Consider the following 67,416-nt stretch of genomic DNA (forward strand, 5'->3'; position numbering starts at 1 on the left):
CAATTTCTAAATATTTTGAACTGCAATTTATTTAGCCACTTGTTTGGCAAACATTCCGGCTATCTTCCCTTCCGAGTGATTATTCAATGTTACTGTAGCACAATCACGTGGTATTCCAAGAGCTTCTACTATTACATATTTACGTGAGATCCATACACTTAATTCTGTAATCCACTTCAAACGTTTACGAGAGATCCATACACTTAATTCTGCAACCAACTTCGAATGAACGATAATAGAAGCCCCTGAAGCACCACATGACGGTGGTCCAACAACAAGTAATAAATTTTCCCTTCCCCACATATGTACCGTCACAACATAACCTTATAACATCCCAATTCTACCCTCCCACCATTCACATTATGCTTCACTTCCAAAGGGTAATTACTCAAAACCCAAATCACCAAAATGGTCATTCACCAAAACCCAAAACATAGCAACCCAACTAACATTTTGCCCATTCCTAACTATTTTTGGAAACGGTTTTCCCCCAAAATTCTCAGATGCAGAGCAATGGAGGAACAAGTTATAACAAACCCAAATCAAAAAACAGGAAAAAACAAAAGGAAAAACAAAAAACATGGCCAAGCTAAAGGGCAAGGAGCTGGGCCTCTCGTGCATGTTGAACACCGAGTTGGGGGCCGTCCTGGCCGTGATGCGGCGGCGGATGCCGGAATCCAATTCCCATTTCCACCCTCCGCAAGACGATAACTGCGATACCGACGTTCTACAGTCGTTGAAATCTCTCAGAGGGTTCATATTCAATCCCCAACAAGAATGGAGAAAGATCGATCCGTCGATTTATCTGTCACCTTTCGTGGACGTGATTCAGAGCGATGAGGTTCCGGCCGCCGCCACCGGCGTCGCGCTCTCGTCAATTCTGAAGATTTTGAAGCTTGAGATATTTGACGAGAAGACTCCCGGGGCGAAAGAGACGATGAACTCGGCTGTGACTGCCATTACTGGATGCAGGTTTGTGTATTTGGCATTGTTTTTGTTCTCTGTTTGCCTTAAAGGTGATTGTTTTTATTCTTCTGCTCACAACTTAGGCAACTTTGGGTGCTTGGGTCAGGTTACGTGCATCTTGAGCAGTCTTTAAAGAACTAATCTCATTGTGTCCTAGCGGGACATGATTAAAGTGGAACTGACCCTACGAAAGTTTTTTTTTTTCTTTTTTCGAACAGCGAAAAAAGCAATCATATTATTAATCCAACCAAAAGGAAGTTATAAAAAGTATGTACGATGATAGACAGGGCTCTGACCCCACGGAAGTTGATAGCTAATAAAACTATAAAAAGGTTTCCAACCTTAAACCTATGAAGGATAATTTTGTAAGTCACATGCCTTAACCAACAAGTCAACTCCTGAATGATAGTAAGAGAGACCTTAAGAGAAATTTTCAAAAAGTAACACATTTTCGGGGAAAAAACAGCCATGCAAGGCAGCAAGGCCAAACATTCTAAACCTTTGGAGCCATTGAAAGTTTGTCCAGTCGTTAACTCCAGTAGTTCGGGATAGTGTGCGCAGGCTATCCTGACAATTTGTTTTCATTACTCGAAAACCGTAGGATCAATAGAGTTTCTTCCTACTGAAGAAGTTTCTGAACTGAAAGCAAAAGATTGATTGACAAAAATGGTTTTGAGTTTCATTCTAGTATTAATTTCCCAACAGGTTGGAGAGAACAGCCCCAGTTGCAGAGGATGCAGTTATGATGAGGATTTTACAAGTGCTGACTGCAATTATGCACCACCGTGCATCGGTTCTGCTCACCGATCACTCTGTTTGCACTGTCGTCAACACCTGCTTTCAGGTGGTGCAGCAGTCTGCTGGCCGTGGGGATTTGCTCCAGCGAAGTGCAAGGTACTGTGAAGTGTTTTTGAAAATCTGCAAATTTTGAATTCTTTTTTTGCTCGATTAAAGGGTGAAGGGAGCGACTGGCTATAGCAACCAACGACCTCCTCTGAGCATAACCATAGGAACTCTACACATGCGGCAAGCCCCATGAGGGACCAATCACTCACATATTTCTATTAGCCCACCAAGGGCTGGTGGGTCACAGTAGGGCGAGCAGGGTTGCAAAGCACGAGAGGTGTCGTCTGCGCACCTGAAACTTGCAACCTCGTGAACCCAAACCCTAGGGAAGTGAGCCCCGGTGGTTGCAAATTTTGAATTGTTTGCCTTTTATTTGTTACCAAAACTCTTGATTGAAAATTTTGAAAACAGTTCTGGTGTTTTTGGAAAAGTGAGTTGTTTTGAGAAGATCTCTTCCAAGCAATTTGTGAACAATTTCTTGGACCTTGTGAAAATTAAGAACAAAAGTAGTGTACGAAAATAATACCAAAGAGACTTATGATTCCTGTCATATTAATGTGTGCGGTAAGCGTTTGGAAAATGTTGAGAACATGTTTTTGCTGTTGCTTAAACAGGTACACAATGCACGAGCTGATACAGACAATTTTCTCGCGGCTGCCTGATATTGAGGTGAGAGACTGGGAAAACTCAGAATCCGACACGGAAGACAGCAGTTTGGATTCCGGGTATGGGATCCGAGCCACAGTGGACATATTCCATTTCTTGTGCTCTTTACTGAATGTGGTTGACATCATGGAGAGTACTGAGGGAATGGGTTCTCAAACTGCTGATGAAGATGTTCAGCTTTTCGCTTTGGTTTTGATCAATTCTGCTTTGGAATTGAGTGGTGAAAGCATTGGCAGCCACCCTAAGCTTTTGAGGATGGTTCAGGATGATCTGTGCCACCATTTGATTCATTATGGAGCTTGTTCTAGCCCCCTTGTTCTTTCCATGATTTGCAGCACCTTCTTGAACATCTACCACTTCCTTCGCAGGTTAGAATTCGTTTCTGAATCATTTTCATTTTTTTGCGTTGAGGTAAAGAACAAGGATGAAAGTTGCAACACATTTGTTGTTCTCATGGTGTCTTAATTGGCGCAATTGAAAGTCTTGGTGGTTTTCTACAAGTGGGTTGTTTCTAGATTTCTATATCAAGAACAGTTTAAAGAAACATTCCGGTATACAAACGTTTTTGTATTTGAGAAACTAAAAATGAGCAAGGAAAACGAAAACTAGAGTTCTGTAGAACAATTCAGTGTATGTGTCTTGGTGTTTTTCAAAAAATGAGAACAAAGGGAAACGATACCTCATAACTGACAAGCCTTTTCTGTTTTTGGAAACAAAAACAATGGACAGTTCCGAAACACTTTTCATTTTCTACATTTTTATTTCAGTTTTGAGCAAAAGAGGTTGTAAAAGTTTTGAGAACATGTCTAGCGTGCTTTGCAAAAAGTGTTTTTTTGACATTTGTTTTCTGGAAAAATGAGAACCGAAACACAGAAAATGCAAACTATATTTTCATGGAAATGCAAAAAAACTGAACCCAACGTGTAAACTTGTTTTTGTGCAGGTCGATTCGGCTTCAACTGGAAGCCTTCTTCTCATTTGTGCTGTTCAAAGTCATGAGTTTAGGGAACATTATCCAGATACAAGATGTAACAATTGAAGGAATCATAACCTTCTGCAGACAACCCACATTCCCAATTGAAGTCTATGTAAATTTCGACTCTGATCCCCTTTGTCGAAACGTGTTTGAAGAGATTGGAAAGCTTCTCTGCAAGCATGCATTTCCAGCCGGCGGTGCCCTAACAACTTTACAAGTACAAGCCTTTGAAGGACTTGTACTCATTATTCACAACATTGCTGAAAATATAGACAAGGAGGAAAACAGTTCAATCATTTCTGGACCATACCCGGTTGAGATTTCTGAGTATAGACCCTTTTGGGAAGAGAAATCGCGAGAGGGGAATGATTTGGAGACGTGGGTTGAATACGTGAGAATGAGAAAAGCACAGAAAAGGAAACTGTTGATTGCCGGAAACCACTTCAACCGCGATGAAAAGAAGGGGTTGGAGTACTTGAAAGTCTCTAATTTGGTTTCGGATGATCCGAAAGCCTATGCCATGTTTTTTCGGTATACTCCAAGACTTGATAAAACCATGATTGGAGATTACTTAGGGGACCCTGATGAGTTTCACATTCGAGTTTTGAAGGAATTTACAGATACTTTTGAGTTTTCTGGTATGATTCTTGACACTGCTCTCCGGACTTATCTCGAGAGTTTCCGGTTACCAGGAGAGTCCCAGAAGATCCAGAGGATTCTTGAAGTTTTTTCTGAGAAATTTTATGACCAACAATCATCAGAAGTTTTTGCGAATAAAGATGCAGTGTTTGTTCTATGTTACTCTTTGATCATGCTCAATACTGATCAACACAACCCACAAGTGAAGAAGAAAATGACAGAAGAGGAATTCATAAGAAACAATAGGGCGATAAACGACGGTAAAGACCTTCTCAGGGAGTACTTGTCAGAGCTTTTCCATTCCATCTCAACAAACGCAATCACCATTTTTGGACAATCCGGTTTGCCAGTGGAAATGAATCCAAGCAGGTGGATTGAGCTAGTAAATCGAGCCAAAACCGTGCAGCCTTTTGAAGTATGCGATTTTGACTGCCGGATTGGGAGAGATATGTTTGCCACCATCGCGGGCCCCTCAGTTGCAACGCTTTCAGCGATATTTGAACACACCGACGAAGAGGGAATCCTCCATGAATGCATTGAAGGGTTGTTCTCAGTAGCTAGAATTGCTCAGTTTGGATTAGAAGACATACTTGAAGAACTCCTAGCCTCTTTTTGTAAATTCACAACTCTGTTGAATCCTTATGCGTCCGCTGAAGAGACTTTACATGCCTTTAGCCATGATATGAAGCCGAGGATGGCAACTTTAGCAGTTTTTACTATCGCAAACAGTTTCGGAGAATTGATCAAAGGGGGGTGGAGGAACATTGTGGACTGCTTGTTGAAACTCAAGAGGCTAAAACTGCTACCGCAGTCTATCGTGGAGCCCGGTCTCGCTTCCAACTCATCATCTGACATGGATATTCACACAAGATCCGAGTCAGGGGTGGTGTTCCCTAGTCAAGGTCTGAAACAAGGCCATGGGCGACAGAGTTCCGGTATAATAGGCCGTTTCTCCCATTTTCTTTCCATGGAAAGTGTGGAGGAAAGTTTGACCCTTGGGGTTAGTGAGTTTGAGCAGAATCTGAAAGTCATACAGCAATGCCAAGTGGGAAGCATATTCAGTAACAGTTCAAAGCTACCCGATGAACCGTTGCTGAACCTGGGGCGATCGCTGATATTTGCAGCTGCTGGAAAAGGGCAGAAGTTTAGTACGCCTGTTGAGGAAGAAGAAACAGTTGGTTTCTGTTGGGATTTGGTTTTAATTATTGCTTCATGTAATACTGAGAGATTCACAACCTTTTGGCCTCAATACCATGATTTTTTCCTAGCAGTTGCTCAGTTCCCTCTATTTTCACCTGTCCCGTTTGCAGAGAAGGCGATCATAGCCCTTATGAAGATTGCTCTCAAGCTCCTTTCTTCGTACCGAGCTGATAGACTTCCGGAGGAGCTCGTATTCAAGTCAATAAACTTGATGTGGAAGCTAGACAAGGAAATCATCGATACTTGTTGCGAGCCTATCACACTATCTATCAAGAAAATCATCACTGAGTACGCGGGAAATTTGCAGACTCAGCTCGGGTGGAAATCAGTCCTTCACTTGTTATCACTCAGTGGTCGCCACCCAGGAACCTATGATATGGGAGTTGACACGCTTATTGCACTGATGTCGGATGGAACCAACGTTTCGCGAACAAACTATGCTTATTGCATCGACTGTGCATTCGGTTTCGTTGCTTTAAAAAACACCCCATCAGAGAAAAACATGAAGATAATGGACCTAATGGCGGATTCAGTGAATTTCTTGATCCAATGGTACAGAAGTGGATATTCGGATCCGGGGAGCAATGCTAGTATGGTGAGCAACGCGAGTAGTTCTTCATTAGAGGACAATATGAAATCTCTTGGTTCTTCGAATTTCGCAGTGAATTTATTCATAAAGCTTGGGGAAGCACTGAGAAAGACTAGCTTGGCGAGGAGGGAGGAGATAAGAAACCACTCGATTTCCGCTCTCCAGAAAAGCTTCACGCTAGCCGAGGACTTGTACTTCACATCCTCAAATTGCATGAATTGTTTCAACCTCGTGATATTCGCGATGGTTGACGATCTGCACGAGAAAATGCTGGAGTACTCGAGGAGAGAGAACGCGGAGAGAGAGATGAGGAGCATGGAGGGGACTTTAAAGATTGCAATGGAGCTGTTGACGGAAGTGTACTTGCAGTTTTTGAAACCTCTATCGGAGAGTTCCGGGTTTCGGAATTTCTGGATGGGAATATTGAGGAGAATGGATACTTGTATGAAGGCTGAATTGGGCGACTATGGGAATTCAATAGTGCAGGAAATAGTACCGGATTTATTGAAGAGGATGATCACGACAATGAAGGAAAATGAGATTTTGGTTCAGAGGGAAGGTGATGCTTTGTGGGAAACCACATATATTCAGATACAGTGGATAGCTCCTTCGCTTAAGGAGGAGCTATTTCCTGAAGATTTATAGACGGCGTTTTAGATTATTTTTTTGTACATGGGGTCTTTTAGAGTCTCTTTTAGGTTACCCATACGTAATTATAATTATTTATGTCTCGAGTTGGAATAGGTTACTATGAAAACCAACTCGTTATTTTTTGCCTTTTTGAGTCGATAATAGGGTTTTCCTCATAAGGATTTTGAAATTATTTTGTGGGTTTTTTTATTTTTTATTTTTGCCCTTCTGGGTAGAGCTAAAAGCTAGAGTATGTTAAGTTGTTAACTAGGATGTTAAGAGAGGAAACCATAGTTCTCTTGTGCAGCTTCTCTCTGTTTCATTGGTCTCATCAGATTCTAGTGGTGCATTCTGAGCTCCAGTGGTGCTATTCTGTTTTGTGTTTTGAGAAGCTGTTTGATTTCCAAGTTGGCATCAATTTGTTTTTCATTCAGTGCAAACAACTCTCTCTCTCTCTCTCTCTCTCTCTCTCTCATGATTCCTTCCATAAACAAATTCCTCTACAGTGAGAGCCTAAAGCAGGGAGGGCAAAATCATGACACCTCATTCAAGGAAATCATGATATCTTTGCTTCTAACTTATCCACCCCCCATAATTAACCTGAAGGCTTTGGTTAAGGAAGCATGAAAAAAAAAATTACTAAAGGGTTTGCTCTCCAAGAGGTCGCAAATTCGAATTTTACGAAGGCAAAAAATCTTGGGACAATTGGAGGTTTGCCCCGTTGTCAACTTTTTTTTTTTTTTTTGACAAAACATCGTTAACTTCAAGATCCTAGAAAAAGGGTGTGTGAAAATCAAGTACCCTCTTCTATGGAGGAAAAAAAAAAGAGTTTTCAGTTATCAAACATGCGATCAAGGACTTCAGTATCTATGATATGATTACTACTCCTAGGTGACAACTGTTCAGTCACGAGAGCAAAGGAACGAGGTTAAATTAATGACGCGCTTCTGTTTCAAAAGGGGTGGGATCACACTATTGGTCCATTACTTTGGGGGACTCAAAAATACTACCCCTTTGGGGGTTTTAACCGCGGTAACGAGAAACGTAGCAAAAGTAAAGGTTTCAGGTGATACGGCAAGATATCAGTCAGTACCGGCCATATCATGGGTAAATAACGGTATCGGTAAACGGGTTTTTTCAAGACCCTGCCTCTTAGTAAATTATCCAGACTAAAGCGAGATTACCCTCTATCATTGGATCGACGGTGTAATTTACCCCTTCACCAAAAAATCTCTTCCCTTCAAATTTCTCTGCTCTCATGATTGATAGCTTTTGAAATAGTATAACCAAAGGAGCCAAAAGATCATCTCAAGAGTAACAAACAAACCTCTTCAATCATGATTTATTAGCAAGCAAGCAACCAAAACCTAGTGCTAACTATGAGAACAACTCTTTATATCACCGAGAAATCTAAATCTAAAGGGCCACATAGGCTAAACTTTTCTTTCATATTTTCTCCATTTTTTGCTCACTTTTCTTCCCCTTCAATGCCAAGAGGAACAAGTACCCAAGTCCTTCAATCAACTCATCTGATGAACACAGCTCAAATTTTAAGAGAATCAATCAGGATTTTACTACTCCACTCAACCTATTTCCATGCAATCTCCATCTTCCTCTTCTCACCTCTCCCAATCTCTCTCTTCATCTCCCACTTCCTCATCCACAAGTTCCCTCAAACGCCCTTTTCCCTCCTCAAACTCGCAGACGATTTACTTGGGCAAAATGCCAATTTCCTCCTGCCCAACATACTTTCCAAAGCCCTTGACATCGTCATTTGCCTCCCTTCAGCCATCACTTTCTCTCTCCTAGGCAGAGCTGCCACTGTTCAAGCAGTTTCAGACATCTACAGCGGAGTCCGCCTCAACGGAACAAGGTTATTCACAAGAAGTGGATTGGTTTGGGTCAAGCTCCTTCACACAAGCTTCTGGGAATTCATCATTCTACTTGGCCTCTTCGGAGCCTTTTTCGCTACTTTGGCTACCTTGCCAAAGGCATTAGTATTTCTATTCGGCATGCGCTCGGGGGCGTTATGTTTCTGGGGTGTCCTAGGCTTTGTGGGTATACCCTTTTGTGTGGCCTTTGCACATGTAATGGTTGTGGGTAACTTAGCTAGGGTTGTATCCGTATTGGAGGGTGAGTGTTTTGGGTTTGATTCTATATTGAAGGCTAGAAGTCTTGTGAGGGGGAGGCTACATACTGCACTGGCAATGGCTCTGGTCAGTAATGTGGGGTTAAGGCTAGTTGGGTGTTTCTTTGAGTTTAGGATGGGAAAAGGGTTGAGCTTGTGGGAAGGCCCCATTTTGGTTTCCATGTACTCTTTGGTGCTTGTTTTGGACACGGTTACGAATGCCGTTTTCTATTATACGTGTAAGCCTTGTACCCACTCTATATTTTGACGAATCAAAAATTGATGTACTAGTATTTTTTTCTAGTGTTGTTTTTTTTCCAGTTGCATCGTGCAATTGAAAGAGGCGCCCGTATGGGGACCCGACATTATCCCGACAGAGGATTCAACTCTACATGCTTGCAACAATCATGTAACATAGCAAACAGTTTTAATTGATTGTGTAAAACATAAGCCCGCTTCTTTCAATTGCACGATGCAACCGAAAAATCTATGAGCTATTCATAGTCATTTGAGATTTATGGGTGTAGTTGGATTTTGAGTTTTGCTGGAAATTTGAGAATTCCATCGATTGTTATGGCCGGGCTATGAGCTATTCATACTCATTTACTCTTGTGTGGCAACATGGCATCCGATCCATAGATTTTCGAATTGGATTCTGCGATTGTTCTCCTTGACCTCTGTCTTTTGGCCATCGTTCAGTACTGCAAGCAATTGATGGACTCAGAGCCTGTCCAGTGTAGGCTTCCCTTCCCGAGCCCACAACAATGATCGGAACCGTTCACTTTTTAGATCTCATCGAGAACAATAACCGCGCCCAATCATTGCGTTGATTGGGTATCGTTTGATAGAATTTTTTAATGCATTAACTTTCGGAGAAATGTATTGAAGGGGTTGCAATCTTGTGTTGTACACCCCCTTTTTTTTTAATAGGAGTACAACATTAATGAATTTTGAAATGATATCAAATGGTGTCCGATTAATGTGATTTTTAATGCGGTCGATGTTTTCGACGATCTCTAAAAAGTGAAGGGTTCCGATCATTTCTGCGGACCTGGGAAGGACCCACAAAAGGCCGAAACTCGACGGAGCTGCAGGAAGGCACATTGGACAGGATCTGAGTCCACAATTGATGGCATGTTATTGGGATTCCAACCAAAGCACATATATATCGCGAAGCAAACAGTGTTGATGATATATATTTTTTGATAAGCAGTGTTGATGATATATAGTTTGACAAAATAAACACTAGGTTTTTTGCCTTTTATTCTATTCTAGTGTTTACGGTGATTTTTTTTTATTAATCTTTGAAAGATGATTAAAAAGACAAACAAAAGCAAGGAGAAAGTCAACAAAATACCCGTCCGAGATCTAATTCCTAAATTAATAAGATGTCAATTAAGGAGACACTTCAGGAGACAAAGCCCAACGCCTAACTACCTAAGAGGCCTTACAGCCCATTTGGATGGTGAGAAAGGGTGTGATAAGAAAGAAGAGCCCTTTCTCACAAAATCTCACAATTTTTGGTGAAATTGAATGAAAAAAGGGAGAAGCCAGTCAAAACATTTCATTTCTGTACTTTTCTCTCAATTTCTCACCAAAATAGCCAATCCAAACGAACGATTTGACGAAAAATCAAAATTATTTCTTTTCTTTTCACTTAAAATTACTCCGTCCAAAGGGACTGTTAATGTCCAAATAAAAACAAATAAAACAAAATGAGACACAACTCAAACACCAAATAGACCTAAAAGTCCAATAACTTGGGATAAGCCCAAAGCACACCCAAACCCTAACCTCTTCTTTCCAACACCACCGGTCCCCACTGCCCACTGCCGCAACCACCGCACACCAATACCACAGCAAACCAGCCGACGACATTCTGAAAGAGTGTAGTGGGATAGTTAATTACCTCACGTTTTATGATTCTGCGTCATTATTACCATAAGGAGGGAACTTTCCATAATTTTTTTTGTAGTTTGATTACTACAAGGAGTATCGATGTTGTACTATGAGCTCGAATTCAGAACCTCACAGCTCCGAAGTACTGTACTGGTGCACGACCAACCGAGCTAGAAGCCCTGGTCTAACTTTCCAACATTTTTGTCATTGTACTCGACGGGAACAAGGTCGTTTTAGACTCACCATTGCAGGGTAAATCTCGAACGTCGCAGCATCGATAGGGCCGAAGAGTTTAGACTAATCATCTCAAGTTAGATCACAAATAATTTACTGCAATATTCACTCCCACACTGTAAAAGTAATCTGTTGAAAGTGAAAATAAAAAGTACTGTAGTAACCAAATAAATACAGCTCGTGAGCCGGCGCTTGCCTAAACTGTACCCAAAAGACAGTTAGGGATACAATTCTTGAAGCCATTAATCACTCATCCCTTCTTGCTTTATTTCAATTTTCCCAGGGGCGGGTCTATATGGTTAGCTGGTAGCACAACAAGGAAAGGTGACATTGAGAATGTAATATTATACTACTCCCTCCGTCCCGGTTTGTTTGTCCATTTTTTGACTTTTTGAGAGCGTTTGGCCTCTCAAAGAATTGACTATAATTTTCAATTTGTAATGTTTTTAATATGCAATATGGATCTTGTTTGATAGATCTCAATTAGTTTTATTATACAAAATCTTCAAAATCATAAAAAACATTATAAAATACTATAAGGTATAAGTATATTTTTGAAAAACACGTATTTCGATAATTGGACAAACAAATTGGGACGGAGGGAGTACTACGAATCACAGAATTCACGTGAATCAATGGAATGACCACTGGCATGGCTAGTTCGATTGAGAGAGAGAGAGAAGAGAGAGAGAGAGAGCCTATAACGGTGGCCATGAATGCAAATATGGAGTAGTCACGTAAAGGCATGGGTAGTAAAGCCGGATGAGACCCTCCCAACCGTACTTGATCTTCTTCCTCTGTTTTTTACAGAGAAAAAGAGAAGAAATTGCATGGAAAAAGTGAAAATCAGTTGAAAAAGTGGGCTTGCCTTCATATCCTTATTGAATAACGTAGTGCCAATTCCTCTTCTATATATTAGCATGAAGCCGTTTAAATTATCCAATGAGAACAATGTCTGGGAAGTGCCTTTTAATGGTGATGTGGTGTTTCTTGGCTGTGGGTTGTTTAGGGGGTAGGAAATTGGAGGAGAAAAATGGTGAGGAGGTGAAGAAACCAGACTGGTTCCTTGATGGAAACCCAGATTTGACGGGCGGTGACGGTGACGGTGGTGTTGGTGGGTGGAATGGTTTGACTTTTGGACACTCATTTAGTTTTGGTAAAGGAGCGGGGTTTAGTTTTAGTTATGGAAACCCTGGTGTTGGAGATACTGGAGAACTTGATTGTACTGACAAAGGCGGTGGTGGTGTTGGTGGTGGAAGTGGTGGTGGGATTGGTGGTGGCGTTGGTGGTGGAAGTGGTGGTGGGATTGGTGGTGGAGGCGGGAGTGAAGGTGGCAGTGGTGGTGGCATTGGTGGGGGTAGTGGTGGTGGGATTGGTGGCGGGAGTGGGGGTGGCATTGGTGGGGGTGGGGGTATTGGTGGCGGAAGTGGGGGTGGGATTGGTGGTGAACGCCACAAGAATAAAGAAAAAAAGCATCATCTTGGATGGGGTGGAACTAGTCATGGAGGAAGTCGCAAGGGAAGAGGTGGTGTCATAGGCAAAGGAATAGGAGGTGGTATTGGCAAAGGACATGGTGGTGGAGGAGGTTCTAGTGGTGGAATTGGGGGCGGTAGTGGTGCTGGGGGTGGGAACGAAGGTGGAAATGGAAAAGGAATTGGAGGAGTTGGTGGCGGTACAGGTGGCGGAAGTGGTGCCCAAGGTGGAAATGGAAAAGGAATTGGAGGTGGTAGTAGTGCTGGTGGAGGAAATGGCGGTGGTTTGGGTGGTGGAAGTGGTGCTGGTGGAGGCATTGGTGGTGGTGGGGAAACAGGTGGCAGGGCTAGAGGAGGTATTGGGGGAGGCGTTGGAGAGGGACCCGAAGGAGGAATTGGTGGTGGAAGTGGCGGAGGCGGGGGATCTGGAGGGGGCATCGGTAGTGGCGTCGGTGGAGGAGCTGGTAGCGGAGCAGGTGCTGGTTTTGGGGGAGGTGTAGGCAAAGGAAATGGTGGTGGAAGTGGCGGAGGCGGGGGATCTGGAGGGGGCATCGGTAGTGGCGTCAGTGGAGGAGCTGGTAGCGGAGCAGGTGCTGGTTTTGGGGGAGGTGTAGGCAATGGAATTGGTGGTAGCGGCGGCGGTGGCGGTGGAGGAGGAGGTGGTGGCGGCGGCAGTGGTGGAGGATTTGGAGGAGGTTATGGGAAAGGATTTGGGGGAGGTTTTGGGTCAGGTGGTGGTGTAGGCAGTGGCGTTGGTGGAGGTGGCGGAGGGGGAGGTGGCGGAGGTGGTGGAGGAGCTGGCATTGCTGGGAGTGTTGAAGTGAAGAAACCGTGAAGTTGATACATATATTATCACCTTGGTATGTGCAAGGCGCACTCTAGCTTGAGTCTCACTCTACATTTGTATCAAATTTGTTTTCAATAACTTCATGTACTCCATGCTTAATTCTTACTATAATGCAATTGTAATATTTGAAATTCATTTCTCTTTTTTATTTTGTCGTCCTCAAGAAATTGATACTGAAAAATAAAACTAATAAAGATATCAACTTTAATGCCAATGGCACAACCAGTTCAACATATGCTTTACAAACTCTCATTTTAGAAACTCAGTGCCAAATATGACCTCACAAAATTGTGAAGACAATTTTAAAATCACACAGAAGTTAACCAAGCCTAAAAATGATAGTACAAATTATAGGGGCAGCAGGCATAACACACAGAAAACCTGATGAAACACTGAACCGATAATCGACATGACAACTTCTGTTGCACCAAAAAAAAGAAAGAAAAGATAATCGACATGACTACAAAGAATTTACCTTGGTCCACATGAGGTGCTAACGCCCTTAATGTACGCATTACTGCTCTCTCTTTATCTTTATCTATCTCTGAAGCTTCTTTTCTTCTAGCGACGAACCCTGTAGTTGGCGGGATCATTTGGCTTAATATACAACGAAAGGAAACTGAAAATTCCACCCAATGGCTTCAAGGGGAGCAACAAGATGATGCTTGCCATAGAATGTGGTATAATTTATCATATCGGCTCAACCGAATGGATTCCCAACGGTAGGTGCTGAATACATTCCTCCCAGTTGCTGATTCGGAAATGAGGATCCAAAAGTGGCCGCATCATTGCTAAATCCCACTACTCCTTGTCCTTGCTTTCTGCAAAGGTTACCAAAGGCTTCTGTTAAGGATGACAATAGTTCTTGGTATCACAACCAATACCCAAAAAGAATATAGATCACTCCCTACGAAGTTCTTTGACAAGTAGAAGAATAAGCCATTGCAGGTTGGGATTCAATAAACAAAACTGCACATCAGAACATCTTTGTCTAAGTCGATGTAAACAAGCAACCACGTGGACATTTAACCCAAAAGGATAAGGTCAAGTGGTAAGGAGAGCAGAGGTATGCCTTGAAAGCACAAGTCTCTTGCTCAACTCTACTAAGAGCAAAATCCTTTGGGTCCCCCTTCCCACAAGTGAAAGCTTGTGAAAAATAGCTATGAAAGGGGCTCCAGTCTACAGTGCGGCCACACAACCTGACGTTGCAGTTGGTGAAATCGGTTCCAGATCACCAAAAAAAAAAACTGCGGACATTTAGATTTCTGACGTTTGATACCAGCTTAATCAATTCAAACTAGAAGTGGACCTATGCCAAAATTTTGACATTTTCCAGGGTAATATTTAAAGGGGTGCTGAAGTTAGCAGACTTGCCTGGAAGAGGAAGAAAGAGGGGGTAGGGTGTGGCCAGCTAAAAGAAAGATGCTTAGATATAGACAACAGAACATGAGTTTACCTGGGTGGGAAGCTACTTGGTACCTGTTGTCCCATGTATGCACCTGAAACATATTATTAAACATGTCACCACACATAAAGGGAAATATTATCTCGGTGTGGTAAGGAACTACACACACACACACAAAAAAAAACACATATACAGACATATCCCAGATGCCATATTACTTGGTGGAGGCACTGCTGATGAAAATGATGTAGGTGCATGGGTGGGCATTGCTGACGGATAAGATGACAGGGATGGCATCAATGACGGTGAAGGGGTACCAAGGTTGGAAGAGTGAAATAAGCCTGCTGGAGCGGCCGCGTTTGGTAGAGCCCCTTGCAAGGATGCCACGGAAGGAAACTACATTACAAGAAACATGGAACACATAAGAGTAAAAACTTAAACCCTCTTTGAACTATAATCATTTGTGATTTGAACTACTAGAATGCTTTAGAAAGAAATCACAAGATTCAGATTTAGGTGACCTTAAACATACTATTCTCAAAATTGAAATTGAATATAAATAAAATCTAAAGCTTAAACAGCCATATTGTTGTTTTCCCTCTCTCTTTTTCAGCAAAGTATATCTAAGCAGCAGCTCTATTCTTCCAACCAAACTCAAAACATGAAGCTCCGTGTCCTGAATCCATTCACTGCCAACATTTCCCCTCCACTTTTGTGAAGTAACAACCAATTTGAGGGGCATATGAGTGAGATTGGGTGCATTGAAAGCATTGGATGTAAGAAGTGACACTAAGAGAATCAGAAGCAGTAGAGGAAGAAAATGCATGCAATCAAATGGCTACTCGTACCATCAGAGCTTGAACTGGAGATATTTCGTTGGGGACATCAAATGGATTAATCGACTTCGATAACTGCGGATAAGTTGGCATGGGCTGTAAAGAAAACCAATTGCTGATTAATAATTCGTCAGCGGTTAGGCAATTTAGGAATACAAGGCAAGCACCAAGAAGTTGATATGACCGTGTAGGAGCACTATAGGTACCATTGCAGTATTATATTGCATATTGAACCCCAATCTGTAGGGTGGACGAGTTTGCCAGCCTGGAACCATTGCATAAGATGGATAAGTTGCAGCAAAAAGATCCTGCAGACAAAATACGATTCTTTGTAAGAAATGGAAAAACATGATAGAAATCAAACAATTAACAAAAGATGAAAAGAGTGAAGCAAACATAAAAAAAAATAAAAATAATCACCTCTGGCAATGCTTTTCTTCCACTTGGCTTAACTTCCATAGCTTCGGAAGTTACCTCTGGGGCAGGTTTTGATGGAGCCGGAGACGTTTGTGCAGTTCTAGAAGGCACTTGTATATCTGAGACAGGAGACAAATTCCATGGCTGCAAAAATTGATACAAGTGTCAACTCACTATAAAACATTAATGGCATAGCTATATAACGGGTTGAAGGAAACTCTGCAATGAGGCACACCTGATTTCTTGAAGATCCACTAACTGGTGGATTGAATGGTTGAGCAGTAGGCTGACTACTACTGGGAGGAAATAAAGAATGTTGAACAGGAACTTGAACAAATGAATTAACAGCATTTGACGGCAACACCGATGTCGAGCAAGGGGCACCAATCACAAAGGGGGACATGGATACTTGCCCTACAGGTGATGCCACTGGTGCACCAACAGGGGGCAAGTTTGTCGAGTTGTTTACGGGCACAGCTGCACCTGGTGAATTACTAGCAGACGGTAATGCAGACATGCTGGCAAAAGGTGCAGTAGTAGGAAAACCACCAGAGCCAAAAATTCCAGCCGTTTGAGCTGGTACAGATGCTGAAACCGACAATTGTGAAAGTACAGATTCCAGAGAATTTGCATTTGCAGGAGCTTGAGGTACTTTCACCTCAGGGGGAGAATCAAAAGATGCCCAGTTGTCAGCATTTGATGAAGTTGTTGGTTGCGCAACAGATTGAGCAACAGCTGCTGGTTGTGTTTGTTGAATTTCTGTAGTAGGAGGTTCAGGAACAGCATCAAAGTCGATCAAAGATCCTGAATACTCCCTTCTAAGTTCTGCTGGGTTCCCATTAGAGGATGCCAAGCTACTGGAAGATGCACTTCTCTGCAATTGTTCACAGAGATGGTAAAAGTTGTTTATTCTTCTGGGAAAGCTCAAACATCAAAGAAAAGAAACTTTGGAATGAGTGGACAATGGATATTATGAAATAATATTCAGAATAAAACTTTAAAAACAAGCTCATTACACGCCAGCCAATTTTAAGATATGAAAAAATTCAAGTGAAGCAAGTAAAGTTCAGAGGGAGTAGGAAATGCAGAGATAAGAATTGGCTTACATTCAAATGAAACAAGAAAAATAATCTGCATAAATAACTGAGGAAACGGAAACCAGAGAGTGGGACAAAGATAGAGAACACATACACCAAATTCAAAACTTGAACGCACTTGGTAGCTTTGGTTTAGTGGAATCTAGTTGAAATGGAATTGTTATTCTCTTGGAATGCTCATTCCTAAGTTTGGTTTGCTGAGAAAATGACAAATGTCTGGGACAGATGGAATCATTGTTCACCATTTTAAGTGAAGGAGCATTTCATTGGGAGGCCAAGGAATGATCATCCCATTCCTTCTCAAAATCATTCCATGAAACCAAACACTGTCTTAATTCATTACTATGTGCAGATAAAGCAGTTTGGAACACGATACTCACGATGCAAACAACTCAGAAACATAAAACAACCATGAAACCTAACAAGGCACTCCTCACCTGTGTACTAGCTGTTCCATCAGTAGCCCTGCCACCATTAGCTTTCGGAGGTTCAATAATCCGAAGGGGAGAAACATTCTCTCCCAGAATCTCTCTAACAGGGCGAACAATAGGGGGGCTAGAACTTTGAAGATCCTTTTGGTGATCAGGTGACCTACCTTCGAGTTTATAACTTCCATCCGAAATTCTCCCATCGTCTGATCTCCTTCCATTTCCAAATCTATCTTCCCGTCGCCAGTCGTTGACTACCTTGGTATGGGCAGGACTTCTCCTAGAATCACCATATTGCCGACTTTCTTGATCATATCCCGGGCTTTTTCTTTCTTCGTTACCCTTTCTGTAATTTTTTTCGTCACTTCTTCCGCCAGGGCTAGGTCGGTCGCTGTAACGGCGTTCGTTCATGTCCTCATATGGAGGGCTTCGAGGCCCACCTTGATATGCATCTGTCCTCCTGCTTTCGTAGGAGTCCTCCGTTTCACCCTGCATGACATGCACTTTCATCTTTCAGAAACCTAAGAAAATAAAACCAGCCGAGTGGTAGATCTATTGGCTTTGAAACAATCTTATCACAACTATATTAAGCTATCAGAAACTAATGATCACTGTCACTAATATTCAACACCTTAAAACCTTATGTAAGCCCTCATGGAGGGAAAGCAAAAAAAAGTTTCTATCTGTTTCTTCTTTCCATCTTAGGTTATTTTTCTTTATATTTTTTTGTTGGGGATGGTGAAAAGGGGGTTGGATACGAGTATCTTTACCATCTTCACCTTTGGAGGTTTGTCAAAGCTTTTCTCTCCAGTATATCTTCTATCAACGTAGACATGCTTAATGAAGTCCCGAAGTCTCTCAACATTACTGGCGGCAAAAGTATGACTCAGAACTGCATTATGTTTTGAAAAATATAGCTAAAAACACACAAATAAGAAATAACCTGGCATCGGTGACATAATGACGCTGCGGATCGCATTCTTTGAAATAAATTTCTTTTGCACGCTGTTAATATGAAACAGAAATCATGAATCAGGATGGTTTGTAGGTGTATAGGCAATGACATTAAACAAATTATAAAAAATTCATTCATACCGTGTTTCCCCCTTCTTGAAGAGCAGTAACTTCTTGTGAACTAAACTTTGCCATTGACACTGATTTTACTCTGTGTGTGAACTCCCGACTACATATAACTCCAAACAAACAATTTTTATTCTAGCAAGTGATACAGCAGATACCAAAGTCAACAAAAAACTTATCCCTGGTCCTTGTCACTCTCTCCTCGTCACAAAAGCACAAGGCAAAAGCACACAATAGTACTTACTGTATCCCACTGCAGTTTGTGCATACAAATGTCCAGAAATTTGTGCATACATATTGTGGTCCCTGTTCAGCAAAGACAAGTTAACTCTGGTATTAAAACCATGTCTTCCAAATTTAAAACGACTGGTGAAAAATCAGCACTTCACAGTAATGTCCATAAAACCAATAGTTCAGATTTTTATGTCATGTAGGGGAAAAAAACCATCAGGGGAAAGGACTAGAAAAGCGATTTTCATTTAAAAGTTCCAAGTGGGTCCTTACCCATTTGCTTTCTGGGAACTTCTATTTCCGTTCTTCTACAGGTTTTTATAAAGCTCCATAGGGACTGCAATCATTCTCTCGCTTTTTTCCGGCAAGTTCCTTCCTAACGCTACTACTAATAAAATCTCTTGAATTCAATCCTCCTGTTGCCAATTTTGTTACTTCACAAGTTTGGCAATTTAAGAAATTTGGAGAGTTCAATGGTCTGTTTTGGGAGTGAGCAGTGGAATTTTATTGATCTAATGGGTTCATGAACCAATCATGTGAGTTCAAAAAATTAAGCAATCTACATAATCCGCTTCCAAAACCTTGCCCCAAAAAATTCGTCGCCAGCTTGTAGTTCTAGGAATCAAGTTCATGCTGAAATCTGTAACTCAATTGGAAAAAAACTGACAACTCATAGTCTCATACACAAAAGGAAAACCATAATAAATGCACAAAAAAAAATAACCCGCACTTTCTTCTTGTTTCAAAGAAAAACAACCACCAATTATCAACTTACTAACTCAGTATAAATAAGAAGTAAGAAAAGTATCATAGAAAACGCTACATCTCAGAACACAGAAACTTAGAAAACAACTGCTATATTTGACCTTTACAACCAACATTGCAGCTGAATTCAACTCAACCGAATAATACAGGAATTGAAACAATCAAAGCACATTTGGATTCAAACATATACACAACAAGAGCTAACAATCTAAAGTCAAAGATATTCTAGCTCAGTTGGACGTGTACCAGTACTTAGGTGGGTTCGAGCTAATGGAATAGCATCAATATCCCTAACTTAACTAACATAATACCATCCCATAGTCTCGCAAAAAAAAGAAGAAGTAATAATAAGGCAAGCATACCAAGCTGTTACAGTTAATACACCGTCGATTGTCAGCAAGTTTGAGAAGATTCCGTATAATTCTCTCGTTTTTCTCGTCCTCCTTCACTCGATTCGCCATCGCCTCCGATGAAAAAACCTTACTTGAACACCAACCAACACAATAAGCAACAATACTAACCCTACTAACAATAACACACTCAACAACAAAATAGACGAACTGGAAGAAACTGTATTAATCGGAATTCCAATTACAGCGCCAAAACTGAATGACGCAACTGAAAGGAAGAAACGTAAACAATTGCACACACAAGTGGAATGTACATAATATATGTGCTGCGCATTGGAACCCTAGAACTGACCTGATCAAAGATCTGGAAAGTGGAGTAGTTGATTGAGGAATGTGTGGATTTCAAGAAAGTAAGGAGAGAGAGAGAGAGAGAGAGAGAGTAGGGTGCCCGAAGACAGAGGAGAAGGTGGCTGTGTCTGCTGGGAATGAACTGTTTGTTGTCTGGTCAGATCATTGGACTAGAAAAAAATATTACGTACCCCGTAGGAGTACCAGTTGGACAGTCGTAGGTGGCAACTGGATTTCGCTGTAATTAACCTATTTTCCCAGCTAAAAAATCACGTATTTAGCCATAATAGGCAACGGAGGCCAACCATTTTAAACATCGGGACCACGAGGGGTTTATGCTCGGTCATTACATTCAATGTTTCAGAATTAGATGAGGTACTCGTACGCTGACTCGAACATCCAGTTATAAATAAATAAAAATTAGAAACCATAATTTTGGTAACGACACTCCAAAATTTGGATGTTAGTGTTTTGGTTAAGTGTATTTTGAACACTACAAAGACAAGTATTGGAGTGTAGATATCAAAAAGTGGAGTGTTAAAATCAATTACTTTTTTCTTACCATTTTTCTTCGAGAGCAATTGTGTTCACCCTCGCCTAGAGTATGTTTATTTTGTGTCTCGCTTTGCTAATAAAATTGTTCATTTTTTTTTCAGATGAGACTCGGACAAAATTCAGCTGAATCAAATGTCGATAAGTGCTTCATTTAGGAGTTTATTTATTTTCTTTAAAATTCTTGACTGAAAATTTGAACTTTTAAATCAAATGCATAGTCGATCTCCTAACAAGAATTTGAACAAAATGAATGATTTTGATTATTGTAATGAAACACGGAATAAGCATGCCCTCGCGATGTTGAACAAAACGAAAGTAAATAAAATTGCTCTCTTTTTCTTTTGCGTCATAATCTTGTTTGGTTGCTTTTTCTACCTAATTTTCCAAACTTTCCGAAAAGGCTGCTTTTATGTACACATATAAAAGAATAACAAGTAATAATGACGGCTTTAGAAAGTTTTGTTAGGATAATTATCCTAACAAAACAATAAGGATATACTAGTTTAATTATAAAAGAGAGCAATAATTATCTACGAAATGTATTTGTAACTAAATAATTATTTAATTTGACCTTGAGGTAAAGTCCGAGAATTCCCTATTTTCTATGTGGAGGTATGATTTTTTTTGGGTGTGGATTGAATAAAGTTTACAAAGTTTTATAAAGGGATGAGGTTGAGATTTTTAGAGTATTTTGTACATGGAAAATACTAACTAAAGTCTATTGGGCTTTTGATAATAACAAAAAGATTTTTTGTGGCCGAAATTGTGTACATCAATAGGAAATTAGTAGGGGAATTAGTTAGTTAGGCCAGGATCCAGAAGCTACGTATAACCCTAAACCTCAAACGCCTTGATGATGCTCGAACCTTGGCCTCTCTTGTGAGAGAACCAAGAGGTAACCGTTGGGTTACAAGCTCTTTAGGCCCCGTTTGATTACAGGTTTGAGGGTTGGTAATGGAGTATTAATCCCATGGGAGTATTAATACTTTGTTTGGTAACAAAAAAAGGTCCGGACTATTAGTCCATTGGAATGTCCAAGCCGGCCAATAGGGGTTTAGGAATACCCCTGAAACTTGGTATTCATAATTCAATCCCAACATCTTCTCATTACCAACCCTTTCTCATTACCAATTTTTTCTATCAATCTAATCTCATTTCAAACAAACATGATATTAATAATCCTATTATCTAATCTCATCTCAAACAAACATATTCATTATTAATCCATTCTCATTAACAATCCATTCTCATTACCAATCCCAATATTAATCATATCCCCTTACGAATTCCATCCATCTATCACTATTATCAAACGAGGTCTTAGTTTAACAAAAAGATGTATTGATAACCGTAAAAAGTGCATATATATCCGCCATCTACAATAATATATGTGAAAAATTGTATTGGAGTTCTAACTGTAATTTTTTTTTTTCAAAAAAAAAACTGTAATATTTTTTTCCTGTGTATTATCTTGTACCCAATGAGTTCACGCCGGACCCTCTCTATATGAGGAATGCTACGTACAAAGAAAATTTACCCCGAAAATACCCTGAAAACGGCAATCAATGGTTGAGAATCACTTTGATGATTGGATCACACACATCAAAGTGAATCTCAACCATTAATTGCTGTTTTCGAGATACTTTCGGGATAAATTTTTTTTGTCCCTAGCATCTCTGTTTCTATATAAGTGTTTGTGTTGCAAGGTGTTAATATAAAATACTTTTCAATGAGTTTGGTGCCGCCACTATAGAAAAGTCTTTCCACTACGATAGACGAGTAAAAGACAAGTAATATTTTATTGTTTATGAAAAGTTTCTAGAATGTTACTACTATAAGTTATTGAAATCATCAATCAAAACTTTTTTTTTTATCCTTGATGCCATTAGGCCAACGGCTACTTTTCAAAAAAAAATTTTGAACGGCATAAAATTTTATTAATCTTTTAAATACAAAGACCATAACGGTAAGGAGAAAAGCAACAAATGTCTATCCGAAACCCAAACTCTTGATTGACCACTTTATTGTTTCTTCTGTTCCTTCTATAAGATGAGAGTAAAATCTATTTTTTTTCCGATTAGTTTATGGCCGTGAAGTCCTTCTGTTTGCGTCTTGACTCAACAAGGGAAAATTATTATTTGATATTAGAGTACCGTCACGTAATACTCTCTTAAAAATATACTATTTTAAAAAAGACCTCAAAAAACTACGGAATGGTGCTTCAAGAGCCTTGAATAATCGCTCAAAAGGAAGGGTCTAGTAGTAGCATTTGCTGTTGAGGTTAGTGTCCAAGACGGGATATATGACTCTGACAATGTCAACAATATCAATTGGTCGGTATATCAGTTCAGAGGGATTGTTCCTAGTACAACTATATAGGACCATGTTTAGACCTCGTTCCACTCAGAACTTTTTTGATTTTTTTTTGGTTTTGTACTTATTTAATTTTTTTTTCCCCGTTTGTTAGATCTGCGTCTCACTTCTTTAATTTTTCAATTTGCAGAGACGAATCAAAAAAGTAAAATCATGACTTTTAACCAATTTTTTTTTGGAAAATAATCACTTCTAAGATTTTTTTTGACTTATTTTTTCAAAATATTTGGGTGAAAATTAATTTTTTTTATTTGTTCAAGATGAATCAATAATTCATAAAAATTATCATTGTAACAACTCAACAAGCACTATTCCTATAATAGTACATTAATACACAATTAATATACAACCACAAACACTTACACACACAATCACACAAATTACTCACATAAAAAATGGGACCCACGCACACTGTGTGTGTAGTGTGCGGGCCTATTTTTTTTATGTGAATGAGTTTATGTGATTGTATGTATAAAAGTGTGTGTGATGGTACGTAGCATGATTGCACATCAATAATGTTACAATCACACACAAAAACTTACTTACACACACTTTTACAATGGAGTGGGCCTCCCACACACTAGAGGTGTGCGGTATGCGTGTGGTTGTAAAATTATTGAAATCACATAGCGGAGATAACCCACAACTCACGAAACTGAACAAGTAAAGTTTCTCCAAGCGCACACTCTAGCACTAATATTTCTTCGACTGCAGCTGTTATTACACCCATCACTGCAGCCCAATGTCAGCTCAAAATCCCAATCTCAAGACCACCTTAGAATTTTTATGTTGGGCCAGAACACAACTCCATACATGCATGCTTTCAGAATCACAGTGTGAATTCAAAATCCTACTCTCATCAGCAGAGACGGAGCCACCTGTGAGCTTCAATGTTTTTTTTTTTAAAGTTTTAATATTATTTAAAGTTTTTTTTTGGTTTGTTAACAATTACTTGTATTGAGTGTTATTTAAACATTTAAATACTTTAAGAATGTGTTTGTTTTGAGTCCCAAAACCCAATTCCTCTCTCTGCTCACGGTCTCCCATAAGTTTTTTTTTCCAATTATTAATCTCGTTTATCTTTCTATCTCTCTGCTGCCCAAAAAAACCTCCCTCAAAATATAAACCAAACAAATCTTGAAATTTCAAAATCTTGTGATAGTCTGGCCCCCGCAGTTACAAAATTCTGGTTCCGTCGTCATCACTATAATATACTCCAACTAGCAACTCATGATGGAACGTTTTGGGCGGCCAAGACATTTTCGTTGCTAGCTAGCATTGCCATTACAAGAGAATCAAATTCTCCACATCTATGGATGAAGATTCATAGCCTCATAAATTCGTCGCGGAATAACCTTCGAATGTCAAACGTTCGGATTGGGAGGGGAACAAAGAGGACGAATAAAATAATGTTTGGGATGCTTCATATTATTAATTGGGGATTCTCTCTTCCTCTAAAAAGCATTATTATTACTCTTCCTCTCCTTTTCTTTTCGAAACTAACGAGGTTTCGTTCAGTTGTCAAAAATGTTGTCTGCGAATTGTATTCTCAAGAAAAATGAAGTAAAGTATAATGAAGGCAAATGAAAGTTGTTTTCTACATTCCATTGATAAAGAAGGTTTTGGAGAAAAATCAAAATCTTTACTTTTTGTAAGATATATTCTGCAGGAAATTGTTTTCGAATAAATTTTTTTATGTGGTAATATATAGTGTTTCGGGTCAACTTGTCTCAGATTAAATATTTTTTTCACAAAGGTTTTAAACGCTTACGCATGAGACTGAAGTGGCCCCAATAGTTGCTAGTAAGAAGAATTGAACTAGCTGAGATCTTAAGAAAGAGTAAACTCCCAAGTCTCGGCCCAAGACCACTTGGTCAATCCATTTTTCTTGTTTTTTAATGGGAAATTGATATTGTATTGTGAATTCTACAAATTTTCATAGTGAATGAAAACTACAAAAAGTTACGAAAAAGTTAATTCTCATAATGTTTTTTAAAATTTCCTTGCAACTGAATGAAGCTGAAGAGAAATTATTTTTCTCGTATGTCGATTTTGTTTTGTTAGAAAGATTTGTATGTTAATTTACAAGTGTACTTTACTACTCAAAATAAAAAAGGAGTGATTTTCACACTCTCCTTTTTATATCCACATTTTTTATTTAATGTTGAAAGTGTATATATTTTTTTGCTAAAAGATTAAAAAAAGATGAGTATTGGAAGTTGCTGTAGTACGGCAGATCCAATCGTCCATCTCCATATGAAGAGCTCGAATTTAATCCGAACTCTTACAAATTCGAGCCGTCCATTACTCAGATGAAAATCCGAATCATCCATTATCGAAATGGCCGGTCGGATCAGTCGTGCGGGTGCATAACAGCACCCCGGATTGATGGAAATCATCTTTCAATAAAAAATTCAAGTAAACTCTTATCTTTTCTCTTGTATTCTCTTCCACGTTTTATAACGATGATTAGCGAATAATCAAAATTGCCAGAAATCCCATCAAATCAACGGAAGACTACTACTCCAATAGATAGCATTTTAGGAAAGTATAATCTCACATGCTAAAAAAGAGAGTGTTTGTCACGGACCAATAACAATGCAACAAAGTGCTGCGTGTGCCTCCGCCTCGGCGCCGCTGATTCGTCATCCAACTGCACCAAAGCCTTATCCACGCGCCTCCTACCGCGCGTGACCCTTCAGTTCTCTCCCAGCTCCAAAGCGTGCGTAAACCCAATTCCCCAAGCAAATTCAACTACCAACGAAATTTGGTCCAGAGCGCAATAGAGGTGAGAGAGAGATTCACAGAACCTCCGAATCCCAAAACCCGCCGTCGTTCCCTTCACCGTAACCCTAGGCGCCTCCTCTGTCTCTCTCCTCGCATTCTTCACAGGTAGTAGTAGTACTTCTCTCAGATTCGTCCTCTCCATCTTTGTTTTCCATATACGTGCACACACACATGTACGTAGATATGTATATATTCGTGAGTCCGTATGTCCAAGTGCTACGGGTCAGATCCGCAGTTAGTCATCCGCAGTTAGTCATCCGTAATGTATTATCCTATTCGTACGCCGTTGACTATGTAGGCTGTGAAAATCTGTGTGGATTTCTGTTATTGTCAATTTAACCAATGTGTGGAAAGCGCAGTAGGAATGAGTGTTGATTGCTGTATGTAGGGTATTGTGTTTGCTTCCAGTGTGCTTTGATTGGCTAATTTGCTACCGAGTAGATGTGTTTGATGCTTGAATTCATGAATTTCCAAGTTGATGTACTTGAAAATTTGTTGTATAGAGGTTTGGTTGTATAGAGGTTTGGGTTGGGAAGGCCGGAAGGGTGAGCTGAAGCTGAAGAAATTGTTACTTGTTTTTTTTGGGTGCTACGGAATGTAAGAATTGTTTTGCTTGTGTTATATTAACTGTTGTCATTAAATCTGGGTACATGTTTTAGTAGTCCAAGTTGAGTTTAGGACCTTTGGTCCCTTCAATTTGATTCTAAATAGTTCATGTTTTTTGGTTCCACATAGCATGGGAACATGTTATCAAGCTTCATATTAGAGATCTTCATTGCCTTGGCAACAGAGGAACGATCAGTAGACGTGTTTTTGTTTCTGCATATGCATTATCAAATTATCATAAATATGTTTGGCCAAGCTGATGTGGTGGAGCATTCCTCTCATCGTCAAGCCATGTTTTAAAAAGTGTGGCTGGAGTTGGAAGTGCATAATCTTTTGAAAACCTTGTTTATTGATGGGTTAAACTTGAGTTCCTTAGTTTGTCAGCTTTCTTTTAGTTAAGGCAGTCCAGAATCGCTGTTTTATTATTCCCGGTGAGAAGAGTTACATTTTTCCCTTGTCATGATTGTAGATGTATAAAAATTAGAGATTTTCATATGCAGCACTGTTATCATCCATACCATGGGTCCAATATGAAATTTCTTCTTCCTCGTGAAAAAGGACCACCATAACACTTGTTTGCCTTCAAATACTGTATCTAATTGCTGGTTACTGAGGTTCCCATGCTACTGATTCTCACAGGAGGGTGCCTTGAACATGAACTTCCTTGACTCCAGAAATCAGAATCATAGATTTGGAACATAATTTCTTGCTAAAGGTTAGACCTCTAATCCTCGGTATTTTCTCCCACCCCCTCCTTTTTGTAGTTCTTACATGTTTGGCTTTGTGATGTTTCTCCCTGTCGTAATTTGCTACTTTGATTACGACATTGAAAAGTACAAGATGGTATAATTCATATTGATCTTGAACAAAATACTTTGATGAAGGCCATAGCATGGGCACATCATCTCTTCTGATATAGTGGCGGCTCTCATCTTGAATTTTTATAGGAAACCTTTATTTGTATGCTTTTGTAAGGGAATATTGGAGTTTGGATAGATGCATTAAAGTTCTCTTAGAATCTTTCATCTTGAACTTTAATAGGAAACCTTTATTTGTACACTTTTGTAAGGGATATTGGAGTGTGGCTATATGCATTAAAGTCTGTTTAGAATCGGGCTGGACGTGCAAGTTTTTTTACCATGTTTGATGACTAGTGATACACCTGTGGGTATAAAGGTCAAACAAGATAGAGAGGAGGTTTTAAAAGGGTTCTTTCCAACCCTAGCAGCACAAACTTGATTTAGTCGGGCTGCTTCTCCTCACCAGTCAGTAGCTGGTTTCCAGTAAAGCCTTATTATTTTCTTTTAGGGCGTGTCCTTTCATTTTAGTTGTGTACGAAGACACCATTCCATTTTTTGTTTGGTAAGTGTTTCCTTTATGTGAAATCCAATAAATTTATGTCTTTCGGTAAGATCATTAACGTTTTCTCAGGTTAGATGATATCAGTCATGCATATAGTTCTTTATCAGTTGCGTGTCAAAAAATTACTTCTCTATCTGATGATGTGTCTTGTTCAAAGGACTCATCGGTATATAATTGGTCTTCCAGGTCAGTAATCTATCATCTATGCATAGGATAAAGCAAACCACAATTGAGTTTGGTGAAAAAGAGATACAGTGTTGCATTTATAGGACATGCACTATTTACTATCAAAGTTGATGTATGCACTCCTATTTACTTCTGTTTTTTCGTTTTTGGCCTTGCTCTAGATTATCTTACTCTTCGGTTGGAATGTTTCTTTTGCTGTCAGTCTCTGGCTTCCAAAGTCTTTCTTTCAGTGTGCAAAGCACCCCAGAGAAAAATGGATGATCTAATGGTGCTTCAAGAAGTCCGGAACTCCTCCGAGTGTTTCTGAAATCAGGACTGAAAAAGAAATACACTGCTTCATTTATATGCAAAATGGCAGAACAACCTCCAAAGTCGAGTAAGAAAGTTTTGAGGAATCACGAGCGAACAAAAGCATCTTTTAGTCCCAAGGATCATCCTTCTTCTAGGAAACATCAGAGAAAGGGGGAAAGCCCTGTTCTGATTTCACCTCCTGCAGAGCAGTCTCAGGATTTTGGAACTTCGAATTCATGGATCTGTAAAAATTCTGCATGTAAAGCCATTTTGTCCATAGACGACACTTTCTGCAAGAGGTGCTCTTGTTGCATCTGTCACTTGTTTGATGACAACAAGGATCCTAGTCTGTGGTTGGTATGCACATCTGAATCTGGTAACCGAGACTCCTGTGGTTTATCCTGTCATATTGAGTGTGCACTCCAACATGGAAAGGTGGGGGTTGTTGATCTTGGGCAATTGATGCAGCTTGATGGGAGTTACTGCTGTGCTTCTTGTGGTAAAGTTTCGGGCATACTTGGGTGAGTTGTTTGTTTGCACTCCATGACTTGAGAAATTAATTACAGCGCATCTGACTGTCTTTTAGATTGGGGACAGGAGAATCCCTTTCCCTCCATAAGATCGAAAATTGGAAGAGAAAAAAACGAACAGGCAAACTGAAAACAAAAACAAAATAGAAGCGTGTGACACTTAGTTTGAGTTCTTGCTTCGTGGAAAGAACCTTCCATCATGTAAGTAATGAACTTTTTGCCGTCTTTATTTGCTGGAACATGATATTTATTAGTGAATGCTATCTTGATGAATCAAAAAGGTTGGTAAATAGTTACAGCTCTCTTGGACTATAATCCAGGCTTCAGCCCTGGCAGAATAAGACAATAAGTAGATTAGAGAAAGTCGGCTGCAAGTAAACTTTATTTCCCTTTCGTAGGTTTTGAATCTGATTGTTTGAATTACAAATATACTGGCAGATGTTGGAAGAAGCAACTGAATGTAGCAAAGGATGCTCGACGGGTCGATGTCCTCTGTTATAGGATATTCCTGAGTTACAGGCTCCTCAATGGAACATCCAGGTTTAAAGAACTGCATAAACTCGTTAACGATGCGAAAGCCAAATTAGAAACAGAGGTTGGTCCATTGAATGGAGTTTCAGCCAAGATGGCACGGGGCATTGTTAGCAGACTTCCTATTGCAGCTGAAGTGCAAAAACTGTGCTCTCTCGCAATTGACAAAGCAGATGAATGGCTGGCCACTGTTTCTGACACAAACCCAAATCACAGAGGTAGCTTACCTGACAAATTGTCTATATTCTAACTTTGCTTGAAACTTGAAAATGAAGGCTAATTTAAATGACTAAGAGTATTTTAATGCTTTTAAAATTGGCAGAGGGCTCACTTCCTGCGGCTTGCAGATTCCATTTTGAAGAAGTGACGTCTTCTTCGGTTGTGATTGTTTTGTTAGATTTACCTTCTATATCAAGCAGTGATATTAAGGGATACAAGCTCTGGTACTGCAGGAGTAGAGACGAGACGCATTCAAAAGAGCCTATTTGTGCTTTTCCCAGAGTTCTGAGAAGGGTTTTGATATCAAATCTGCAACCCTGCACTGAGTACTCTTTTCGGATAATTTCATACACCGATGATGCCAATTTAGGACATTCTGAGGCAAAGTGTTTCACCAAGAGTGTGGAGATAATTCACAAGAATCCCCAAACCAGAGCAAATTCTAATGCCAGGAGGGAACCTAAGACTCTGCCAGCCGTTGGATCAACTTCTGGTTTCAAGGTCCGAGACCTTGGAAAGATCCTACGGTTGGCATGGGCTCAAGAACAAGGCGGCTTTGAGGGCTTTTCTGGCATCGATATAGAGGAATGCTGCGGAGCTTCTGAGGCAGCTAATGATCATCTGCCACCCGTTTCACGTGAGCTCGACTTGAATGTTGCTTCAGTGCCTGATCTAAACGAAGACCTAACCCCTCCTTTTGAATCTTCCAGGGATGATAATCAAGCAAGATCTCATGGTAGCGGCGACTCTCAGAATTGGACACATGGTGCTACTGGTGAAGTGCCAGCTATTGATTTTTCGGGGAAACTATGCACTCTGGGAAACGGGTCACCGTGCAGAATGACCCACGAGTCGAGGGGCTTGGATGATAACTTAGAATACTGTGTGAAGACGATTCGACGGCTGGAATGTGAAGGTCGTATAAAACGGGAATTCAGGATTAAGTTGTTAACATGGTTTGGCTTGAGATCGACAGAGCAAGAACGAAGGGTGGTCAACACCTTCATTCGGACTATGATCGATGATCCGAGTAGTTTAGCAGCACAACTAGTCGACACCTTTTCAGATACTGTATCCAACAAGAAGCCACGGAATGGTTTATGTAGTTAACTGTGGGATTACACATTAACTTAAGGCTTGTATTAGATTAGCTTCGTAAAATCCCATTTCCTTATTCTTAAGCCGGGAGAATAACTACTGTACTGCTGATTGTTTTTTCTTATTCTTTGTACATTAAGTTAATCACGCTATTGGAAGTGATTCATTTATATTTGGGACGATTCGGTCCCCTTCGAAAATTTGGGGTTGTAGAAATAGAATGCATCAATCGTTTCTTAAACCGTACTAATGAATTGAAACAGTGATATTGATTTCACCCTGTGGAATTAGGGTCTGTTTGGTTTCAATTGTGCTAAAATACAGTTAGAATTTTAAGCGAATTAGTAATAAACGGGTCCTTAGTTTTTAAGAACTAGTCAATCTCAATTATTTATACTTCGATTACTATGAAATTTGATCCTCTCCGGTCGGATCCTTAATTTGGACTGGATGGGATAATTCAAATTTGAGTCGTCCATTGCTATAATTAATGGTTCGGATCTCTTACCAGTAAGAGTCTCTAATCAAACCAAACTATTGACTATACCAATGTGTGGTCCAAAACTTGGACTATTTCGTCCAATTCAAAACTGGGACCGGAGAGAATCCGAAACTTTTAAATATCCAACACTACCCAACGAAGCCTTAACGTTGAGCCCTTGGGCTTTTGTAGTAGCATGGCCCTACCAGTGAGGGGGTTAAAACAAAAGAAACCGGAGAGGAGAAGAAAGAAGGGGGGAAGGGGGAGTGCACCACTTGACTCATTGATGACACACACAAGAGGACCCATTTTCCTCTTGTATTGATTTGTTTATTGTGTTTTCAGCTTTTGGGATACTTCCAATGACTAACTTTTCCCTCTGAGAGGTTGCTATCCCTGGTCTAGTCCCTACTTGGCAGTTGTCTATTTGATTTGGTTGAAAAATCAAGATTCAAGACTACTGCTTTCCTATCGTAATCTGGAATATGTCTTCTTTGCTTTTCACCACAAAAATATTACTACTATTCATCGTCAATCGTCATGATATATTATGAAGGGTGGAGGAACAAGGTTTCAACACCACCTAATAACCTCTTCTATAGTTCTATTTATGGTATTGCAAAGTGATTTTTCTATTTTTTTTTCCTATTTTACGTGCATGATAAACTGTAGTTAGGTTTCCTCATTTCACAATTTTAAGGGAAAAAGAAATTCATGGAAAAGAATAAAGTAGTTAGGTTTCTTTAATAGGTCGGTTCTAAAGGTGGAAACTCAGAACTTGGTCGGACATTAATGTTTAGGTTCGAGTCTTCGTAGTCTCTTATTGAAGCTAAACATATTCTTGACATCATTCATACGTGGTGAGACCTTAGTTTAGGTCCCGATATAAATGCGGTGGGAGTCTCTTAGTAGTGTGGTGTGATAGGATAATACTTCCATCAGGAAGTAACGGATACCATACTTGCACTTCCTTTTATTCATAAAAACCCTTATAAAAAAAGAAGGTAGGTAGGTTGGTACTATGACGAGGAGTCTTAACTGATTTTAGGAACCGTCCTTTAAATGTGCACAACTGCTTTGTGAGATACTCATAACTACTGTAGCCCCCCCCCCCCCAGTGTGTAGATAAGGTACTGGAAAAAGAGTAGAGCTATAGGGACCGACGGTTCCCATACTGAAACTGTACCGACGGCCACGCCAGCTCCGGCCACCAGACGGTCGTTTCAAGCCGTCCAAAAATACTATTAAAAAAAACGAGGGGGCCTACGTAGGGATCAACGGCATCTAATGTGTGTAAGGTGCTTGATTCAAACACCTTATTTTTCATGTATATATGTATATACATGTATATACGAAAAAATGGGATATTTGGATCGTGCACCTACACACGTCGGATACTTTTGATTCCCGCGCTAGCCCACTCGATTTTTTTTTTATAGAATTTTTGGATAACTCGGATCAGCCATCCAGTGGCCGGAGACGGCCCGGCACGGCCGTCAGTATGATATTGGTCGGTACCAATATCATTTCTGCTGGAAAAATGTATGCGTCTTCCACCGCTGCTCTGTTTCCTTTATTTTTGACAACAGAAAATGCTACTGTAAAAGTTGCCCAATTAAACTTTAGTTAATTTAAGACCGAGGGTTGGCCTAGTAGTTGGTAAAATGCCTGGATTCGAGTTTTATCGCTGTGAATTGCAACACCTCTTCCCCGATCCCCTTCTATCAATTGACAAAAAAATTTTAGAGACTACTCCACCTATTGCCAATTGGTTTTAGGTTGGAACCCTCTAAGAAATCTAACAGGAAAGAAGATTAGTTGAGATGCGCGTAAGCTAGCTTAGATACCCCTAACCGTTGAATACTTGAATCAGGAAAAAAAAAAAACTTTCATTATTATTGGTATTTGTTTATAAAGTGTACAAAAGTGTATGAACAAATTAATGTGAAAGTGCATTCGTAATAATGTATGCAACAATTGTGCTTTACAAAACTAAATATTTTGTCTTCGCCTCAACTTACCCATCGCATATCGAGCTAGGGTCTCCAAGAAGAAGCTTCTTGCGGAGATTGTGGGTTAAAGCCGTTAAATTGAATCATCGAAATAAGAATGTCCCCTCTTCTTTCTTATCTTCTGATGACATCCAGAACAAGAATTCCACTCCTTTTAAGAATATGCTCGTAAGGCAATAGATGTAGGAGCCAAATTGGACATTAAATTTAGAGGGGGAATAAGCTATAATTTAAAAAATAATAATTTGTTGATAGGGAGGAGGAGGAATTAATGGAAAGAATCAATGCTCTTGACGATTTGGACGATCGAAGATATTTTCGCGAAGGATGATGATGACTTTGAGGATTGTGCCTCTCTTTTTCTTGAACTTTAATTTCGTGGTTTGGCGGTTATGGTTTTCTTCTCTTGGTCTCTGGTTTGGCTCTCTCGTTTTGTTTCTTCTGGGTTTGGGATCGTTTTTGGCTCTTTCATTTTGTACGTGGTGTTTTTAATTGGCATCTTGCCTTCTTTTGATTTTGGTTTTCGATTCACTTATACCGGTGTGCCGTGATCCTTTTAATCTTTATAATCCTTTTTAAAGATTAACAAAATATTTTTTTGCTATCCAAAAAAATTGGGTTATATAGTAAGACCCTTCAACAATTAGTAGGCCAGGAATTCTTTGTTCAAAAAAATATGATCTATTTCGATATACTCACGAGAACACAGTATATTAAATTTTGCAAATTAAATACATTTAAGGTTCTATTGTACAAGAGGCCGAGAACAAATTAAAGTGAAGTTTGGATTGAATTATCTATGGACTTATTTTTATTTTATTTTTTTAGAGAATTGTTTTTAGCTTTTGGCCGTAGTTTCTTACTTTTTTAATTTCTCTCGTTCAGACGACTCCTTAAAGTCAAATATTTTGAGCAAACTCCAACTTGGTTTTTTCGGTTCATTCTATTTATATATACCTTACAGTACTATATTCATTTTTCTCTTTAAATATCTCCATAAACCCTATATCACACACTACACATTGGCTGGCCGAGTGTCCAAAGACTTCAAACGAATTCTTTGTCCTTTACACAGATCCAAAGCCAAAAATTTCTTCCAGTAAAAAGCCATCTCTCTCTCTCTCTCTCTCTCTCTCTCTCTCTCTCTCTCTCTCTCTCTCTCTCTCTCTCTCTCTCTCTCTCTCCGTTTTCTTCTAATACTATTAATCTCGTTTACATTTCTACTACGTTTTTAAGAGCCAAAAAGATGATTAAGACCTTCCATCTAATAAAATACAGAGTCAACATTCAAACAAGTAGAAATCATGCACGACATAATGCTGTGATTACAATAGCAAGAAAAATGTGCGATTGATTGGTAGTAGATGGAAAGGTCTTGGAATTTTTCTTTTGTACTTTAGTAGATAATCTTTATGCAGATCTTGACTTTTGATTGGTTTCCTTTTTACTCCACTATAAGATCTCTCAGTTCAACAATATTCCTCTTGAAAGTTATTACTCCTTCTGGTGGATTCTGTTGGCAAAATGTAATACAATCGGCAAATTCCAGACTACGAATTCCATTACGATACAAAGACAAATAACACCGAACCGAGCCGAGCCCTGAATCAGTCTCCTTAAAACAGATTCACCGCCTCACCGTTGGGTGTTGGAGGTTGACCAGCGTCTGTCTCCCAGGATAGAACGGTTAGACCACGGCTATCGGAACACCAACGGAAAGCCGCCTTGGCGAACTGGATGCTACGTCTGCCTCTCTCTCACACAAGAACGAACTCAGAGTGTACTTGGAGTGTTTTTGTAAACCTGTGATCAATCCAATACGGGACTGCCCTATTTACACACCTCTGGAAGGATTTGTAACTCCCAGAAATGAATTTTGGGCCTTCAATTCACAGCCTTGAATAGGGTAATTCAATACATGAAACTGCTAGAGTGAATTGGTGATTGAAATCTGCCATAAACCACACTTTTATGGGGCAATAACTTGCTGATAACTGCTGGAAATTAGAGGATGTCGTCCAGGTACAATGAACCCGAAATCGGGACCCTTCGGTAGTCTCGATGATCCTCCGTGTGCCCCAATTTCCATTCACTTATCTGAAAATTTCCTACAGATTCCACCCCCATAGACTCAGGAACTAAAATCTCGCTTCCGTTTTACATAAACGAATGAACTCAATGCCGGAACAAAGATTTTGTCCTAACGGGTGCCAAAATTTTGAAATTAAGCATGAGGGATGTATCACAGGACTAAAAATTTCATAGGGAACTATAAACTTACAGTTTCTCTTCAAAATTTTGCAATGTAAATTTATTATTTAATACATAAATAACGTCGTAATTGTGTTTAATACATGTAGCTCTACATTTTATAAAAGTTAAACCATTGTTTTTCAAGAAAATTTTCTTTTCAATACAGAAATTAAACTAGTGGAGTTCATTGGGTCAAGACCGAAAAAGATCGACGTGGAATTATAAGTACTTCCTCAATTTGTTTCTTCTTTTTTTTGAATTAGAGATGAAAAAGTTCATTCAATTTGTTTCTTTTTACTAGTATAAAGTTAAATATTTTCAGCCTTAAAGAGCTAGGGGTGCCGGTACAATACAAATTTATTATTTGGCCTTGTAAATGTAGCATCTTTACGGTTGTTGCTAAAAAGGGGGCGTCGTGGTCACCTTATTACCTAGGTTCCCCCCCGAAAACAAACCCATATTGTTCCAAACTTATCAAGAGTGTCCCTATAAACATAAGGTAAATGGATCGAACTTGAAAGACGATGGGTTTAATGATATGTTCGCCAATAGATATTATTTGGATAGTTAATTTTTTTGGGGGGTTACGAGAGGAAAATAAATAGTGTATAATTAACAAAGAATTCATCAATTACTCTTATCTTTTTAAGTAAAAAAAATATACATAAGAAGAGAATATAATTCCCTGGTTTAGACTATTCCAGAAATATGATTCAGAAAGGACTTATCTGGGGTAGGCTTCCCACAAAATACAAAAAAAAGTATTTTACATATCCACCGGAAAAAGTCTTTATTTGTCTTTTTCGTTGTCCAAATCTATACTCCTATATATAAACTTTGACCACACTACCTGTTCTCCGTATCCTAATATTTTTGTCCATTAATTTGTCTCATTACGTACATGATTTTGTTTCGAAATTCATGACCCGATTCCATGCATTTAACTACCTCATTCTCCCTAATTTTTTTTCCGGTATTTTTATCTTCCAAAATGTTATGTTTAGCTAATCTTTCGGATTAATTGTTTTGTCTCTATGAGAGGTATCAAAAAAGTATAAATGGAAAAATTCATAAGAGAGAGAGAGAGAAGGGAGTTAGTGGGTGAGACTGGGGTTTGGAACGGATTTTTCGTCTTTATTTCGCCCCTTTTAAAAAAAAGAAAAGAAAGAAAGATGAGAACCCACCACCGACATAGGCAAGCAGTAGATTGAGCGATGAATTAGAGCAGTTGGGTAATCAGGATGAAATCAGGGGAGTCTAGTGGCGGCGGCCGCCATGAGAAAATTTTTGAAAATACAATTATTATGTATGAAAAAAAAAAATTTATCCCCAACTTATATAATCTCACCACTGCTAGGTTTTTTCTTTGTTTTTTATTATATACTAATTATAAATCTTCTATTTTTTTTTTCAAGAAAGGAAACCCATAAAACTATTCCAAAACTAAATTCAATGGGCTAAAGTGAAATAATATAAATGATGATGTGTAATTAAGAAAAAAAAAACTCCACACTCTAACCCTAAAATAACTTAACCTAAAAAATTAAGGGAATTTAATTATAATGTCACTCCTCAAATTTATAATGTCACTCCTAAAAAGGGAGGGCAGTTATTAATTTGGAAAATTCATATAGGGATCTTACATATAGGAATCTGGGGGGTGACATTATAAATTTGGGGAGTGGCATTATCGATGTCCAAAATCAAAATTAGTCTTTTTTCGTACTCCATATGCAAAAACTTCATTTACTATAGTTTTTGTTATGTTATTTTATTTTTTCGTGGAGTCGATGACTATTAATATTGTAATGCATCCTTTTATTTTTATAATATGCATTTCGCCACTGCTAAGATAAAATTCTGGTTTCGTCCCTAGTTGGATTAGCATTGTTGTTTCTAGAAACCAAAGAGCTGATTCAGTGAACCGGGGCAAAAAAGGAGAGAGAAAGAACCTGCCAAGGGGTGGGGAACCACCACATTGAATGAGGGAAAAAGGTCGTCGTTGGAAGTATGTATCCCTCCCCTCCCCTCCCAAAGGCCAAATCCCCAAACGAACCTTTTATAACACAAGAAGACGAACGATTACTTTTTTCACAATTTGAATGAGTGTGAACCTCACCAACTGTCCTACGCCACCTCTCTACAGCGACCTTTTCCATTATGTTTGTCCTTTCTTTTGGCTCTAGCTAGGGTCCACTTGTAGCATGACACAGATCATCCTTTTGTCCTCCCTTTTATTTTATATTTTTTTCTCATTTTTTAGGAAGGAGAAATAGCAATAGTAACAAAGAAAATTAATTAAATACTCCCAAATTCTTGGTCCTTTACGATTTTACGTGTAATTTTCAATGATCTATATCTCTTAAAATATGCAATATGAATTTTATTTGATAGATTTTAATTATTTCTATAAAACAGTGTTTTCAAAAACATAAAAAATAATATACATTAAGAGAGATATAGACAATTAAAAATTGCACGTAAAATCATATAGGACCAAGAATTTGGGATGAGGGAGTAGTAATAGAAAGTAGAAATTACCCACACAAAAAAGTACGATAAAAACGTCATGAAAAAATGAAGACAAAGTGTTGAAACTTAGATGCATGTCATGAAACTAGTTTGCAGACAAGATTTGCATCAATTTAAAGCACAAGTTGTCTTGTCGCTGGTTGCCTGTTGTTGTAGTCGAAGTCGCCACCGCTATTATAGACTCATCCTGAACTATGGATGTACAATCTAAAAATAGGTGAAATAGAGAGGAGAACAAGAGCTTTCTCTAGCGGGAAGATGCCCATCTAGGCAACTACCTTACAACCAACATGAGGAGAGTGAGGGACAAGGATGGAGCCACTGGGGGGCTAATAGGGGCTTTTGCCCCTAATTTTTTTGATAAAAAATTTTCATTGTATATATTTGCCTCCCCTACACAAAAATTCTTGTTCCGTCTTTGGTGAGGGATGCATAAACAAAGATGAAGGAAGAAAATGGAACAATAGTCAAAAAAGGAGATGCAAAAGAGCATCGTCTCTATAAAAGGAGAGACGCTAGCTCGTAGAATTCTATTTCAGGGAGCATGTCAAAAATTCACACATTCATGTTTCATCAATCTTAAATGTATCAAGTTTGAACATATTTTGTAAGCTTGCAATTCACTACTAGCTCCAAAGCTAATTTATCCAAACATACGATGCTGCCTAAATATAAGAAAGCCACTGAAGTAGCTAGTATAAAATGATGAGGAGAGTAAAGAAGGAAAAGTGTTAATGTTCCTTAATTCGTAGTGCTTTACTAATTAAAAGTATCTTTCTCATTTTGTGATTTTTTTTTTTTTGCCGAATAAAATAAATGAGTCAATTATTTTCCCCTTTCACCTTTCCAACTTGAATCCACCAAAGAAAAAACACATGCAATGTCACCATCAATTTTTGAGAATCCCCCCTTGAAATTTGGTTTAGCCAAGGGCCAGACATAATCCTAAACAAACTCCATGTGCTTATCTACTAATAATCTCCCTCCCTTTTTTGCCTATATATCTTCATATAACAGAGGCCAAACAAACCACAACTACTCCAAACACTCTCTCTTTCTTTCTCTCTCTCTCTCTCTCTCTCTCTCTCTCTACAGAGGCCAAACAAACCACAAAACTACTCCAAACACTCTCTCTCTCTCACACACACACACACACACACACAACCATGCAGGTCCAGGGAAAAACACACTCCCTCTCCACAGACATGAACGCCAGACTCGTAGGCTCCGGAAGCGGCACCGTCGTCCTCGCGCACGGGTACGGAACGGACCAGTCGTTGTGGGACAAAATCCTGCCCGACCTGGCCCGGCGCCACCGGGTTCTGGCGTTCGACTGGATCTTCTCGGGCGCCGTGAAGGATCCGGACATGTTCGACCCGGTTAAGTACTCTTCGTTTGATGCCTTTGCCGATGACTTGATTGCCCTCATGGAGGAAGTGAAGCTGGGGCCGTCCGTGTTTGTAGGGCACTCCATGTCGGGCATGATTGGATGTATTGCTTCCATTAAAAGACCTGAGCTTTTCAAGAGGATTGTTCTCATTGGAGCTTCACCCAGGTATATATAATGATGAGATTAGCTTCACCCAGGTATATATAATGATGAGATTGTCTTATTCACGAAGCAACCATGAATAAGACATTCACGGAGGCATGCGATATGGACTGTCCGTTCCGGCTTTGGATGATCCGGATTTAAATAAAATATCTTCCCTAGAAAAAGTTTTATTTAAATCCGGACAGTCCAAAGCCAGAACGAACGCACGCGATTCACCTCCGTAAACCCCTGAATAGGAAAGCTCCGTTAAATTTTTTTTTCCATATATAATATATGCATATTGTTTGGGTACATCAGAAATTATATATAAATATATTCATCCCCATAGGAAAAGTCTTCAATACACATCCTTTCAAGGTGTATACCATATGCACCTATTGTGTGGTTCATATTGTGCCACTTCATAAAAATTTACTTGTAGGACCGGTCATTCATAACATTTTATTTCGTATCGTAACTTTTATACTAAAAATTCGTAACTTTTATACTAAAAATTCGTAACTTTTCAACAATATGATTTGTAACTTTTTAGCAATAGATTCGTAACATTTTGGGATTCATAACATTTTAGTGTATTTTAACGAGGGTGCATATGATACACACCTAAATAAGGGGTGTGTATTGTAGCACTTCCCATATTCATAAGGGATATATACATCTATGTGTGGAGATTCTTTGTATAAATTAAGGGGCTCAAGAGTAGCGGACACAGAAATTTCTCAAAAAGTGGCACGAAATACAAAACTATTTGAAGTGTGGAGAGATCATGGTAAAATAAATTAAATTTTCAAAGGGTGAAACTGAAATTCTTAATGCCTTGTTTGGATGATGTTTTAAAAAATTGAGTTTGATTTTTGGGTAATGAGTGGAGGGAGAAAATATGGGTAATGAGTGAAGAGAAATGAGAATGATGATTGGAGAGATGAAAGAGAAATAAGAGTAATAATTGAAAGTAGGAATAATGAGTATTTTTTGAATTGAATTTTTTTTTTCTCCAACTGCCATCCAAACAAGGCATAAATTTTGAAGGCACCAAAACAATAGAGTACATTATTCTAAGTATTGAAATGGAGACTAAAAAATTGAAGCTATACCATATACCAGAGTTTGGAGTGTCGTAGCCCCCCCGGCTGCATCACCTCATCCATCTCTGGGGATGGAGGGTCGAGTTTGAAAATTCTGTTCTATGTATTGTGTACTATGTCGTGGACGAATTTTGAATGCAACACAAATGGTTTATGTATTTTGTGTGTTGTAACTTAGAGAAACATGTCGATACGACATCGATATCATGACTTTCTACAACAAATTTTGTTAATTTGAGTAGTAGTACTATAATTCAAGTATTGGTCCAAGATATACGAAATAAGCAAATACTCCTAGTCAAACATAAGTACTACATGCAGTACTAATTAGTATATGAGGGTAATTAAGAGCTATCAACCGGCCTAAAAAATCAAACCGAATTAAGGACGTGATTCCATGTGCCTTATCTCTAGCTGGGCTTTCACGGTCCCCACATGGTTATGGGAGATTGTAGGATAGTAAGAGAATCTGGTTTTGAACTAAAGCTCAAGAACGGCCGCTTTATGCCGCCAAAGATTTTACTAATTTTAGGGCCACTCTTCTTTGGTGCTACCCTTACAATAGCACGACAAAAAGAGCCTCATTAGTAATTTTCGTTTTAGGCCCCTAAAAAGTCAATATCGGCTGTAAAGATAGATCATTCGAAAAAGGGAAAAAAAAAAAAACCAAAAATGGATAGATCATGGGGAGTGATTTTTGTACTTTTCAAATTGATTTTGGCACTCTCAAAGGGAAATGCTGTTATCAATTTGAAGAGTGTCAAAATCAATTCCCTAGATCATAGTCAGAACTAGGGCCTTGTTTGGTAAACTAACTGTTGCAATTGGCAACTGCATAGTACTGTTCATCTATTGGACCCGCATGGGACCCGTATATTTTATCTGTCACCGTCGCACTGGATGGTTTGAACACGTCTGTGCTCATTGTGAGTGCGTAAACTATATGCCGAGACTTTCAGGCCGCTTTTCGAATTAACCAAAAAAATTTCCTCATGGATAATCAGGTACATAAATTCTGAAGACTATGAAGGGGGATTTGACATCTCAGAGGTTGAACAACTCTTGTCAAGCATTGAATCCGACTTCCACAGCTGGGCCTCCAGTTTTGCCCCACTTGTCATGGACCCAAACGACCCTCCCTCCGTCACCAAGTTCGAGACTTGCCTCAAGAGAATGAGGCCAGAAACTGCTCTCTCGGTCGCCAAACTCATTTTCCTGGGCGACCAGAGGGACATGCTGGAGAAGGTGACGGTCCCGTGCACCTTCGTCCAGACCACCAACGATATTGTGGTCCCGAATTCCGTTCCCGAGCTCATGGCGAAGAAGATCAAGGGCAAGTCGACGGTGGAGGTGATAGAGATAGATGGCCATTTCCCCCAGCTGACCGCTCACCTCCAGCTCCTAGAGGTGTTGCGCGATGTTCCGGATTTCGATCTCTGATTTCGAAAGCAAAGTAGAAATTACCGATGGTTCGGAAACCAACGGCTTGCAATATCGCATGGTTGTTAGGGTTCCTGAATCATTGAGCAATTTCTCAAAGTAGACGAATTAGTAGTTGTAGTTATTTGTTTTTTCTTCTTTATTTTTGTATTTTTCTTGGTCCTTTTTTTGTATTTGTGACTTCTTTGGGATGATGACTATGGGGAATGGTTGTTATGTACTAGAGTGCTAGGTTTTGTGGGTGTTTAATAGTAGTCTGTAGCTTATTCCAAGTAAGATTTGCAAGAGCTATTGTGGACATATGGAACTTGGTGTCCAAATAGAGATATTGTTTGTTTGGCTTATATATATGTTAATTGTCGAATGTTCTTTTAATTAGGCTCCATTCTGCTAAGGTTCTTATTTTTTTAATATTTATTTTTTACTTTACGAGAGAAGTCATTCTCTCACACAATGCATCACTTTTAATTCAAAAAATAAGTACTTATTTGATATTTTAGTTAGTGAAATTTCATTTTACAATTAACAAGGTTAACTTTCGCTGAGGGAAAAAAATTGTAAGGGAAAATGAAAGCCAATGACGTGTTTTGATAATTAATACCCACCAATGATATTTTTAGCATTAACAAATGTTCTTCGCATGTCCTTGACGAATATTAATTATCAAAACACGTTTTGGGACGTCATTTTTCCATTGATGACCGATCCGATCACATACTTTCAGGTATAAGGCCCAACGGTTCGGGCTCAGCCTTTCTTTAAAAGGTAGTCCAATCACCGAAAGTGAGTTGGGCTTTGGTAAGGCCCATACTGAATTCACTTCAAATGGTTCATTTTTGTAGGATATCTTGTATGTGAGCAACGTTTGCTCTGGAAAATAAAACGATCACCACAAATTATTTAATTTTTTGAGGTGAACCGCTAAATGATTGGTTCAGTGACTAAGTACCTCGCTTTTTTTTTTTTTTTTTTTGAAAATCACTTAAGTAGCTCGTTCAATCATTGAATTATTCAAATCTTCATGGTCGCTTGGTGAAGGTAAACTTACTCTTTAACACTAAAGGCCCGACTGTGGAATCTTTACCTTTCTTTTTTTTCTTTTTTTGGATTAACAAAATCTTACCTTCAACTCTAAAAATAAATGCGATGGGTTCTAGTTATGACTTTTGTGTGCTAAAAGTAACGTTCCTGAAATTTGCATTGTCGTTTGTAGAAAGTCTACGTACACACCCTCAAAATAAAACTCTGGACGCGATTCTGTCTAAAACCATCCATTTGATTCCGCACGCAGTTGTGTATGTAGCATTGCTCGTTGGTTCTTCTATGCACCAACAAATGAACTAACTTAGGTGGGCCTAAAACAGGGCTCATTGTGCTGAAGAGCCCATCAACAAGCCCAAAAGCCATTTCACTCTATCGGAGGAGTAAAAAGATTGGAAATACTCTCACTCAAGTTGTCTGTTTCTCTCTCCTCTTTCTCTATCTAAAAAGAAAAAGACATGCGAAGTCTGTTTGGTGCTTCTTCTCAGCTCCTGAGCCGATCCTTCACTCACTACTTCTTCCCCAACACTAGTCGGAGTCACTCTCTCTCTAAGCATCGTCACCATTTCTGCAATTTCTCTCTCCAAAACACCTCCCGATCTCTTCGAACATTCGCGATCATGGCCGCCACTGAGGAGCTCGTCAAGGGCAGTGTCCTCCCCAACGGCGTCGCTCTCATCACTCTCGACCGCCCCAAAGCCCTCAACGCCATGAACCTAGGTCTCTCTCTCTCTCTCACTGTCTGCATATCTATGAATGCGTAGGCACTTCAATCGAATCAGTGAATTAGTTGTTGCTGATGTAAATTGGTTGAAGTACAGCTTCGATCATCTGTTTCTCTCTCTCTCTCTCTCTCTCTCTCTCTCTCTCTCTCTCTCTCTCTCTCTCTCTTCATATGTATGTATGCGTAGCCAATTCAGTAGAATAGGTGAATTAGTTGTTGAAGGAAAACTTGGTTGAAGTACAGTTTTGATGATCTGATTAAGTTATTATAGACGGTTGTGGTTAAAATTTTGCAACGGAAAATGAACTTTGAGTTATATTTGTTTTTTCGTGTTTTAATTTTAGTAGGTGCTAAGGTAATTTGGTGCATTTTGCTCGACTTCTCCACCTTATCTTCTCTCCATACTCGTACACACGCGCACTAATTCACACGCTAATAGTTATGTGAAGATTGAGCACATACGGAAGATTTGAGTCCTAGTAATTTGCGTGATACAAAATTGTGGTTGATGGCACACTTGAACGTTTAAATGTCAGGATTAGAACTGTGAATCAGCCTAACTTTGGGGTTAATGTGTATTTCACTTTCTTTTCTTTTCTTTTTGTGTGATTCTTTGCTCTTGCATTTTGCATCTGATTGTACTGAATGGTATGCCGCTACCCTGCAGACATGGATATCAAGTACAAAAGTTTTCTTGACGAGTGGGAAGTGGATCCTAACGTGAAATGTGTTCTAGTTGAGAGCAGTTCACCTCGTGCCTTTTCAGCAGGTGACAATAAGAATAAATGGGATTACTCCTTTAAGCCTTTTGTTTCATTCAAAATCGTTTTAGAGTGAACCTCTTAATTTGCTTTAATCCATCTTTGTTGAATGTTGGGGTTTATTTGGAGTGTTATGTGTGGTTTTGAGGGTAACCACTCATGGCCAATGCAGGAATGGATATTAAGGGAGTTGTTGCTGAAATTCAAAAGGAAAAAACTACACCTCTTGTCCAGAAGGTTTTTTAAGATAATTCAATTTTTTTCCTGCTTCATGTGTCTGTCTTGTATGGGTTAATTCTTGTTTATTCTTGTTGTTGCTGTTCTATGAATGGCCCTGTTTCATATTTGGTTTTGGTTGTTTCATCCGCGTTTTATTTTTATAATTTGCGGAATTGGTGTTTCTAGTGAGATTTAGTCAATGCTTGCCTAATTGATAACCCAAGTCTTAGTTCATCTGCAGGTGGTGATGTGAAGCAGATCACGACCAAAAACCAACTGTCAGATATGATTGAGGTTTTTTTTGTGTTCTTTTAACTTAGTATTGGCAAATTCAGCATACGCACCTCACTAAGTTCAACCTATGGCAGATAACGCAACTTATTATTTGCAATGATATTATAACTCTTAGTTTAGAATGATGATTTCAACCACTGACCCACCCATTCTCCGACTACACCAGTTTGTCTCATTTATACAGCCTTTGATCTGTGGTGGTTCACACAAGTTCATATTCCAATAAAGATATCAGAAGCATTTATACCCCTCATTCACTTTTAAAAAATGTGATCTTACAGAATAGAGAGAATACTGAACAAAGTGGTCCCTATTAAAGTGGAATTTCTAAATTATATGAAAATTTTCACTCATTAACAAGTATGAATCATCTTGTAAGCGTAAATGTCAGTTGTATAATACAGTTGACACAGGTCTCAGGCACCAAGTACCAGACATGCAAGTCATCACGGGGCAAGATACTTTGAATGGGATAGATATCGCAAATTATGCATGTTTGTGCTCCACAGTGCATATTTGCTCTTAATTAGTTTTAGTTATTTGCAAGAATCTGGTACAAGACAATTTGATGACTCCTGGGATGTGATTGTTGCTTCTGTTAATATCATTTTCCCTCATCAGGGCATGAATTTGCTGTTTCATTTTGCAATTGTGATACTTAATTTTGAAGCACCATTTTACTGTATTTGGTTGCTCATTTTACAGTATTTGGACGCTCATGTGATTCATTTTTAAAGGATGCTTATATCAGTCAATAGTCTTTGCACCGGATGGATAAAATAGCACTTTCACTTTAGCTATCGCATGCAGCAAATATTACGTGATTGTTTACTATACTCAGTTTTCTAATTTCGTGTCTACAATGTTTGCTAAAGTCTAGTGCTTATGATGCCAAATTGTTTGGCAGGTATTTACTGCAGAATATTCTCTAATATGTAAAATTCACGAATACCAAAAGCCTTATATATGCTTCATGGATGGTATAACAATGGGCTTTGGAATTGGCCTATCTGGTCATGGTCGCTACCGGCTCATTACTGAGGTTATTACCTTCCCTATCAGATATGATTCATTTTATAGCTAAAAACACTATGGAAGCGAGTCATTTACATGCACAAGTTTATTGCAGAGGACGATGCTTGCTATGCCAGAAAATGGGATTGGCCTATTCCCAGATGTGGGATTTGCTTATATAGCAGCACAAACTCCCGGAGAAGGATCAGTTGGTAGTGTTTCTATCCCTTAGAAAGTTCAGTTGGGTTTGCTGGAGGGAATGTTTTATGATGTTATCTTTCTCTTGTTTGTTCGTTAAAGGTTTCTGGTATCAACTTTAAATTTACATGAATATTTTCATTTGTCTGCTCTCTGTCTTAGTATTTATGCATTCAAGACAGTTGATTTCCCTGTGTCATGGATTTTTGTAGCCTTGATGTAGGTAGTTGTTGTCCTATGTTTTCTGTTTTTTTCAAATTAGTATAACAAGTTTGTGTTTCTGCAGGTGCGTATCTTGGAATGACTGGAAAAAGGATTTCTACACCTGCTGATGCACTATACGTAGGTCTTGGAACACATTACATACCATCTGGGAACTTGGGTTCATTGAAGGAGGCGCTCTTGGCAACCACCTTGTATATATCTCATATCATCCTTCAGTTGATAATGAGTATCTGTGTTTCGGTGGAACTGAACTGTTTGTGTTTTATCAGAATTGTCATATCAGGAGTGGGAAAATGATACCCCACTCCTCTTTCCTCAGATACTCCCTTTCTTGATTTTGGCCTTCTCACAAGTCGAGTGGGAACTTAAAAAATGGAATGAGTCATTCATTAGAATCATTACATACCTTGTGTTTTCAATTGCCTAATGTGTTACCGAACCCCATGTTCACTGCCCAATATATTCTACTGAAAACTTAAGTAATGTTCTGTCGTAGTCTTGAAGTGGTCCACTTATTATTTTGTCCAGTTATTATATGTTCCTAGAGATGGGCTGTGAACATGCATGCGACTTATATTACCGGTTGAGGGAACTTCACACGTGTTGACATCATGTAGAAACATTCTTCTGCCGGTGGGCTTTTCTGTGCAACTTGAAGAGATGTTTGATGTTTCCATCTATTTACATCATCTTATTGCCATATGTTTCGTGTTTGTACAGTTCTGACGATCCAAATGAGGACATCAGTGCACTATTGGCAAAATACAGCAGTAACCCCGAGTCTGAGCCCCAGCTGAAGTTGCTTTTACCTCTTATAGCTTCATCCTTTGGTGGAAACAAATCTGTTAATGAAACAATACAAGAGCTGAAAAAACACCAGCTGAGCACTGATGCCACAGGTGATGTACTAAATGCTAGATGTCTACCAAATATCTGCGAAGGTTGTAGTTTGTTTAGTGTAACTTATTTCTATTTATGCATAAGCATAGTTTAGCCGGCTATTTGGTTACTTTCTTTCCTCTATCTTTAGTGGTCATTACTGATAGTCCCAGTTTCTATGAGCAGTGACAGAGTGGGCCAAGGAGGCCCTTACAGGGCTTGGAAAAGGTGCCCCCTTTTCTCTCAGCTTGACAAAAGAACATTTCTATAGAGTGGCATCCGCACGCGCAAATAATGACAATGCTTTATCCAGTGTGAGTCGGGAGTTTGAATTTTCATTCACTTCTGAACAAGCCTTTATGATCGATGACCATTAACATTTGGTCTTTTTCTGCATTTGGTGTACCCAGTTAAGTGGCGTAATGAAAACTGAATATCGAATTGCTTTAAGGTCCTCCCTCCGAAATGATTTTGCTGAAGGTGTTCGTGCAGTCTTGGTGGACAAGGATCAGGTTTGTTCTTAACTCCTGCTAGTTTCTTTAACTAGGTTTTACCTCTTTGATGGAAGCCTGTTCTTTGTCTTTCACTTAATTTTGTGGATTTGAATTTTCAAAGAAAAAAATGGAAACTCGGCATTATCTTTTTGGGAAAAAGGTTATGCAGTTTTTGTATTTTTCGGAAACTGTTCTGGCAAAAAGAAAAAGTAGACAATTGTTTTTATTCTCGAAAACACAAAATGGTGAAAACTAAAAGTGAAAACCACAACCTGACTTTGAACTAGTCTGCACGTATGTTGTGAACTTAGATCTGTCGATTAGAGATGGAATGGCTGTTCTGTTTGAAATGATGTTCTCTTTCATCATTTTCTTGAACATTTTTTGTTAGATCGTTCAGATGTTTTAACAGCCTTTTCTCATTGCTGTTCTGGTTTATGTCATTTGCAGAACCCTAAGTGGAACCCCCCAAGTCTCGAGGATGTTAACCCAAGAGAGGTGGAAGCGCTCTTCGAACCACTGGCCCCCCAAGTTGAGGAACTGAAAGTTTGAACTGCATGCATCTTGTCATAATGTCTTTATTTTCGGGCTCAAATTTGTTTCTCATAGTTAGAAATATGTTTGACGTAAAATAAGCCAATTTGACATGATCATATGCAATTGGTCTCCTGGAAGGTTTTAAACCTCCTTAATATCTACTCCATCTATTCAAAGGGTAGAGTCGCTGAGCTATTAGGGTTAGGTATTCCTATGAGGGTGGCCTGTCACAGGCCTTACCCTACCCGAAAAGTAAGGGACCAGAAACAGGTGGTGCACCCATTATCGCAAGTGTGTTGTAATGAGAGTTTTTCACATGCAAACCAAGTGGCTGTGTAGACCATATTTCGAGAACTAGTGAAATCACTTATTTTGATTTACTGTTGTAGTTTGAAGATTGATTTGGGAGTTTTCCTTGATTTTTTTGTTTCCAGAAAACACTCTTGTTACTTGTTCTCGTTTTGATTTTCATGCTAGAACCGCAAACTTTGTTTTGATTTTTCCTGAAATTTTCAGAACATTTTTCCGACTTCCAGAAACATGTTTCGGATTCCTAGTATGTCCCAATTTAAGTCTCGTAGAAATACCTCGGGTCATGCAACAATCTGTTCGAGGTACAACGTTATTTCCAATATTTCAAACAAAACTTGCATCAGATTTACAAATGCAGGATTACTCCGATTTGGCTATTGAAAGATCGCTCAAATACCAGCTTCACCTCAAAACTTTCAAGCACCAAAGGGATAGGAAACTTCCGTGGAAGTACTTAAGATTTACTCCCGCAAGAAAACTCACCAGGCTTGTTGCCTGCGTAAATAGATAATTGATTCTCCTCCCCCTTCTCCAAAGAAAAGTTAAAAAACAGTACATCAGGAGCAATCTCCACTCCTCAAACTCTGGAGTAGCTTCAAGTACCCGAACTCTTCGGGTCGAATAAACCTGGATATTCATAAAAAAATAAAAAAATAAAAAATTCAAGAGATGTGTGAGAACAATAACGTCTGTTTTATAGAAAGCGAAACACAAACAACTAGTTAACTACATCTAATTTAAAAGATGGGTTCTTTCAATAGGTGCCTTCAGTCGACAACTATCAACCAAGACTCTTTAATTGTTCCTTATCAATTTATGCTACGTATCCGCTATAACTTATTTTGTTCTATGTTTACGGGTTTGCAGTATGAGAAGAGGAGAGAAGGCGGTATGTTACATAATCCTGCATAAGGCGGCTGGAGGGGTCACTTGGACATGCATGTGAGTCATGGTGTCATAATTCCAGCTTTCCCAACAGTTTCACATATCTGAGACGAACACAGGAGACATAGGCACTCTCCTCGAAGTGATTTTATGAAGTTCTAACCACAAGCATTTGAGTGAAGCGTAACATAAAAGGGAACCAGGGAAAACAATTGTCAAGACCTTGAAGTATACTCTCATGCAGGTGTTACTAATAGTGGTCAAACTACCCCAAGAACTTAACTGGAATGCCTAGAATACATATTTAAGATGGTATCTTCGGGAACAGGTACGTTGATTATCGCCCCAAGGCCTGACAACAGTGCCGATTCTACCGAATTTTAATGCTAGTGATTCCAGAGTCTAAGAGCCAAAGCTTTTCCTTTTGTCCCCTGGGAACTAGGTCTCCAACCCCATAAACTGACAGGTGCCAAGATTTCTGGAGTACGTCCGTCCGAGCCTAAGTCCACATGTCAACACTGCTATAGAGGAGTTAACAAAGCGTCCAAACCCATGCACTCCAAGGAACCTTCAACTGACGAAGCTTTTGCAACACTTACTTTAAGTTGTACTTGAGATTAAACCAAATAGGCTTAAGTGTTTTAATTAGTCAGCCTTGGTGTGTGGAAAGAAGAAAAGTGGCTTTTGGTATTAGCATCTTATTATGGAACAGGGACGACTTGGACGCGGTAATCACATATAATTGTACTAATGTGGGACAAACGACTATGAAAGAAGCGTCAAAGAAGAAAATGTACCCATGTCGAAACAGGAAATCAATGATGACAAGATTGCAATTTGGTTTGAAATACCCCGTTTTCCGTATGACATTAGCAACGTCTGCTACAGGTATCAATTTGAAGCTCTCAACCTCTCCATCTGCCACATGAAATAACTAAGCGAAACAAGAAGGAGCTTTGCAGAAAATAATGCCATATAAAATTGGAACAAAAACTCCAGTGTTGAGATGCGTACTCCAATTGATGACGCAATAAAAGGTTAGGTTATTTCAGTGGCTGAAAGAGCTATACTTAATTTTTTTCGTTGTTTATGCATTTACTGACATCTCTATTTTCGTTTTCCTTCTCCTCCCTAATAGACGAGGAGGCAGGACAGAGGGTTAGCATTGGGGCTTTTAAAGGGGATACCTTGATTCTCGGGAATAAAACCTTCAGGAAGTTTCAAATCGTAACAGAATAGAACATCTCTCTTGTATCTGTACCCATCAATGTCCATGTAGGAGACAGCACCAACAGGTATAGCCCTGTGACATAAGAACTTCAGATTCCATCGGCATACAGGCCACAAAGAACAAGATAAAAGCACTTATTGGTGGCAGAATCATCTTATACACACATATTCTGCGACACAGTTCCCTCTTCCAGGACCATAAGAGGTGTAAAAGCTTACTCATTAGAAATGGAACTGGGTATCCCTGCTTCCTCTTCACATTCCTTTACAATATTGTCCCCACATGCAATTCCATGAGGCTGTTATAATAAGAGCCAAAAGATTGAGAGGTATCCAAATCAGCTACTAAAAATAAGAAGGAAAAAAAAAAGTCCATGACAATAATAATTCCACAAATCCCGAGGTAGATTCATCATGAACGAAAATCCTTTGACAAAGGCATGCATAAAAGTTAAAATCCGGCAAGGTCATTTGTTACAGATGTCCAGCAAAAACCAATAAATCAGTCATTTATGCGTATTCAGTGAGGGGAAAACTATCAATAAGTAAACCTAGGCCAAAATGTATGAAAGGCTGCCACTTGCCACTGGTGAGGAAATCCCTAGACAAAAGGGATAGGTAGAGAAAAAAGTGGCAGGGCAATTTATGACTCACAACAAAAGCAATGCTACATTATTCTGATTTATCTGCACATTAAGCGAGAGGAAAACGCCCAATTAAACTCGAATTTAGAAACAGTGACTGACCAGTCCTCCAGCAACTAGATGATCAAGCATCCCAGGGTAGGTTTGTTTCCCTTCACTTCTCTTTCCGATCCACAGATATTTCTGTCCAGCTCTTTCAACATAGCCATTCATGTGAACTCCATACGCCTATAATGGAACAGTAATTGAGAAAGGGAGGAAAAAAAAACACGGAGAGAGAAAGAAAGGGAGTATATTGCTCAGCAATTCAGCGGAAATAGCATTATGAATGCCAGCATGTAACAGTAGAGCCTTTTGTTAAAAAGATAGCTAGCTGCACATAGGAGCGTGAAATTCATGTCTTGTATTTGCACACTCGAGGCTGTAATAGTACAAATTCTGAACTACACTTACCTCCAATTCCAATGGATAGGTGTCAGACTGCAAATGCAGTACATGGATACTTTTCAAGCTGGACAAATAAAATCATTTTTCCTTCACCCCAAAAAGGAGGGCAAGAATGTATAATAAGCCAACAATGCCAATGCCACAGTAATACGACACCGCAAATTGACAGAATCAATCCCAAAACCAGTACATCTAGAGGTTATGCAGGCAGAATGCTTGACTTTTCAGTCATAAGTATCTAAACAAACACTAACGAGTAACGTCAAATCTAGTGTGCCCATTTATACATCACTGTAACATCCACAGTGCAGAAAGATAACTAAAACTGTAACGTAGAATACTTTGACGGCATAGATAAAAAGGTTGTGTTTATCGTTACCATAAGTACTTTAGCAACCGATTAGCTACAACTTGCGATTAAGGAACAGATGGTTTACCAAACAGGTGCATTTATGGTATTTGCAACATAATGGAACTCTGCGCTATATGCTATCTGATCAGCAAAACAGCCCATTTAGGTGATCTTTTTTGTTAATCGTGTTATTACGCAGTTGCATGTCCAAATTGGCATCCCTTTCTGATCATCATCTACGGATTTCAAAACTCATGTCCAATTTATTCCCAAAGACACCATACTTAAATAAAAGTTCAAAATCAATAGTAATAAAAATCGGGAGTGTGTCATCATGAGCAAGGATAAACCACACCTTTATCCCAAAGTAAGGAGCTGCTGCACGTTCTAGCGAGAAAAATACTGGTGTCCCGAAGGAGGAGGTGACGGGGTAAAGCTGTTGAAAGTCAACGTATTCATAGTTAACCTCAAACCAATGACATGTCACGAAGCAAGAACCCAAAAAGATACTTCAGAAAATGCAAAAATCACACATACGCCCAATGGCTAAAAAAGAGATCAACATGTCCTTAAGCGTTGACAATATGTACCTCATTCCGTATACCTGGAATAAGTTCTTCCCCTAGGCATCTAACTACGTCTGCAAGAGCTGTCGTCCTCTGATCGGGTGTCATCAACATTGGATGAAGCATGACGTGGTTGCCAGCATGGTGGCTGTGAGAATTGTTTTGGTGGAAAACAAATACATCACAGAACTTCTGCAAATGGCCAGCAAAACTGCACAAAGTTGGAATGAACCAATCAATACACGGGGCATACATCAACACTAGGGGAATATCCCATGGATTAGAAAAATGGATAAGAACCTCATAAGAAGCAAGTGAGGGCCATCCAAACGTAGCACTTACGAAGAACTTTTTAAAAAGAAAAGCTATAAAATGTCAGTAGAGCAACAAGGGACTCCCAAAGACTGTTCGGCTTGTGAAGCCTAATTCGATTTGGGTCGTGTTTCGCTCGGTAACTGGCAATGTAAACCCTAGGTTGTAAATACTGTCTATACGTAGCTGGGCGATGTATCTTGTACTCTCTTCATTCGATTACATAGTAGAAATTGATGTGAGCTATAGACGTACTCAACTACACAGTTGGGGAACCATGTACAAATCTTTGTGTCTTGCATTCTTGTTTTTTGTTCTTGATTATTCTTTGCGCTTTGTGTGTTTGCTGGTTTGGTGATTTCTCAACAAAGACAACAAAACTTGAAAAAGTGGCCGAGGCAACCAGCGAACACGAAAGCAAAACATAGACAGTGAAAATAGAATCACACTATTACACAGAAAACAATAGCAATCCAGATCAAATAACCTCAGTGCATCAATCATATAACCAGCAAATTAAACATATTAGTAATAAGAATTTTCAAGGGGACGAAATTACTCCTCGTGTACATAGCCGACGATTTGGTCGTTGACAAAAAACGGCATGAACTCGTGCTGCTTATCCTGCAATAAACCCTAATTTAATTCAAATATACCTATACACAGATACATACATGCACATATATTTAGAGAGAGAGAGAGAATTTTACGGAGCCGCGATTGCAGAATGTGACTCGGTCGAAGAAGCCACGGAGATCAGGCGAGTCATGTGGCGAGTTTGCGATTTTGAAAACGTCGTCCCAAGTGAAACCGCTCGCCGATACAGTCCTCCTGCGGCTAGAAGTAGCTCCGATGGTGATGGAATGGTGAGATGGAGGGCGTGGAGAAAATTCGAGCGGTCTCTTTGGAAGAAGGAGAGGATGAGAGATTGGGGAGTTGTTGAGAGAGAGGAATGAGGCCCGGAATCTTAGTAGAGAGAGAGAATGGGGATTGAAGGCCATGAGAGAGGTTCGAGTTGAGCACGAGAATGAGCAATCAACCAAGGAAGGAGCTTGCGATGTGGTAGTTTGGTTTCTCCTGAACGAATCGGGTCGGGCGTCATCACGAGGAGGCTGTAACCGTTCGGCGCCACCCCTAGACCGGGTACGTTTGGCGCCACCCCTAGCCTCTTAAATGTAGCAATGATTATCTTGAGGCAAAATTCACTCGGTCGAGTTTGCTCTTTGGAGCTCCTCCATTTACCAGGTTGAAAATTCAACTCTCACCACTCCCTGCTCCTAAAGTAGAACGCATATGTTAGAAGTTACTACCTTGTTAAAAAAAATAAAAGAGAATCTCGTATGATTTTAACATCTTGTAACTGAAAATCACTTGACACGCGAGTACACCAAAAGCTGGGTTCATAGGATTTCTGGTTGAATGCAAAAGATCCATATCCTATCACGTTTAAGAAAACCGTTATAAAAATTTTGTCAGCAGAGCACAATATTTCAATACAAATCTTCGTGGCAATTCATTGACTAGATTTGCATAGTCCAGTTTCATGGGTCCTAATAAAGTAGTAATCAAAAGTGCCTATTAATAAAGCCAAAAGTGAGTGAAGGGTGGAACGTTAACTACTCATCTTTTGTCTGTACTGGACTATGGACCAACATGGTAGGAAATTTCCAACGTTGTTACAAACCCATATATGGACTTCAATAGAAATGAAGCGAAGGAGTATCTTTCCAGTGACAAAGCCAACCAACTAATGCAGATTAAATTAAAAAAAAGGGAAAGAAAAGAAAAGCCAACCACCTAATGCCTTCAGCCCTTCTAGATTGCAACCCCATGCCAAAATATTGTCTGCGCCCAAAATTTAAAAAAAAAAAAACATCACCAACCAAGATACTCCAATAAAACAATCACCAACCTCTTCACTTTCATCATCAAATTAATGATTTGATCATCTAATCTTGCTGTCGGACTGATTTTTTTAACTAAATTTACGGGGCACTCCGGACCCAACACTTAGGATTCTCCATGCAACGCAAATTTAAATTCACTAGGAAACGATTCGAGACCTTAGTTTTATCGGTTTCCACATATAATCTCTCTCTAACTTTTTCCTCTCCCTCCTCTTCTCCCTCTCCCCCACATCTCCTAGATCTCTCATTAGTCGGTTTGCTCACCGTTTCCCCACCCTCATCCGTGTAGCTTATATTTTCGTTTTTCTTGACCCAGTGGTTCGGCCTCCCGTGGCAGTTCCCGTCTGAGTTGTCTGGCGCTTTTATGGTTAAGATCGGAGCAAGGAAGGCGGCGAGTGGTGGTCGGATGAACGACAGCTGAAGGTGCGGCTAATAAAGGGAGATGCAATTTTTTGGGGAGTGATTTTTTTTTTCTCTAGTTGGTTTTTCCTATCCGTGTGGCTGTCCCGATTTGGTTTCCCTACATTCAGTGGGTGATGGTGGTGGGCTAATAAGTTTCTTTGTTTTCTGTTGCGTTTATGGTGATCAGAGTGGTATATAGCTTTTGCCGTGGTCGCGCAGCTAGCCGGTTTCTCCGGCGTTTGCCTTCCCGCGTCCAGGGCCTGCCATGACAGTGAGAGTTTGCACCGAACTGGCTTCCTTGCTCATGGCAGCGAAAGGGTTGTCGACATTTTTCGACGGCGGTTGTTCTTCTTCGTCATGAGCTGCTGGCGTCTGTTTGTGTTGTGAATAACGGTTATTGAGTTTGTCCCTCCGTTGGTGGATGTCTTTAGGTCGCAGCGATTGGCCTTTTCCGTAGATGCGTCCTACATCATTTGTTGTAGAGATAGTAATGACCAGAAATAATAACTTGTCCATAACAGTTTACGAACATTCATCACCATGTAAATAATGGGCGATCAAGTCCAATTTGAGTGATGGCATCTTGTCAGTAAATTTCATTGGAAAAAAAAATTCAAATCGGTGAAATGATTCTGCCTTGTTTTTTTCACAATTCAAAAAAAAAATTTCAAAAAATTCCTCCTAAATTCTCCCTAATTCTAACTTTTATTTCTCTTTATTTATTACCCTTACTATTTTTCAAAAAAAATTTCAAATTTCAATCCAAACAAAGCAGAAATAATCATTTGAGATTTTCTAAGCAGGAGAATCCCTTAAACACAAGACTCGAAATCTCACTTGGCACATGGTTGCACTTAAAAAAGAAGAAGAAGAAAAGTGCAGAGAACTTTGAGCCTTTGTGTTCGGCCGTAATTCATGGGCAAAATGTTGAGAGGGATGGGACTCGCATGGAGTGGACCTCAGACCCTGGTTGGTATGTTAATTGTAAACTTTATTTTTGTTTACGAAAGTATTTTGTTTATGAAATTTTTGCTTATTTTATTACTCAAATAGAAATGGTTATGGGGAGCATTTTCACTAAGGCTCCGTTTGGTTGGACGTAAAATATTTTACATGAAAATACAAGTTTTACAATTGTTTTTGGGTGTTTGGTTGAATTGTAATTGTACTATTACACAAAATAATAACTAATCTAATTTGCATGGAGTAGTACTTGATATTTGGAGGAAGTCGAGGAGAGAGATGAAGGCCATGGGCCCATGGTGTGCCTAGGAAGCAAGTGGGTAGAGAGAGAGTCTTGAAGTTAGTTAGAGAGAGAGAGAGGGAGGGAGGGAGAGGGGACCTTTTTCCATGTGTGTATTGACGTGGCATGAGGGAATACGAGAATCCCTTTGTCGAGCAGTTGTTCAATAGAGGTGACGGTCGAATGTGGAAAGGGTGCGTAGCGTAGGAAATCGACTTACCGGTTTTTCGGCTGTAAATTTTTTTACGGCCAAAGGTGTCAAATATTTTCCAAAAAAATTTATTTTCCGTGCATTTGAACAACCAAACAACGGAAATTACGTAAAATATTTTTGGTAAAAATATTTTACGTCCAAACAAACGGAGCCTAAGTTTTTGGTGGAAAACGTAGGTCATTTTATCATCTTGTTCACATTAACCAATAAATTTTGGCATTGTAACTTGTTCACACTAACTAACAACTTGTCAACAATAATTTTTTTCTCAACAATTTTTTCACTTACATATCCATCTTTAAATTATTCATTACCGGAAATAATTTGAGATTTCTTAACAACTTTTTCATTACCGAAAATAGCTAACAATTTGATTACAACAAATTTTTTCTCAAAATTTATTTACTACCGGAAAACGCCCCCAAAATTTTGCAACAGTTCTACATGCACAATATATAAACACAACAAGAAACACAGTTAATCTCTAGCAGTCCATTATTGTAATTAATGGTCAGTTTTCACTTAAACTTTTTCTTCGAAAAAGTTGTCTTTTCCGTGAAAAGAGTTTTTTTTTTTTTTTTAAATCTGAACTGTCTAATCCCATCTTGACGGCCATAATTAGTTACACAACCATTGTGTAGTTTGTGCGGGTAGCATTTTGGTAAATTTTGTTCCAACAATGCTACTATGTGTTGGCCCCATATGTATGTAAGAGGGTGTTTTGTGTTGTGTAGAGAAATTTTTCAATGTTGAGTGGGCACCAACCACGTGGTGCCGAGCACTCATCTCGGCTATCCAAATGTATTTTGGACAGCCCGGATCTATTTTAGGCTTGAGGAGGTGTTTTGATAATTTTATACTTAAGAATTACCCAAACAGAATTTGACCTTTCAAAATACATTTGAACAGTTGAGATGGTGCTTGGCAGTCGGCACCACGTAGCCGGTGCCCACCCGAAACTGAAAAACTTCTTTGTTGCTGTGAGTATCATTTTTGGTTTTTTTCACAAACCAACCATGGCTCCCGTACCCAAACTGTCAGGAAACGTCCAATCAATTCCACGTAGTTAGAGGATAAGGTGGGACCCACACGGGAACGACGCGCCGTATTTTGTCCGGAGTTCACACTCAAAATCTCCTGCGCGAGATTATCGCAGTCATCGCGACACGATTTATTTGGTTCTCCTGCACGGTACAAAAAGCCTGCGTTCTAGGAGAGATTATTCCATGCCTCTAAGGCATGGTTATGTGGGGCCTCGGGGCTCTATGCATTACACAAATATATGGCCCACATATATTTGTGTGGTGCAGAGAGCTTTTGAAATATCACATGACCATGTTCCAAGGGCATAGTATAATTTTTGGCGTTTCAGTAATGAGCTGTGCTATCCACACAGATTTCTGTGCACAGATTGTGCACAGATTTTATTGTGGGGCCCACCACGGGTCCCACACAAATCATCCAAGCCGTTCATTAAATGTAAAACATTTTTTCAAGAGTCCCCGTAAAAAATAAGCTCAATCCAATACCTATATGTACTTCATCCAACCATCTAACTTTTCATATAGATTTTCGGATAATGAAAAATTATACGATTGGATCGAGTATCTATAGGTATCGGATTGAGATTATTTTTTACGGGGACCCTTGAAAAAATATTTTACATTTAATGAACGATTCGGATGATTTGTATGAGATCCGTGGTGGGCCCCATAATAAAATCTGTGCACAATCTGTAAACAAATTGTATGTGTGTGTAGACTTTCTGTTCAGTAATAGGATGTCGGCCCTGATTTGGTGTCGCGAGATAACGTCACAAAAGTGGGTACTACTCCTATCCAGTTAGGAAAACGTGATGGAATTGAAGTCAAATCGGAAAGTGATTCGTGGCGACTTTGGGCAAGGAAGCAACGTGGGGCTGTTTGGCTTGTTTGCCGTTCGACGATTCCCACACGGCTCTCCTTTGGTCCCCCCACAAAGATTGAGATTACTAAATTACCCTTCATGACCACCCTTTGTATTTGTTGGGTTTTTGTTTTTTGATAAATCTACCTGGTTCTGTGTTTATTTTTATTTTTTTTTGATCCGTAGTTCTGTGTTTACGTCATTAGCATGATATTGTTGCTTATCAAAAGGGAAGGGGAAAATTGACTGGAGCAATATCGAAAATGCAGTCTGCACACGCACCTGAATACCCATCAAGTGCGTGTGCAGACTGCATTTTCGATATTGCTCCAGTCAGCTTTAGAAAAGGGAAGGGGAAAAAAGACCAATCTCGATAGAGACATGGTGTTAAAATTGTGCTTTTTTATTTTTACGTAGTTTTATTTTCTAGGAGAATTATACTATTCTTTTTTCTGACCTTGAATATATAGAAATACAATAATTTTTACTTTTTCTAGACTTATTATGAATAATAGAAAAGTCATTTTTCGCTGGGAGGAGGTTCTACTTTTTCATGTACTAGTATTGAAAGAAGAGATTAAATTCTTTATACCGCCGGTATAAATATTTGTTTCCTTCAAATCAATTATATTGCGCTACGTCGCCATGTTCTATTGATTGGGACCACTGTTTTGCAACTTAGCGCGATGTAATTGATTTGGAGAAAACAAATGATTATACCGGCGGTATAAAGAATTTATTCTTTTGAAAGAAAACCTCTACCTCCCTTTCTGTAGCAACAAATAAAATAAGCTTTTATAACATGACCAATAAGTTTGAGTTCTTTTTGGTAAATGCCAATAAGCTTGAGTTTTTGTGAGTAAAACTTTAGTCAATATCATCATCTTGTCTATTTTGAAAAAACTTTCACAGCAACGCAAATACATTAGATTTTTTCGTTCATAAACTTTAGAACCGGGTTTTTTTTTTTGTTGGGGGGGGGGGGGGGGGGGGGGGTTATTTTTATTTTTGAGTTTTTGAGAGAGATTTTTTTTTTTTTGATCCGAGTTTTTGAGAGAGATGGAACACGGGATTTTGAGCTTTTTTGGAAATTTAGAGAGAGAGAGCCTGGGGATATTTACGTCATACCAACAAATCCGGTTTCCGTGAAAAAAACCAAAGATCCAAAACGCGGGGGCCACAGCTATTAGCATTCGACTCGATCTCTTCAATCCCTGTCCCTATATATGACCAGACCAAATTACCCTGGCTTTCCAAACTCAATCCTACCGCCGCCGCGGCCACCACCAACACCGAGATACTACTCTGTGCTCTGTTCTGTTAGACATGGCAGGTACCTCTCAGTTCGTCCAAGCCTCCAATACACGCCGGAGAAAGTGTCGGAAAACCGGTTTTCGGAGGCGGTGCTCGTACGTGTACAAGCAGCAGAGGGCTAGGTTCTATATCATTGGGCGATGTGTGTCCATGCTTCTGTGTTGGCACGAACATGAGCCATCGGACTGAATAATCCGATGAGAATCGATATGGTTGGTCCAATTGGTGGGCGGCACGTGCCCCTCCAGTTTCCGGAACCAGTTTGCGTACGTTCACCTCTTCAATCAAAGGGTTGCTTGGGTGCCTTCGATGCGGTGTATTGACAGGGAGGAATCGGAAGAAGGCGCAGCTTTTTAGAGAGAGAAGAATTCGTTCAAAGAGCAGAGGATTTTCTTTTATCTGATCGAAGAGCAGAAGGATGGAAAGTTGAAACTCATGGAATTATCTATTCATGTGTTGCAGGGGAGAAACCCTATGGTGCATACTGATTTAGGAAAATATTGAAAATATTGTAAATTCAGATAGGGGAATTCTAGAGATCTCATAAGGAATATTATTTCTACATTGTTCTTTTAGGTAATTTCATAAATTTTGTCTTCTTTTTTTGGGTACTTCGGAATATATTTTTTGTCATTTAATGGGCTTTGAGAATTGAATTGTGTGGAGTTCTCGTTAAATAACAAAACTTAGAATAAATTTACAAATAAGTTTATTCTCTTATAATATTGCATAGAGGAAAAGTGAAAATTGTATTTTTTAAGATGTGTTGCTGTAATGCGCGGGATCAATCTCGTTTACTGGGGTAGATATCATATACTTTTCACACATTTAACTGGGATTCAATCTCATTTATTCTTTTAGATGTGTAGCCGAGTAATAGATATCATATACTTTTCACACATTTAGCCGAAGTTCAATCTCGTTAACTACAATTAACAATAGTGAATTTCACCGAGAAGGAAAAACCCTTCCCCCTCGTCTTCTGTTATTTTTTTTATAGGGTGCATTGTTTTTTTTTTTTGTTGATCCGCATAGGGTGCATTGTTTGACACCACTACTAAGGGTAAAAATCACCACACTTCGAAGAGGGGGAAAAGATTATTTAGTCAGGCAAATGACATCAATATGACAGTAGTCACAGGGGTCAAAAATAGGCATCCCTTCGCCCTTAAGTCTTTGACTCTTGAGTAGGCATTGTTATTATAGTGACAATACGTTGACAAATAAAGGATACCTTGCCTCAAAAAAATTCTCTTCTTCTTGTATTAAAAAATGCATAATGCATTTTTGGTTGTAGGGTAGTAGTATAATTCAAATTTGCTACTCCATCACATGAAGCAATTGCCACTGTATGACGACAAAAATTTTGTTGGTACACAGAATAGCTGACCGAGTATATATTGAAGGGAATGATTTTTCGTTCTCCCATTTTATTCGGTTATACTCATTTTCTTATTTTTTTTTATCAGCGTGAAACTTCTAATTTGCCTAAACACGTACTCTCACAAGCTCAAGAAGATAATACACAAAAAGAAGAGGAACAAGCACGTTTAGTTCATATGCCCTGGTATTTGGAGTCTTGACGAACTTTGCTTGATAAGAGTAACAAACAAACAAACAAATTCCTATCCATTGCTTAAATTTACAACAAGGTCTTGGGTTTTCAAACATTTACACCTTCCACTAGGACAACAACAACATAACATAACACATCTAGTCCCTAAAAAGAAAAAAAGAAAGGGATACTGTAACAGCCCTTTGGATGGAGGGGTTATATGAGAAAAGAAAGGAAAGAGTTATGGTTTATTGTGAAATTCTCATTTGGATTGAACATTTTAGTGAGAAATGGGGAGAAAAGTAAAAAAAGGAAATATTTTGATTGACTCTTCCTCTTTCTCATCCAAAATGGTGAGGTTTGGTGAAAAATGGCTCCATTTTATTATCTCTCCCTTTCTCACAATTCAAACGAGCTAACTATATAATTGAAATTTGGTTTGGATATTCAAAAATTACACGCGAAAATACTTAATTTGGACATAATTAAAACTGCGAGACAGAGGAGTATGTTTTAAACTTCTAACAACGGCCATGAACATTTCTGTTCAGAAAAAAAACAGAAAAGAAATAAATAAAATACTGCCATGGACGGGGCACCCGCTTCTTTACTTGGGCCAAAGCCCATTGCAACATCGCCTTATTACGAGGGATTCTACAGGTTCGATATACAGTAATAGTGTTGGGCCACCATAAAAACACTTCCCGTTTCCTTTCGCTCTCTTGTACGGTTCTGTTGCTCTCTCTCTCTCTCTCTCTCTCTCTCTCTCTCTCTCTGTGTGTGTGAAAGGGTTTGCGGGAAACTTGTTTCTATGGAGTAGTTATTAGTTAAGCCGAATTTCGAGCATTCAGGCTAGTGACAGATTTCGCGGCGGATTTGGAAATTGCTGCTGCAATTTTTGTACGATGAGCGGTGCGATTTTGGATGAAAGCAAGTTCGATGTGCACCTGAAGTTGTGGGCACTTCGAATTCCTCGTGAACTGTGCAAGGTCGCTACTCGGATACTAAACGGGTATGTAATGCCTTAGCATATACTCCCAGTATTCAACCCAATTCCCAATGAACTCTGTTCACAGAGTATATCCTTACATAGTGTGAATGAAGTGCTCATTAATGTTTTTAACTCGTGAACCAGTTGATCATTGTTGAGTGGATTTTCGATTGTAGATTCTTGCTGGACAGACCTCGCGTCAAACCCATAACTGAAGACCCAACAAGCGAGAAAACTCGTTACATGATTTTATCTGAGAAGGTTCAGAATTCTGGTAGGAACCGTCTAACATCGTTTATATGTTACCATTATATGCTTTTATTTGGTAGGTTAATGGAAAATAGGAAGGTTAGTACGTCCAAGCTTAGCTCTTCTAGTTATTGAGCCTTTTTGTATCGGTCCAGTCATGAATAAGTAACTTTCTGATGATTCTTCCATCAAGCTATGTTTGTGCTTCTCATACTAATTTCTAGTTAGAAGTACCTACCCCCCTCTTCTTTTACATTGTTGTGATAAGTAGAACGCGAAAGCTTCATAAAGAGGACGTGTAAGTATGCATGTGGTCGCTGGGAGATCTAACATTTATGCGTTTGCATGGATTATAATTCATGCCATTCCCAAAAGGGAGGCAAAGCTTTGAGTGTAAGTGGGGATATAGGTGTGGTTGATTTATTTAAATGAAAAATTAGTCAAATGTATTTTTGTTGGCTGTTAGGGTTGCCTTGTTTTGACGATGATTTTTGGAGCAGATTTGTCTGATATCCCGGGCCAAAAACTTGATGAACTGAAAGCGCTATGTGAAATTGATGTAGTTCCCTACTCGTTGACGCTCGGATATTCCTACTGGGGTACAGGTCAGTTGCAATGGTTCCAAAGTAGGTTGTAGTTCTCTTTTCCTTAATTTCTGTCAAATGTTAAAGTGTTGCCTAAATTAAAGATTGACCAAAGCTTCAGCAGTTGTTGTAATGGATTCCAGCTAATTGTTTTTTGATGTTTGGTTTTCCTATCGACATTTCCTTTTTTTATCGGCAGCCCAATCAAGATACCGTAACTAACAGTTGTTCCGTGTTTCCGCCTTAATCTTTGCATAATGGCCAGACCTTAATCAGTGCTTTTTCAACCCCATCAAAGAATCAACAGACTTGCCAATTGTCCAACAACAACAATGTTTTCCTGGCAGGGCCAGCTCAAGACTTTCAGGGGCCTGAAGCGAACTCCTATGATGGGACCTTTATATATTTTCCAAAAAAAAAAAAAAAAAACGATCTAAAAAATATATTCAAGACAAAAATCTAATTGTTGTCTAATACAATCCCTAAGCAAAAAAAGCTAAACTTGAAGAAGCATCCAACTGAGAAAATTATGATCATTTTTTCCATGAATGTGACGCAGATAGAGTTAGAGACCCTACAAGAGCTAGTGTAGGAATTAGTTGAAGTCCCTTGCTGGCAGCACATTAAAACAATGAATACTATTTTGACTCCCTCACGAAAAGCAAACAAGTAATGAGGGATATGAGTATTTGTTTCCTATCCCACGTCGTCCGTGGAAGAAAAGCTATATATCCCCAAATAGTTCAGGCTTTGGAAAATTATTAATTACTCCCTCCGTCCCTTTTTTTGCGTCCAGTATTCCATTTTGGGCTGTCCCTTAATAAGTGTCCATTTTGTAAAGTTAGAGGGGTAAAAGTTGGTGTATTGTCTATTTTGTCCCTAAAAGTAGATTTTATTTTGAAAAGTTAGTGAGTAAAAGTGTAATGATGATGGGTAAGTAAGGAAAGTGGAGGAAAAAGTTGATGTGAAAGGTGTAATGATGATGTCTTTTTAATAAGTTGGAGTTACGAAGCAGGACACTTAAAAAGGGACGGAAGGAGTATTAATTAGTTGAGTTCTCTCCCAATTCGTTGGTGGGCCTTCAATCCCATTCAATTTATTAGTAGCAGACCAAATCTATAAGGACAACTGGACAACCAAAGTTTAGGGGCCCCATTTTGGGCTACAAATAGGGGGCCGGAAGCTGTTGCTTCGCTGGCTTATCCCATGAGCCGGTGCTGTTTCCTGCCATGACCAATAACAAATGCTAGAGGCCTCCAATAAAAAGCTTTCTTCTGTTGCTCCCCCTTTTAGTGTGCATTCTGCTTCCCTGGCTGGCTGGCTCCTCCTGTGGGAGGACAAATAAGCCTAATGTGTTCCAATGATTCCCATCATTTTGGATTCTGGAAGTTGCCGTATCTGATATTTCAGTGAATGTTAGATTATATGACCGCAACTACCTCATGTTATATTTTGTATTTTCTCAAGTCATGATACCTGATTTGGATTCAGTTTTTTGACCTTTACATTGCCTTATGGCTGACTTGTCAACTGTTATTGAATTACAGACCATGTGTTGAAGCAGATTCTTCCGCCTGGAGTTGAGGTACCTTCATCTTTTGAGACAATAGTTAAGTACCCTAATTATGTTGTTCCTTTTGTTTTACCTGTTTTTCCATTTTTTTTTCACCGCTCTTGAGGACTTTTCTTAAAACATTGCCTCTCTTTGTACATTGCCACATACCTACCACTTACAACTTCCTTCTCTTTCCTTGTATTTTGGGATTCCAGGTTTTGAGTTTTACATTGGGAACACATACCAATGATCAATGAATTAACAGCATTTCCTAATGATGCAGGTCATGTTGCCCATCTAAATATCTCAGATGAACTGCTTCCTTTCAAGGATATTGTTGCCAAGGTTATCTATGATGTACGTCTTACTCTGTTAGCTTTGGTGCATATCTTGGTTTTCTGTAAACCTATTTAATGATTATGCATGGAGTACTAGCTGCCATTTTTGAGATTGAGAGTCTGAGATATGCAATTTCTTAAGATCGTCATTTTGTTTTTCATTTCTTGTTCCGGAAGTTATCTTAAACTTGATGTTGTATTTCATCTCTAAATTTTGTTTGTGGTGGTTGCATCTTCTCTCCCTTCCTTTTTTGTTTACTAGAGGCTGGGGGCGTGTGCAAGTTGAATGTTGGAAAAAATATGCACTAATGCTTCCCTTGTATTGTTTGATTGAATTTTGCCAAATTTTGTCGAAATATAACTTTCATATCGAATTTTGTTAAATTTTGTCAAAATTCGACACGTGTGCCCTTGCCTCTAATCATAGTAAAAGCGAGGAGAAGAAGAAGAAGAACACCTTAGATGACGTGAGTGGCGCGCTTGCAATCAGTGGGGATTCCTCACTTCAGCAGTTGGTATTCCACGGCCTAAAAGAAAAAAGAATTACTGGTTAGGATAAAAGATATATACATGTACGTATATAAACAAAATGTAACGTAAATTTGCGAAGAACAAAATATAGAAATGGTGGATGGATATAATAAAAGGCTGGGCTAGAGAAGAGGCGTGATTTTGAAATGCCAGGTATGTGGAAATTTGAGGGAAACGTGGGTCACTGGGTGTGAGGGAATTTGAGGGAAGTGGGATGTAGCGGTTGGGCAGTTGGGGACTTGGGGGTGGGTCTCGGAGGAGTGATTTTACATTTCGCCCATGACAGTTAGTTGATTTCCCCCTAAAAATAGATGTAAAAAGTAGAGTAGTTCTGTTTTGGGCAATTACAGAAAATACTTTTGTGACACGGCTTCAAAAACATGTTACTCCAAAAGCTCCTCTCCCTTTATATATTAGAATAGAAAAATACTTTTGTAACACGGCTTCAAAAACATGTTACACCAAAAGTTCCTCTCCCTTTATATATTAGAATAGATTCTAGTAATTTAGTTATGAGGTAGACATCCACACGTTCTTATTTCAACTGAGGTTAGCAATGCTCTTATTGCTTGGATTATTCTTTATGTCAAAACTGAAAGAAATTTGTGTTTAACCATGAGCCTTGGCCACTCCTACTGATGCTGTTTTTCCTCATTTTGGTCTTCCATAGAGTTTCCATGTTTGAGTACCCACTTGAACACTCTAATTCCAGAGAGAGATACAAATGAGACCCTCTTTGCTTCATACCTCTATTAGTTTTGAGTTTTGACCTTGTTTTTCCATTCGTATACTTTATTCCTCCATTCATGTGGTTAGTTGAGGGCTGTGAGAGACATTAGAATTCGATATTTAACAATAGTTTAACTAAAATAGGCGGGGCGATAAAAGGTTAGCTGGGGGTTGCAGAATATCAAGAACAGTGTTAACTCGCAGTCTAGCTATGTTTATACAAATTGTTGGAGTTGGATGAAACTTCCCTTATTGTGTTTCCAAATTTGTATCTTCCTTATTTCATCTTTCATTATTTTATCTCTACTGCTTTTTCTGTTTTTCCAGAAGAATTATCCCAGGATCAAAACAGTTGTCAATAAAGTTGGAACTATCACCAATGAGTTTCGTGTGCCAAAGTTTGAGGTCCTGATGGGAACAGATGACATGGTTACTGAAGTGAAGCAGTATGGTGCAAAATTCAAACTTGACTACAGCTTGGTCTATTGGAATTCGAGATTGGAACATGAACATATAAGGCTGGTTTCTCAGTTTCAAGCAGGGGAGACCATTTGTGACATGTTTTCCGGTATTGGTCCATTTGCTATTCCAGCTGCCCAGAAAGGATGTCTGGTGTATGCAAATGATTTAAATCCAGATAGCATTCGTTATTTGAGGATAAATGCAGAAATCAACAAGGTCAATGATCTAGTCTGTGGATACAATATGGATGCTAGGAAATTCATATGTCAATTGATGACGGCGCCTGCTTGTGAGATTGATAAGATGTCTGATGGTCCCGTTCTTGAAGCTCAGCAGAGAAGCAGCATACAGGCCAATG

At 39.2% G+C, this 67,416-nt stretch overlaps 8 protein-coding genes across 22 annotated transcripts in view; 6 read left to right on the plus strand and 2 right to left on the minus strand.

The window, feature by feature from the left end:
• The first annotated feature begins 425 nt into the window (after nt 1-425).
• LOC131320184 (ARF guanine-nucleotide exchange factor GNL2) lies at nt 426-6,834 on the plus strand. Its single transcript, XM_058350785.1, has 4 exons — nt 426-972; nt 1,672-1,860; nt 2,427-2,846; nt 3,422-6,834. Exons 1-4 carry the CDS (start codon nt 581-583, stop codon nt 6,525-6,527), a joined length of 4,107 nt encoding a protein of 1,368 aa, XP_058206768.1. The 5' UTR covers nt 426-580; the 3' UTR covers nt 6,528-6,834.
• A 4,890-nt stretch (nt 6,835-11,724) lies between these two features.
• On the plus strand, nt 11,725-13,080 carry LOC131321356 (glycine-rich cell wall structural protein-like). Its single transcript, XM_058352342.1, has one exon. It carries the CDS (start codon nt 11,725-11,727, stop codon nt 13,078-13,080), a length of 1,356 nt encoding a protein of 451 aa, XP_058208325.1.
• Nucleotides 13,081-13,266: 186 nt separating this feature from the next.
• Nucleotides 13,267-20,229, minus strand: LOC131320185 (probable ADP-ribosylation factor GTPase-activating protein AGD14). 7 transcript variants are annotated; one of them, XM_058350789.1, is made up of 14 exons: nt 20,054-20,229; nt 19,714-19,830; nt 18,600-18,661; nt 18,371-18,458; nt 18,219-18,280; nt 18,055-18,142; nt 17,285-17,764; nt 15,986-16,624; nt 15,754-15,894; nt 15,540-15,641; nt 15,346-15,429; nt 14,716-14,893; nt 14,549-14,591; nt 13,267-13,913 (listed from the first exon to the last, which is right to left on the minus strand). In XM_058350789.1, exons 2-14 carry the CDS (start codon nt 19,810-19,812, stop codon nt 13,793-13,795), a joined length of 2,187 nt encoding a protein of 728 aa, XP_058206772.1. In that variant the 5' UTR covers nt 19,813-19,830; nt 20,054-20,229; the 3' UTR covers nt 13,267-13,792. The 7 variants fall into 7 exon arrangements, 6 of the variants coding, with proteins under 6 accessions (XP_058206772.1, XP_058206770.1, XP_058206773.1 ...); XM_058350787.1 differs by having other exon boundaries at nt 18,046-18,142; XM_058350790.1 differs by having other exon boundaries at nt 18,046-18,142; nt 18,371-18,468.
• A 5,479-nt stretch (nt 20,230-25,708) lies between these two features.
• On the plus strand, nt 25,709-30,787 carry LOC131320187 (VIN3-like protein 1). Of its 3 annotated transcripts, XM_058350795.1 has the most exons (6): nt 25,709-25,869; nt 27,010-27,085; nt 28,121-28,730; nt 29,178-29,488; nt 29,593-30,126; nt 30,200-30,787. In XM_058350795.1, the coding sequence occupies exons 3-6, from the start codon at nt 28,270-28,272 to the stop codon at nt 30,331-30,333; spliced, it is 1,440 nt and encodes a 479-aa protein (XP_058206778.1). In that variant the 5' UTR covers nt 25,709-25,869; nt 27,010-27,085; nt 28,121-28,269; the 3' UTR covers nt 30,334-30,787. The 3 variants fall into 3 exon arrangements, with proteins under 3 accessions (XP_058206778.1, XP_058206776.1, XP_058206777.1); XM_058350793.1 differs by having other exon boundaries at nt 29,593-30,787; XM_058350794.1 differs by having other exon boundaries at nt 25,724-25,872; nt 29,593-30,787.
• Nucleotides 30,788-38,870: 8,083 nt separating this feature from the next.
• On the plus strand, nt 38,871-42,320 carry LOC131320188 (strigolactone esterase D14). Its single transcript, XM_058350796.1, has 2 exons — nt 38,871-39,420; nt 41,510-42,320. The coding sequence occupies exons 1-2, from the start codon at nt 39,032-39,034 to the stop codon at nt 41,943-41,945; spliced, it is 825 nt and encodes a 274-aa protein (XP_058206779.1). The 5' UTR covers nt 38,871-39,031; the 3' UTR covers nt 41,946-42,320.
• Nucleotides 42,321-43,401: 1,081 nt separating this feature from the next.
• On the plus strand, nt 43,402-48,711 carry LOC131320190 (3-hydroxyisobutyryl-CoA hydrolase-like protein 3, mitochondrial). 4 transcript variants are annotated; one of them, XM_058350805.1, is made up of 11 exons: nt 43,407-43,706; nt 44,378-44,479; nt 44,644-44,688; nt 44,932-44,984; nt 45,892-46,026; nt 46,114-46,210; nt 46,483-46,612; nt 47,142-47,320; nt 47,487-47,614; nt 47,711-47,812; nt 48,245-48,711. In XM_058350805.1, the coding sequence occupies exons 1-11, from the start codon at nt 43,445-43,447 to the stop codon at nt 48,344-48,346; spliced, it is 1,335 nt and encodes a 444-aa protein (XP_058206788.1). In that variant the 5' UTR covers nt 43,407-43,444; the 3' UTR covers nt 48,347-48,711. The 4 variants fall into 4 exon arrangements, with proteins under 4 accessions (XP_058206786.1, XP_058206784.1, XP_058206788.1 ...); XM_058350803.1 differs by lacking the exon at nt 44,644-44,688 and having other exon boundaries at nt 43,402-43,706; XM_058350801.1 differs by lacking the exon at nt 44,932-44,984 and having other exon boundaries at nt 43,406-43,706; nt 44,644-44,708.
• A 179-nt stretch (nt 48,712-48,890) lies between these two features.
• LOC131320189 (nudix hydrolase 20, chloroplastic-like) lies at nt 48,891-54,261 on the minus strand. Of its 4 annotated transcripts, none has more exons than XM_058350799.1 (9): nt 53,790-54,261; nt 53,639-53,715; nt 52,792-52,978; nt 52,557-52,637; nt 51,505-51,630; nt 50,978-51,057; nt 50,716-50,831; nt 50,380-50,446; nt 48,891-49,270 (listed from the first exon to the last, which is right to left on the minus strand). In XM_058350799.1, the coding sequence occupies exons 1-9, from the start codon at nt 54,078-54,080 to the stop codon at nt 49,201-49,203; spliced, it is 1,095 nt and encodes a 364-aa protein (XP_058206782.1). In that variant the 5' UTR covers nt 54,081-54,261; the 3' UTR covers nt 48,891-49,200. The 4 variants fall into 4 exon arrangements, with proteins under 4 accessions (XP_058206782.1, XP_058206780.1, XP_058206781.1 ...); XM_058350797.1 differs by having other exon boundaries at nt 50,326-50,446; nt 53,790-54,258; XM_058350798.1 differs by having other exon boundaries at nt 50,326-50,446; nt 53,639-53,703; nt 53,790-54,256.
• Nucleotides 54,262-62,348: 8,087 nt separating this feature from the next.
• Nucleotides 62,349-67,416, plus strand: part of LOC131320193 (tRNA (guanine(37)-N1)-methyltransferase 2) — an 8,710-nt gene continuing 3,642 nt past the window's right edge. Inside the window, exons 1-6 of the mRNA XM_058350808.1 lie at nt 62,349-62,631; nt 62,787-62,884; nt 63,360-63,464; nt 64,991-65,051; nt 65,280-65,355; nt 66,924-67,416. The exon at nt 66,924-67,416 is cut by the window's right edge and continues 33 nt beyond it. Of these exons, the coding sequence (XP_058206791.1) occupies nt 62,525-62,631; nt 62,787-62,884; nt 63,360-63,464; nt 64,991-65,051; nt 65,280-65,355; nt 66,924-67,416 (940 nt within the window). The 5' untranslated portion in view covers nt 62,349-62,524. The remainder of the gene's footprint in view (nt 62,632-62,786; nt 62,885-63,359; nt 63,465-64,990; nt 65,052-65,279; nt 65,356-66,923) is intronic.

The sequence above is a fragment of the Rhododendron vialii genome, chromosome 3a (genome assembly GCF_030253575.1).
Source record: "Rhododendron vialii isolate Sample 1 chromosome 3a, ASM3025357v1".
NCBI lineage: Eukaryota > Viridiplantae > Streptophyta > Magnoliopsida > Ericales > Ericaceae > Rhododendron > Rhododendron vialii.

Coding starts and splice junctions, on each gene's coding strand:
- LOC131320189 (XM_058350797.1), bottom strand. CDS start 54,080: ATGGCCTTCAATCCCCATTCTCTCTCTCTACTAAGATTCCGGGCCTCA. Junction 53,716..53,789: donor CATTCTGCAATCGCGGCTCC/GTAAAATTCTCT, acceptor GAATTAAATTAG/GGTTTATTGCAGGATAAGCA. Junction 52,638..52,791: donor TTCCAGGTATACGGAATGAG/GTACATATTGTC, acceptor GACTTTCAACAG/CTTTACCCCGTCACCTCCTC.
- LOC131320184 (XM_058350785.1), top strand. CDS start 581: ATGGCCAAGCTAAAGGGCAAGGAGCTGGGCCTCTCGTGCATGTTGAAC. Junction 973..1,671: donor ACTGCCATTACTGGATGCAG/GTTTGTGTATTT, acceptor ATTTCCCAACAG/GTTGGAGAGAACAGCCCCAG. Junction 2,847..3,421: donor ATCTACCACTTCCTTCGCAG/GTTAGAATTCGT, acceptor GTTTTTGTGCAG/GTCGATTCGGCTTCAACTGG.
- LOC131321356 (XM_058352342.1), top strand. CDS start 11,725: ATGTCTGGGAAGTGCCTTTTAATGGTGATGTGGTGTTTCTTGGCTGTG.
- LOC131320185 (XM_058350787.1), bottom strand. CDS start 19,812: ATGGCGAATCGAGTGAAGGAGGACGAGAAAAACGAGAGAATTATACGG. Junction 18,143..18,218: donor CATTATGTCACCGATGCCAG/GTTATTTCTTAT, acceptor TTTTGCCGCCAG/TAATGTTGAGAGACTTCGGG. Junction 15,430..15,539: donor TGCAATATAATACTGCAATG/GTACCTATAGTG, acceptor TTTTCTTTACAG/CCCATGCCAACTTATCCGCA.
- LOC131320190 (XM_058350805.1), top strand. CDS start 43,445: ATGCGAAGTCTGTTTGGTGCTTCTTCTCAGCTCCTGAGCCGATCCTTC. Junction 44,480..44,643: donor ACCTCGTGCCTTTTCAGCAG/GTGACAATAAGA, acceptor TGGCCAATGCAG/GAATGGATATTAAGGGAGTT. Junction 47,321..47,486: donor GCTGAGCACTGATGCCACAG/GTGATGTACTAA, acceptor TTCTATGAGCAG/TGACAGAGTGGGCCAAGGAG.
- LOC131320188 (XM_058350796.1), top strand. CDS start 39,032: ATGCAGGTCCAGGGAAAAACACACTCCCTCTCCACAGACATGAACGCC. Junction 39,421..41,509: donor CTCATTGGAGCTTCACCCAG/GTATATATAATG, acceptor ATGGATAATCAG/GTACATAAATTCTGAAGACT.
- LOC131320187 (XM_058350793.1), top strand. CDS start 28,270: ATGGCAGAACAACCTCCAAAGTCGAGTAAGAAAGTTTTGAGGAATCAC. Junction 28,731..29,177: donor AAAGTTTCGGGCATACTTGG/GTGAGTTGTTTG, acceptor ATATACTGGCAG/ATGTTGGAAGAAGCAACTGA. Junction 29,489..29,592: donor CACAAACCCAAATCACAGAG/GTAGCTTACCTG, acceptor TAAAATTGGCAG/AGGGCTCACTTCCTGCGGCT.